Here is a 72,089-nt window from a genome sequence, read left to right as displayed (position 1 = left end):
TGGGAGGGCAAGGCTTTACATTTGGTGCTGACTGATAGAATACGATGGGCGTACTCCAACGGAGTGAAAGAGGAAGTAAGGCGGGCTTGTCAACTCTTACCTCCTCCCGCATGGGCACTGCCAGGCAGGAGTGTCATGTCAAAGGGTTTGTTCCATGCAAAGGCAACTTTGGACCATCGCCTATTTTAGGTTTAAGGTCATTTCAGTCAAATCCACGGGGGAGTTTAGAAATGATGGGGAATCTTGTCCTGATGGTGCACGCTGGCCGCCAGCCCGGTTGGGCGTAGACTTGTTTTGGCTGGACCGGGGAGAAGCCCGGTATCAGTATGCTGTAGGTATAAAGGCCTACCGGGAGCCATGCGCAGTTGCGCAGAGCAAAGAGGTCTTAGCTTCATCAGGCATGGTCTTATACACGACAAGTGCACAGGGTGCCAGGAGGGAGAGGGGGTGCACCTCTCTAGTCTAGGCATGGATCTTTTCCTACTGGACCTAGGGGAAGCTTTGGCTGCAGCAGGTTGTAAGTAAATAGGTCTACCTTGGTGGGGGGCCCTGGTAGTGACGGTGGCCACTCCCAAGGCTGTGGAGGAGTTACAGGGCGATCCAGGGTCTGCACATACCAAGGTGTACGTCATGCAGCAGCACCGCGGGGTGCTAAGCCAGGATACCCAGGGATGTTTTAGCGTGTCCCCTGGAAGAACGACGGCGCCCCGTTAACCGAAAGGCGGTTGTGGGTCTGAGCAACCGGGGGCTGCCATGTATGCTCCGCCCACCCATCACGGGGGGGCGTGTGAAGCAAGTGGACTGGTGGTCCACGGATGGGAGGGGTGGACCCTCCCAATATTTGGTATACACCAGTTGGCGTTGCCATGGTGACTCTAGGCTTATCAGACGGGCAGGCGGCATAGGTGCTGGCCTGCCCTGGGATCGCCCGTAAGATAACCCACCTTGTTTGCATATTGGTTATGCTAATAAACCTGCAGCAATATTTCTCCACTTACATTACAGTGTCGTGTGTTTATTTATGTACTTAGGTGTTTTGTGATAACTGTTACTGATGTGTTTTGTGATAACTGTTGCCGATATTGGCACTATGTAAGGCTGCCCGGGGGGGGAGGGGTTGCGCAGTGGCCCGCCCCTTGGAGGGCGGCCGCCTTAGTGCCACAGGAAGGCACAGGGGTGGGAGGTCGAGTCCCTGGGCTAGTCCGGGGGAGACCCCAACTGATAGCGGCTTCCGGCGAGGGCAGGGAGGAGACAGGGGTACATATACTGTCTCCGCCCCCTCCTCGTCCTCTTGTCCGCTCGTTCGCCTTGCCCGCCCCTCCGCTTACCCGGCGTCCAGAGGGACAAAGGGGGGGGGCAGGTCTTCTAACAATTTTACTTTGTGTTGCAGGAGGAGTTACAGGGCGATCCAGGGTCTGCACATACCAAGGGGTACGTCATGCAGCAGCACCGCGGGGTGCTAAACCAGGATACCCAGGGATGTTTTAGCGTGTCCCCTGGAAGAACGACGGCGCCCCGTGAACCGAAAGGCGGTTGTGGGTCTGAGCAACCGGGGGCTGCCATGTATGCTCCGCCCACCCATCACGGGGGGGCGTGTGAAGCAAGTGGACTGGTGGTCCACGGATGGGAGGGGTGGAGCCTCCCAATATTTGGTATACACCAGTTGGCGTTGCCATGGTGACTCTAGGCTTATCAGACAGGCAGGCGGCATAGGTGCTGGCCTGCCCTGGGATCGCCCGTAAGATAACCCACCTTGTTTGCATATTGGTTATGCTAATAAACCTGCAGCAATATTTCTCCACTTACATTACAGTGTTGTGTGTTTATTTATGTACTTAGGTGTTTTGTGATAACTGTTACTGATGTGTTTTGTGATAACTGTTGCCGATATTGGCACTAATAGTGGGCGTATTACGGCTGAACGGGAGAATGAATTAAGTGGGCGGGTAGAGACCGAACAAACAAAGAATGGATTGTCATTGGCTCCATGGAGTCCCCTGTGTGGGACTGTAACGGATGTGTGCTATGTGTGCTATTTTTCTTAAAAGAAATAAAATGTTGTAATAAAAAAAAAAAAGAATGGGTGGGATATCCTTCTGACATATTACAAGTACACAATATCCTATAGCATTTGTAATGCTGTGGATCGACTATCTGTGACATTGGTGATGGAGTATCTCATCTGCTAAACTCTAAATAAGTCCTAAAGAGCTTGTTTCATAGTCACCCACACACACACATCTCACTCAACTCACATCAATTTCCACATATATATCGCTGTACACCAAAGTAAAAAACTAACAATATAATAAGTTAGATCAAAGAATTTGAATAGAAAATAAACCCACATTTTGTCTCAGTACATGGGCATGTGCGCAGAAAGCAGTCACACAGTCAATCATGAAACTATTGCTAATACCACTTATATTAAGATAGGTAGACTCCCATGCAACACTGTTACATGAAGTACATATTTTGAATGGACAGTGCAAAAACCTATAGATATCCAGATTTTGGTGACACACCTTCCCATCTGGAGAGTTTAGCATAAATGCAAACATTGTCTTTGTATACCATTTTGCTTCTACAACTTTGTACAGAGCATTTTTCCCAAAACAAATTAATAGCACTGCACTGCAACTTTGCAAAAAGACATTGCAGCTTAAAATAAACTCTCCTGTTTCAAAAGGCAAACACCTCTCAGGTTCCACAAGCGATAATAACTGAGAATGCTCTAAGAAATGTCAAGACTCAAATTCAGTTCCTTGAACTAGAGTGGGGAAACCTCTTGCATAGTCTCCGCTTAGAATGCCTGATCTCCTCAGTTAGCCAATGAAATGCCAGAGTGCTGATTTCATGCAATCGGTAGATTAGATTAGGGTCTTAAACAGGCACCTGTTCAACCCTGCCTTTATATCATTCTCCTTAAACAGGATAAGTCTTGCACAGTGGACTGCACGAGAAGCTGGCCTTATAAGATTCCATTTGTGCTCCACACCAGTAGGATGACTGCTGCCTTCTTTGAAAATAATTAGTTTACACCCTTGAACTTGCACACTGAAGAATGGTACCCAAATTGGGAGAAACATGGGCCCCACTGGCATCTTCCTGAGTGCCGCCGTGAGCTGTTCAAAATAGGCCAGAGCTTGCATCCCACAATTCAAAAATTATGTTTCATAATTTAAGACCAAATAATGCAAGGATTGAGATGAATTTAAACAGTAACAAAATGTCTCTCACCAGGGCATGTCTCTCTCGAATTCCCCTTCCCACTAGGAGTTATAGAGCTCATCAACTGCTCCTTGTTCTAGCTCCTCGCTATATTTTGGTGCTAAATATAGATGAAGCGCTGTACTCCAAGTCTGCACATTTATGGTGCTAATACCAGGAATCCAGTTTCCCAATGCTTACAGTTGGAGCCACTGTGTCACAACTACCTAAAAAACGTCTCACCGAGAACTCTTCCCCTTGACATGTTGTAAGAGACCCATTTGGTCCCAGTGAAGAAAACTCCTCAGCTCCAATGCCATTGTGACATGTTCTTCACTGAGCATGAATGAATCATTCAATGTGATGGAGCAGTGCTCGGGCCCCACCATCAGTTGAATACTTATCCCTGAGCATAGGAAATGGGTGAAACATCTCTTTTCTACAGCAAAACACCTCATTCCATCACATTTTTCTCTGTTTGTTATGTGTCTGCTTTCCCAGCACATCTCCACAGTACTGGTAATCCAGCACTCCTCAAATTTTGTTTCCAAAATCTGATCTCTGCTCTTGTCAAAGTTACTTTACAGTACATCACTCAGTACAGTCTGATGCCGCGACTCTCTGCACATCAGCCTCTGGAGCAACAACAAAAAGGTTCCTTTTCTAAACAGCTTAAAATCTTTTTTTGTGCAGCTTCTTTGAAGATTTTCTATGAAGTCACTGATACGGCATGTTTGACATGACCATTCCCGCATCTCTTGTTCTTGACAGGATACCTTGTCCACTCAGCTTTTCAATGCAGGTGTTATCGCTACAGACTCACATAGCAGCCTTGAAGGTTCTCGGTGCTGTTCTCATCAAGTTGGATACAACTTTATTCTACTACAAGTCTGCCACATGGTTGGGCAGTGGTGGGTTTTTTCTTGTTTTTTTTTGCCCCAACTTGTCATTTTTTATTTTTTTATTCAATTTTGGTTACTTTAGTTTCTTGTTTTACTGCTCCCTTTCGTACTGCTCATATTGCTGTTGCTTTGGTAGAAAGAAGTCTTTTTCTCAGTATTTATCATGTACAATATAGAGTGAGTTTATTTGTAACCACTGGTTATATGAAATTGAAGTATTTAAGCAGCACTGAACACCATCAGGAAAAATTAATGTTTCCAGCGTAGTCTCCAGGTCCTCTCTAGTTCTTCCAACGGACACTACTGGAATCAGGGAAAGGAAACACTCTACACACAAACAAGATTTCATGCACATGAACACTCAGCCAGTAAGGGGGAGAAACAGGATACTACAACAACACAACAACTGTTTGAAAAATGAAGTTTTAACTTTGGATATTGTCCGTGATATTTTTGTGGATACACTCGGTGGGGGCTATTCACAAAGGTAAACTTACACTTGAGTAAATCTACATGTTTAAGTTACTCTTACACTTTTGAGTAACTTTGTTACTTTAGGTTTGTCATGATTAACTAGTGTAAAGTTACTTAAAAGTGTATACTTACATGTCGAGGTTTGGAGTTGAATTTACAAGTGTAAAGTTACTACTTGTAAAGCCTCACACATTAGCAAAGACCCTGCCACCGGGGTGGTGATTTCCCAATGGTAAAGTATAATTTAAAATATGCAGTTCAAATAGGGAACATAATAAAAAATGCTACAGCATTATTAACATATTATCTAAATAAATATTTAATTATTATTAAAAGATTAGGTTAAATAAAAAATATTAACTTAATAGAATATTTCCACTTGAAGTATAACATTTCTATGTTTTTATTATGTAGTAAAAATGACTGAAAGTTAGGCATAAAAGTAATTTAAATTTAAATGAATTGAATTATTTAAAAAAAAAGAAAATAAATATTATCGTTTATATTTAAAAAAGGATTTTATCATATTTAATAAAAAATATTTAAGTTTTATTTATATATAATTTTTTATCATTAAATGTAATTATATTTTTAAAAAGTTAAACTAAATTAATTTTATTTACTCTTAGCTCCTATGGACATTTAAGTCCCCTCCTCCATGTTGCAGAACAAGCGATTTGTCATGTGTGGTGCTGGACTAACTCCAGGTCTGAGCCAGAGTATATTTACAGCTGTCTTGGGATCTTTCTGGCTGTAGTAGCTATAGAAATGTAGTTTGTGAATGGCAATGGGCTCACGCTTTTGTTGGTGGTGCATGTCGCTACTTAAACACACTTCCATAGTACTCCCCTAACCCTTCATTACTCCTCCCTAAACACCCTCCTATTTATTTATAATTATTCTCAATTTTCCAGACGCTCCCATGTCACTCCCACATTTGCTATTGAAACGTATAACTATCTGTGGGTAGATCTACGCAGTCCAGCAGAGATCCCTGCACACAAAAGAAAGGAGAGGTGTAGGCACATACTGCCCCATGGAGATTGTTGAATAGCATTTAGTAGTAAGCCTGTAGAACTATTTTAATGCTACTAAACGTAGTACGAATTGAAGTTTGTTAACTGACCTGTTTATTTCCACTCTCAATTAAAATGTGAAACCCACTCTTTTTTTTTTAGCTGAAACACTTAGTTTTATGTCGTAACTGTGAATAGCATAGAGAGTTAAAATTGCTTATTTACTAATGACAGCTCTTTTCAATATCAGTAAGTAACAGTTTGCTGTTGGTTAACGTTTAGAATGACAAATGGATAACTGCAATATGTAAGTCATTCATTAGTATAACGTGTTAAGTTTCTACATCTGGTCATTATATATTTACTAAAACTGATGTTAGCATACAATACACCATTAATTTTGTGCTCATATACTTCCACTGAAGTAAAAAAATACAAATAGTTCATGACACACTGGTAATTCCTTGAAGAACAACCATTGTAGTAGAGTTCATAAGCCTAAAGGCTGACTCTTGTTGACAACACACAAGTAATGTAAAGTTTGGAATCCTAATGAAGGACTCCTTGTGAAATCAAAAATGGAAGTTTATATCCTTGCAAGATACTTCTCTGCTTCCAGGTTGTCCTTCTCAACTTCACAGAAGAACAAATGACAGGATTGCCTAGAAAGGATACTATGGACCAAAAGGACCATATAGCCCAAGCTTTAAAAATGGTTGCAACCATCAACCAGTCTCCAAGAGTCTTGTGATCTTGTCTTTGTTCAGGTGTTTCATAAAATACAACCTTCTAAGATGTGAGGTTTCTGTCCAAGAAGGATCCACACTCTTTCCAGCTTTCCATCCTCTTCTGTTCCTGAAGACATATATGCTTATGCATCTCAGACTAGTGCGTCATGCAAGACCATCCAGCAAGTGTAAGTACGCCTCACACCACATACTGACTTTGTTGCTCTGGATCTGTCAGGATTCCTCCCACAGCTAACCTCTCTTCACTTTCACCATATACCGGCATGGCTCACATCGTTCCTCCCAACACTTATGAAGGAAAAAACCTCTTGTACCCTGACTCTTGACCATCTTACATGCTGTTGGTAATGGCTAGCACCAGCTGGTGTTTCCTGCTTTATTTTAAAAGGCTTAACTGCTTTTTAAAATGTTTTGCCATGCATATGTAAGATCAGGTTTCAGGCGCCACGGAAAACATACAAAAAAATCCACCAGCATATGCATCAAGCAACTGGAATAGATGACCTCACCATGAACCTTCTAGAAGACAGCCCTCATCAAATTAATCCCCTCACCTGTTCCTTTCTATAAGCAATTAGAACGTGACATTTGTGAACATTCTAAAACACCTTCTAGAAGACAGCCTCATCAAGTTAATTATCTGCACCTGTTCCTCGTTACAAACAATTACAATGTAACCTTTATGAACATTCTAAAGCACTCTTATTTAAAGATCATCTACTCTTCTCCCCTTCACCTGCCACTTACCTGTTTCCCGGCTTCCAGGAGTCTGTCTTGCCAGCTCTCTTCATCCTCCTACTTCGACCTCACTGCAAAGAACGTCCTGCATTAGTCTCACAGATGGATGGAAAAAAGACCAAGAAGAAAAGGAGAGATGCATTAACAGACTTGATTTTACTACGTGTTGAGCTCAGTTGCAATACATGCTTCAAACAAAGTTAACCAGTGTTTTCTTACAACTTGTACATACTGTTGGTAGGGCTCTACCAGAGAGGACTTGGATGAAGCTAATCCCGTCCAAATTTGCTTGTGGGTTTAATGCTGAAATCATACTCACTACAGTTTCGAGAACTTTATTGAAGGGGCCTCTACGGACAATCTAAATGAAAACAAAACAATATCAAAACTAAAGGTTGGTTGAGATTTAAAAAGCTTTAGTGAGGTGACACCTTAAGAGATAGAGGTAATACTAGAATGAAGCCTTTTATTTGTTTATTTATAGGTACCATATCTGCCGGTACCATTCATCAGACTGGTGTGAATGCCTGCTGCAGTGTTGCTGTTGAGTAGACGAGCCACAGCATCTTTGACTCTACACACTCTCTCCATCCCAACCCCCTTCCCCCTGGGATTTGCCACCACAGCAGTGTCTCCTCCTGTAAACCGAGGCAGAATGTCAGATGTTAGTCTCAAATTGCAGGGGAACATAGTGTGAATATATAGAAAATGTGCTCTCAGTTTAGCTTCTGGAGCACCTTCCAGAAACTGTATGTGAAATTTATGACAGAAAACAGGTTTCTCTCAAATGTGTTTCATTAAATCTCAGTAAAGGACCAACATTTTTCACTGGGTAATAACACCTTAGAACATGTTATAATTCCTAAAATGTGTATATTGTGACTAAAATCTGTTACTAGCCTTTATATATCCTCCTTTTGTGACCCTCAAAAACGTGCCGTTCACTACAATGCATTCCAAAGACAACCATTAACCTGAGTCCTGTAATAGGTGCCACAATATGTTGTCTATGGGGGTCCCTTGAGGTTAGGGAGTGTTCAGCGTGTCCCCATATATATTTTCATTCATTATCAGTATGAAGTGACCATGTCCCTGGGTCCTGTATTGACTGCTACAACATGTTGTTCAGATTGTGGCCAGCCAGTCAGGATTGACTAACCACCTTTAATGTGCTCAATCAGCACAAATCTGTACACCAACAGTCCAGATATATCTAGATTTTCAACCCCTTCATGCCCAACCCGAGCGCTTCTTTAAACGCTAGTGTCTTGAAAATGGTAAACGGATTTACACCAAAATCCCAAAAAGCATGCTTTCGGAGTAAAGTTCAAACTTTTTGCCAAATCTGGTGTAATTCTTTTCAGCCATTTATCTGTATCAGAGAGCAAGGTTTGTTATGGGAATTAACATAGAAAACCAACGTTTCGAGTATCCCCTTTTTCTTAATCCCCCCACTTGATGGATCTGCAAAAAACATTCCTTGAAGGGGCTGAGGTAGATGTGTATGTACATTTTTTAAGAAGGGTTTGCGAAGATTCTTCAAACAGAACCAAAGTTCTTAGCAAGGCAAAAACACTCTTCCTATGGCAACTTTGATTTAACTATGACAATATATATATACTGCTTGTGTCCGGTATGGCAGGAATGGGGAGTGTACACGTTCCTTTAGGATCGAAAAGGGAGTGAGGCAGGAGTGTGTACTCGCTCCGTTTCTTTTTTCTATTTACACAAACGGGGTGGAAGCTGCTCTTTCTGCCACACCTTGGGACGTCCCCAAATTCGATCAGTGCTCCCTTCCGATATTGGCGTACGCCGACGCTGCCGTACTAATGGCTAGAATGGGGATAGCCTTACAATCACTAATTACAGCCTACACAACATTCAAGGCCTCCCTAGACTTAAAAGTGAATGAAGCAAAGTCTTTCATAATAGTTTCAGGATCGTCCAGAGGAGAGAAACACCCCAACTTTAACTTGGTATCAAAGAAGATTGAGGTGGTTGACTGCTTTTCATACCTTGGAGTCTCCTCTTCGACAAAAATCTCTCTTGGACTAACTTGGTGGCAGCAAGAGCCCAGAGTATGGAAAGGAGTCTCCAAGGTAAAATAACTTTTGCAAAGAAGCTAGGGGCGAGTCCCCTGGATCCAGTAACAAGGATATATTCCGCAAAAACTAACGCTGCTATAACACATGGGGCGGGAGTTTGGGGGACGATCAACGATGAACATCTTCAGCATTTGGAAGACTCCTTTTTTAAAAATCGGGTAGCTTTACCTCAATCAGCCTCCAATTATATTCTGCATTTGGAATTGGGGCTACCATATCTGAGTGACTGTATTAAACTGGCACAGTTATTACTGTGGCTCTCGATCTGGCGGAGGTCCACTGTAGATCGGACTCAGTGTATCATTAAGGATTGTTGTAAATTGGAATATTGCAAAAAGATCAGTTGGTTAAATTATGTGGAGACCCATTTGATTGCACTAGGGCTAGGTGAATTATTTCGGGACCCCGAAACGTGTAGAAAGATCACTAAAAAAAGGTTAATCGACCTGTTTTTGCTAAAAGAGAAAGCGGCTGGAAGGGAAAAAAATTGCATCCAAAAATCCTCCATTGCTTATGATCTAGTTCCATCTAGATTAGAGGAGGGTTTTCATTACCTTTACATCTATTAATAACACCCAGCATAAATGTATCCTTTTATGTTTTAGAATGAATATGATTCCTTTAATGTTAGGGTACACGGAAAAAATATATAAATTCTCTGATTTGCCACCTTGCCCATGCAATAACTCTTCTCTCCAGTCAGATCTCCACTTAACCTTATTCTGTAAGTATTATACTGCAGAGAGGAAAAGATTTGTTCTCCCAATTCTGAGGTACCACAAATTCAAACAATGCAGGGTGGCTATGTATTTCCTAAAGGCCCTTCAGGACCAGTTTATCTGCTTCTCTATAGCTTCCTTTGTTTTCAGTGGAGCTCCCAACATTCCAATGTTCTAATATGTTTTGTAGAAATAGGAGGATTCCCACAGAAGGTAATGGGAGATTGCAGAAGGAGATAACTAGACCGGCACAGCAGGCACTTAGAGGATACACGAATGAAATCAGCATAGTGCTCAAGTGGGGATAATGTTCAAGTACAGTGTAGTACAGGAGGCCATTAGGTACATAAATTCATTCTTCTTTCTTTCATATTACTGGTATATTTCCAGATAGGAACAGTGGTAAGCACTCACTTTAGTTTTAATTAAACTCTCTCTATATCACAAATTCATTCTCCAGGTGAATTCACTTCTTCCTCACATTGTAAAATAATTTTTCGAAAGCTAACCAAGGTAGGTCCCCCCCACAATTATTTCTTGAGTCATGGCTACCACTAATCCTAATATAGAAATAAACTATTTGTCTTGCATCGTTGTTCTAAATACAGGCACACCATGGGCCCTAGGCATAAGGAAGACCCCTACATTTATCTATCCCAAGTAGGACAAAACATGTTGACTATAATGAGGAGAATAATGTGAGAATAATAACATCAGGAAGAGATAATAGCGCAAACCTAAAGAACAACAGAACTTCACCTGCCTACTTCCTCCCCTGCCAGGGCTTTGAAATACTAATCCAAACACCATTAAGAATGATGGGCCAAGTCCACAGAATAACAGTTATCTTTAGTGGGGAATGTTTTTTAGTTATGCATCACCAATACATGCTGCGCAATGCTTAATTTGTAGAATAATTAGTACTGGTTACCTAACGGTTTTCACAGAAGCCTGGAGCCCACTCTGATGAATGTTTTGATTGCTGAATGCCTCTTTTTTCCACCACCATACACTCCCTGCCTTTGTCTCACTCCTGCAGGTTATTTTTCCAACCCTGCTTTCTTCTTTTGTCGCTGTTTTTACTCTGTTGTCTTCTTCCTCTCTTCCTCCTTTTGTGTTTTTATCTCTTTAGTTTTCAATCATAGTGTGATGAGGAAAAGGTAGTGGCAGACACTAAAACCTAAAAATGAGTGCAGGTAGGCCCCACCTGCAACCACCTGCTCAAATTAAGCACTGGTGCTGCATAATACTGAAAAGACCAACGGGGTTATTTAGTCCTTGACAGATAGGAAATGTGCCCAAATTGGGTTTACATTCTAAATAGGGTGGACACCACAAATACCAATTTTTTGAGGATGTCATGCATCCACCCATACCGTTTATTGAATTGTATGCGAACATTGAGGGTTGATTATGTGGAAAGCAGAACATGAGACATTCTTGGAGGATACCAAAATAATTGTAAATCGAGTGTAGGAAAGGTTCGTATTTTGTTGCCTAAATACACTTTCCATTTCATATGAAAATCATTAATTTACGAAGACCCATTTGGGGACTCTGTTTCGTTCTATATTGGAAGTAGGTAAATTCAAGATACAGATGTCTGAATTGCGAATTGTAACAGTTAGAAGGAGTGACTTTCAAATTTATAAACATGGCATTTATGGGATGGTTATGGATTGGTTAAGTAGGAGTTGGAATGGTTTTGAGTACCTTGCTATGGAGGAAAGCTTCAACCTCTCTTTTGTGGTTGTTTCAGATGTGTATGAAAATGTGGCAGGTTCAGTGTGGACAGGCTACAGGTGTAACAGAGCCCTTAGGACTCGTGTATAATAAAAACATAATATAGTCTGTGTATGATTGGTGTTTTTGTAGGGTGATTTTCTTAGAGGAGCAGATTGGTTCAGTAGCTCTTGAGGTTGTCTGCTGTGCAATTGAACCAGTATTGCAAACTGTGAATGTGTGACCTGCTACCTTGGTTTTAGTTTCTATCTTATTTAGTCTGCTGTAGCTATTCCAATTTCCCACTTTCATTGAGAACATGCATTTTGTTTGGTTCCTCCATGTAGAATAGCTTCAACTGCTTAGTGACTGATCGTATATCTTCGGTATTGAATTATAGGTTGGTGCCTTTAAATATTTAAATACATATAAATGATGTGAGATTGCAGTTGATAGAGCCTAGTAAAAAATGCATTAAAACATTTTTTATATATGGGTTCTAGTGTTTACAGTCATTAACCAGTCAAAAAATGCCTTCTTGATTATAGGTAATTGGTAGCTATCATGGAAGTCTTAAATGTTTTAAATATGTGTAAATGATTGCAAATATTTAGCTCACAGCTTCTAAAAGGGCATTACAAAAATTATCACATTTGCCAGATAATGTTTGCATATATTACTAGGATTAAGATATCAGCAGAAATCTTTCGGGTCTGGTACTGCACAGGTCCTAGATGCTTCTGGTGATTCCGCAGGGTGCGGCCATAAAACCCAGACAATTCCATATCATCTTCATTTGGATACTAAAAATCTGGATTGTGTGTATTCAAGTGACTTTGAAAGAATTCACAGCAAACCACTCTTAGGGCCTTATTATGACTTTGGCGGTCTTCTAATGGGACCGCCACCGCAGCAGTTCCATGCCACTGCAGCGGTCCCAGGAAGACTGCCAAGGCTGTGATGAGCCCGCCCACCGGATTAGGAGTTTAATACAGGGCAGGCAGGGAGTTCTGTTGTGAACCTGGGCTTCTATGGGAATTCACAAGGGCATATTATCAAACCCATTATCGCCGCTTTAGCAGCAGTTTCCTGTCGCTAAAGCGGTGATAATGTTATCGCCATTCCTTGATAATATGGCCCTGTGTTAGCCATACCGCTATAATGAGAGTGTCTGCAGCATGTTCCTGCACAGTGTGGCATGCATCATGTAGGGCATGCCACACTGTACAGGAACTAGGGTGTAATCCCGGGGGGGCACAACGTGTGCCCCCGCACGCACCCCCAAGCCCAAATTCAGCCCTAACTTGCATGTTCACCACCCTTTTCATATGCAGGTCTTAATATGCTCGGCGGTGCCAGCATCTACACCGCCAGCATTTTCAGGCCCTTTTACGCACTGCCACCGCCATGGACTAGTGGATCCCGGCAGAGGTGGCGGTCCCACTGCCACCATCATAATATGGCGGGCAGACCCACAGTGTTGGTGGTGGTAGGACAGCCACCAGAGTGCGGCGGTCCCAGGATACAATACTGATAAGCCCCTTAGTGGTTTAAAGGGTACAATAATTGGAGTCTACAATACCCTTACAAATGTTATCATTACTATGCATTTAGCAGTACAACATGCAGCCTACATGTGTTTTGCTCGAGCAATTAGCCTCTGATCTTTCCTAAGGCTTTAAAATTTGTGATAAATTGTTTGGTGTTCCTTCCCTTGCAAGAGTGCAGTTCAGGAATTGCAATCATGAATGTCAATAGCTTTGTTGCATCAGTAATCAGGATATCAGGTCCAATTGGCCCTATACAGTGGCGGCTGGCATGGCTCGCGGGTGGTGAAAGCAGGGGTTGAGGGCACGTGGGGAGTGAAGGGGGGTCCCAATATAATATATATTTATTTTAAATGAGATGTACTTTTCCGCTGGGTCCCGCGTCTCTGCTCCTGCTCTCCTTGTCGGACTCTTCGAGAAACAGTGAAGTACTGGGAATTTAAAGCCCAGCGGTGCAGGGGAACACACCCTAAGACTTCGGGTTCTTCCTGTTTCAGACCTACAGAAACACAGAGTCTTCTAGGTGAAGTCAAAGATCGATTTATTGGCTGCAGACCAATTACAGGTATCCGAGAAGTACAACACAATGTATGTTCTCAGGAGACTGCTTAAAACTACAGTAACGGGCTTCTCCTTAAATACAAAATATCATGCTTCAGGCACACATTCCTTGTTTTACGATATGGTCATTCACATGTATCCATTACAAACGGAAAGGCAGAGTCATGATGACCATCCCACATTCCAGTTTAGCCAGCCCACAATTATTTACCCAGCGAGGCTCAGATCCCACATCAGATATCAACAGGCCCCAATAAACACGGGCATCTCCTTTTTATAAAACAAGCCATAAAGCAGGAAGAGTCAGGTGTGAAAGAGATTAACCGGAGGCTTGTATGGGATGAAAAGGCTTTATGGTGTGTCAAACCCTGATGCTAATCACAGGTGGCCGTAGGACGGGGAGCTCGTGGGACCGGACTGACCTGGGGCAGCGGAGCCAAGCTGCACAGGTCACAGAGAAGTCAAACAGAACGTACATGTGTTCTAAAGGCCCGTACTTGTTCGTAATGTGTAGCCTATGTGAGGGCAACCATAAGATGGCCACCACTCCAAAATGGAACCCACGAAGTCAATGTAAAATATCGTATACAAAGTGCATTTATCACTAAAACGTTATACAAAGCACTTGTACATACCGCATTGACCATTCGCGGTTCGCTAATACCGGAATAGACAGGGGTAGGGCCCTGCCTCCTACGCGGTCCCAAATTTCAAAGTACCACAGACCCTCCTTTTGCCCTTACATAGGCAATAACTATACTCACATCAATCCGAGTCTAGGTCAATATTCACGAAGTCATGGAGATGTTGCTGTAGCATCATCCTATTACTTAGCTCGTCCCTCGATACAGGTTTCCTTACACATAATGTAGCACAGAGGCCACATATCGCAGGAGCACACTGTATGCACAGACAGAACAGGAAAAGGATGGCTAAGATCATTCCAATGACCATCAGAATCTTCCAACCCCAGGCAGATATCAGTTCCCAGAACCACCCCACCAGTGACCAATCTCCTTTATCCACGTGTATGGATTCAGATATTTTATGCAGTTTGGAGATGGCTTGATAAACTGTTGGAGCGTTATCTGGTATGAAAATGCAACAGCTAGATTGGATAACCTTACATACCCCACCGCGGTCTGCAAGTATGACGTCTAGAACCATGCGGTTCTGCAAAGTCATGAGGCGATCCGCTTGGAGCTCAGCTGTCAAATTACCAAGGGCACCAGCCGTAACATTAACAGTGGATTCAACCACACGAGTCAGTTGTCTCAGGTTCCTACTATTGACCATCGGTCCCCAAAACGGCAGGAAACCCAAAAAGAAGTCTCCCGCTTCCTGACCGGAAGTATCCTCCTTACTAATCACGCCTCTTACAACTCTGGTCTTGTGATAGTCAGAGGCAGCAGTAAATGTTGGCGGTAGCAGATTTGCAATATAACATGTGCCCGAGAAATCAGGGGGCAACCATGTATATGCTCGGTCATTACAGACAAAATATGTACCCTTGGCAGCCAAAAACGCAGGGGAAAACTGCGATGGAAAAGTGTACGTTTCAGTACAGTCACTTTTCCCCAGTTGAGCTCTTGGATTCTGACCATTACCTTGTAAACAGAACCGACCTATGTGGGGTACGACCCAAATTGGGGATGAGATTTTTCGCTGCCTCTCACCCAGACTAATACTATACCCCGTCGCGTTCCACCCTACATAAGCTCACAATTCATCCTTGGGAATAGATGAGTATGCGTCAATATCTCTGCTCATATCAGCAACTCCTCTCATTAAGGCTTTATTATTTGTGCTAGGTCTGATGGAACGCGGTTGTCGCGGGGAGTAGGCATCTAATGCAAAGAGAAACATGGTCTGGAATGCCCATGACGATCCATTGTAACTAAACGGCAGCACTAGAAAAGGAATACCTTTGTTAATGGTATGTGGCATTAACCCACACACCCAGCAATTGGTTATATTCATGACTAGTTGGTGCTGGTGCAGGAGCTGAATGAATGAATTGTTTACAAACTCTGATCGTCTAGCTTGTTCGTGTTCAGGCAGAGGGTGGAAAGAGTGTGAGGAGACAGTAGGAGAAGGTATAGGCTGTACAGTGGGTGCAAAGGGCTCTTGAGAGGAGAAGAATACAAATCCTACAGTAAACACCATCATACTACATAGTATAAACAGACATAAAAATACAAAACGTTTGCTCTTCATTATTTTACATATTTTCGCTTTAAAGTTCATTTCCTCAGCGAGTCTCTCCAGCTTAAAAAACTCCATCCTCTAATCGTGCCGCTCGCGGCGGGTGAGTATCTTCTGCTAAGGGGTACGCCTGTCGGTCCAGGGAACGCCCTAGACCAACCAGAACCGTTGAGCTAACGTCTTCGGCCTGTACCCCAAAGTCTTGGCACCGCGACCCTGCGGCTGAACCCGGATGGTGGTTCGAAAAACAAAAATCAAGAAAGTCCTTCAGATGGGAGAGCTATAATATCAAAAAATAGTAAGGGAAGGGAATTTTTATTTGTCCATTGGCCTTGGTCTCAGGTTGTAGCGGTTTCTACCAGCTACTGTCTGGTCTTGAAACAAGAGTTCAGGCTCTGTGGTGTCCAATCGAATTGACGGTGGCACAGCTTCTTGCAAAATATCGTCACTGTCTTGTTCTGAAGCTGTGCCTCTTAGGCGTGCATCACTAAATGGTACAAAACGAGGTACAGTGTCTGTTTCAGAATCAGCGATACCCTCCTGGACCCACTGGTCATATGGTAGAGGCAAAGGGATCCGCTTGCAGTGGGCGCCGTGAATCCAATTCTTCTTCCCTTTTACTCGAACCGCTGATCTTGTCGACAGAAGTACGAGGTGAGGGCCAATCCAACGGGGCTCATCGTTGCTCTTTCACTGGAAGTTCCTCACAAGAACCCACGTGCCAGGGTCGATAGGGTGTGCTGGAGCTTCAGAGGCCTGGGGGAGAGTATCATGCACCTGTTGGTGTAAAACACGCAATTTAGCCGTCAATTCATACAAATAATCAAGCAGTACTGGATGTTCGATTTCGCTGAATTTCGTCGGTCTTGGCACACCCCATACATTGGCCGGGCGGCCAAAAATGATTTCATATGGACTAAGTCCCACTCGTGAGTGCACGGTCATTCTTGTGGATAGGAGTGCTAGAGGCAGAGCATCAGGCCATTTAAGACCGGAGCTCGCCTGGATTTTGGCTAGTTTTAGCTTCAGAGTGCCGTTATAGCACTCTACTAATCCAGCTGATTGGGGGTGATTTGCAGCGTGAAACTTTTGCTTTATCCCTAACCCCTCACACACATTCTTCATCACTCGACCCACAAACTCACTCCCATTATCACTCCACACCATTCTTGGCATTCCAAACCTAGGAAAAAATTCTTTCACAAGGGCTTTGGCTGTGGATAAAGCAGTGTTGTCTTTTAGGGGATATGCTTCTATCCATTTTGAAAAAGCGCAAACAACAACCAATACATATTTCAAGTTGTTGCACCTTTCCATGTGGATAAAATCTAGCTGCAAAACTTCAAATGGATATGATGGAGGCGCAAAATGACCAGCTGGAGTTGGGGTTCCTCTACCAGGGTTGTATTTTAAACACACCATACAATTCTTGACCACATTCTCTGCACACTTGGGAATTCCAGCATTCTGCCATACTGGAGCCAACAACTTACAGATTCCTTTCATACTGATATGTGCCATTCCATGTGCCATAGTAACCACTGGAAGCACATATGCATCAGGTAACAACCCTCGCCGATGTTCTGACAAATCAACCCAACAACCATTCTCATCCAATTTACCCGTACTTTCTCTCCACTTGCTCAACTCTTTCTCTGTGGCTTCAGCTTGAAGGAACTTCACACTCTCTATCGTGTTTTCACACATTCCAACATCATTAACCCATCTTGCAGGGCCTGCAACATACATTCGAGTCTTCACATCTTTTGCTGTTTCTTTCGCGATTTCATCAGCGAACGCATTACCACGACCAACATCATCAGTGATTTTCTTGTGCGCACTGCATTTCATAATCGCAACTAGTAACGGTAGGGTCAGTGACTCAAGGAGATCATTCACCAACTTGCCATTCTGAATTTTAGCTCCATGCGAAGTCAGGAACCCACGTTCTTTCCACAATCGCCCAAAACTATGCGCCACGCCAAAGGCGTACTGGCTATCAGTATATATGTTCACTTTCATTCCTTCAGACAACACGCATGCTCTTGTAAGGGCAATTAATTCTGCTGCTTGAGCCGAATTATGTGGCACACGTGTAGTTTCAACAATCGTGTGCAAAGTCGTGATAGCATATGCAGCAGTCGTATCACCATTCGGAAGCTTGAAGCACGAACCATCCACCCATAAGGTACCATCACACTCAGTCAGGGGAGTATCTTTAAGATCCACTCTCCCTTTCGTCTCTTCTTCTGTTCTGAACAGACAATCATGTTGCTCAATCTCATCTAGGTCTGCTGGAATCGGCAATAATGTAGCTGGATACAACGTGTTGCATCTCTTTATGTGTATATGGTTTGCTAACAGTGTCAATTCATATCCTGACAATCGAGCACTAGTTAAGTGCTGTGTCTTGGTCCTGTTTAACAATGTGTCCACAGCATGTGGAACCATTACAATCAATGTATTATCCATCATTAGTCCAGCAGACTGTCGAATAGACATAGCTGCTGCGGCTGTAGCTCTCAGACAACTTGGCAATGCCCTCGCTACCGGGTCCAAGGTTCACGAAAAATATGCGCATGGACGCGGTCTGTCGCCAAAAGGCTGTGTTAACACTGATAATGCGCAACCATCTTTTTCATGAACATACAATGTAAAAGGCTTACTGTAGTCCGCGGTACCCAACACAGGAGCTGAACATAATCAATCACGCAATTCCCAAAAACTTTTCTGACACTCCTCAGACCATGGGATAGGATTCGGTGTGTCTTTACATGTTAGTGCTAACAAAGGTTTTGCCAGCAAAGAAAAATTTGGTATCCAGTGCCTACAGTATGAAGTAATGCCCAAGAAAGCACGCACTTCTCTTTGTGTTCTTGGCACGCTCAATTGTGCAATGGCTGGAATTCTTTCTGGGGTCAGTTTCCTTCCCTCCTTCGATAAGAGATGACCTAAGTAGGTCACTTCTTGTCGACAATATTGCAGTTTGGAGAGAGACACTTTATGATGAAAGGCAGACAAATGACGCAACAATGACAATGTAGCTTCTTTGCAAATCTTTTCAGTATCCGCGGCGATTAGTAAATCGTCAACGTACTGAATAAGGATAGCGCCACTAGGTAAAACAAGTGCATCAAGCTGCGCTTTTAAAGCCTGACTGTATATTGATGGACTTTCACAGTAGCCTTGTGGAGCGCGTTTAAAGCGGAAGCTTCGACCTCCTAAACTGAAGCCAAAAATGTCCCTACTCTCCTCTGCAATTGGGATGCTAAAGAAAGCATTCTTTAAATCGATCACTGAGAACCATGCAGCGGAGGCTGGAATCAGAGTTAACAAGGCAGTTATATCAGGGACAACTGGAAACTGTGGCACAACAATCTTATTTACCTCTCTAAGATCAATCACAAATCTGTAAACAGGTGGCTGTGAAGGGTCCGTTCATTTTAAAACAGGTAAAACAGGACTGTTGCAAACGTTGCCTCTTGTCTCTTCAATCCCACCCTTTTTAATCAAATCACTGACAATGGCTAACAACGCTTTCTGACCTTCATTGGAGATCTTGTACTGGGGAATGCGTGGCAATCTGACATTGGCTTTTAAAGTGACCACGTATGGCGGTATTTCCAAAAGACCCACATCATTGGGACCAGTAGCCCAAAGGACATCCGGAAGGGATGACAATTCAGGTGGCATTGCATTCTTAGACAAATACACCGGGGAAATCACTTCCTTACCTAATGTAAGTTGTACTCCTGAGGGAGAACAATATAGCGTCGCATGCAATCTTTTTAACAAATCTAATCCTAGCAAATTTTCACCACAAGCTGTCGTTAGGATGAGGGGTGCTTTTAGCTCACAAGGTCCAACAGAAAGTGGCATAGGACTAGAAATCGAGTTTCTAACTGGGGCGCCAGAAAAACCTACTGAAACATTCATTTCGCCAGACAAAGGCGCGCCAGGGAGTTTTGAATGCATAATTGAACTCTTTGCAGCACCAGTATCCAGCAGAAAGGGCTCTGTTACACCCGCTGTAGTCACTTTAACATATGGTCCGCTCTGATCCACTGGTACTGAAACAACTCCCTCTCTCTGTCTATGGCTGTCCTAGTAATCATTACCTTCCACATTGTCGTCTTCTGCAAAATAATCATTATTATAGTACTGAGCTGTATTACCAGTAGCATTGGCTTGCTGATCAAAGCTATTTATCGTATTTTGAGGCGGAAGAGGACGCGCGTTCTGGGGAACATTTCCACGCCCTCTACCTCTAGGAGCTTGCTGACCACCTTTGCCTCTTGCGCCATACGCATTATTAGTACGCTGCAACAATTTAGGACAACTATACTTAAAATGACCTTCCTCTCTGCAATATGAACATTGATTGGGACCTACAGGGATACGTGGTTGATAATACCCATTCATTTGCTGGTTATTCTGAAACTGTTGGGGTTGCTGATAGATACCTTGGGTTTGCCTATAATTATTCTGTCCTCCACGTGGCGGATAAGCCTGCTGTAAAAGGACCTTCGTTTTCTTGTCTGTTCTATCTTTCTCGTCTTTATCTCTATTTTCATAATACTGTGCAGTAGCCAGTATTTGCGCTGAAGAGGAAACAGCCCAAGAACTCTCGGAATCTTTTAATTTTTTACACAACTCGGAGAGTAGATTCTGCACAAATTTATCAACAAATAACCGTTGGCCACCTTCAGTACTCATGTCTTGACCACTGTGGTCGATAAACGTTTCTTCAAACCTTGTAAAGAAATCGGACACTGTCTCATCTTTCTTCTGCTTACATGCGGATAGTTTATCCCAATTCACGCGCATCGCGGGCATTAAAGTTTTCATGTATGTAATAATTCTACCAGGGAGGTCTGCTACTAACGGGTCAGGCTTCGCACCACCAACTTGGCCAGCGTCTGCAGCAATAATATTAGCCCATGTGCCCCCTAGTTCTGCAGCATGATCCGTATTACGGATGGATCCCCATAAAGGCTGTGGAACAACATTCCTGAACAACATATCTATGTCAGCTAGATTCATGACACACGATTCTGCAGTTTGTGATAACTCCTTATAATATCCTGTAGGGTTTTTACGGGGGTCAGGCAATGTCTGCTTAAGCGCTAACACCTCAGAACGCTTCCATGGGACATGTACCCAAACACGCTGAAAATGTGCTAAGACAGGTGGAGCAGCATTTGGATCAGCAGGTCTCCAAACTGGAGGAACCTCACGCATCGGATATTGGCGCGCTTTTGCCTTCTTCCCCACAGGGAATTCCTGTTCGAACAATGATTGCTGACAATCGCCATTTCTGAAGGACAGTAAAGTCTCAACCGCTTTATCTACATCGGGACCCACAATTGTACCTGTTTCAAAATCAAATCGCACGCGACACTATTCCTGCGGGATTGTGTTTGAACCATGATCCTCCAATTCCTCACAGAGGCATTCACACATTTTGTCAAACACATACCTCTGTTTTGGGGAATCCCATTGGTGGAAAACGTTAACAACTGATTCCACATTATAGAGAGAAGGGAAACCAATCCACCTACGCGCCAGATGATCTAACACCTCCTTCTCTTCAGGACCAGGCAGCTGACTGCGCAATTGCTTACGTTGTAAACCAGGGGTCACACTAGATGACCCAAAGAGAGGCGACATTAAACTAGTAACTACATTAGCTAGACGTTGTCGTGCTGAAGGAGAAGTTGAGGCGCGAAAACGGGGGGATAGACAGAGGGAAGAAAAGCGGATTCAGATACAGGTACCTGGGTAGTGTAAGAAGGAGCGCCAGGGGAGGCAGCTGACGTACTAGGCAAAGTCGCAGGAAGCGCAGGGGCAACAGGTAACAAAACTGGTGGCCCTTGAGAGGGCTGCACTGTAGGGATAGGATCCAGCTGAGGAGGAGCTGGCGGCTGTGGGAAGGCTTGCAGCATATTAACTGGAGGCTGCACATTCACGAGCTGTGGAGGCGCTGTGGCATTTTGCGCATACGGGGGTGGCGAACTTAGCAAATGGGACATTAGGGAATCTTTCTCTTTCTCTTTCGCCTCATCTTGTACAAGGGGTGACAAAACTGGGTAACATTTATCGATCCCTAGTTTGCGCTGTCTATGTAATTGCTCATTCATTTGTTCCTCCTCATTATCTTTAAATTGCACAGCTGCTTGCATCATCGACATACCTCTTTCTCTCTTATTCCTTTTCGCTAGCTTAATTTCCTTCTGTTTGGCTTCCTTTCGCCATAGGCGGAAAGAATCAAACATCGCCGGCCGGGCTTTCTTTTTAAACAATTTAACTTCCAAATTATCTAAGATATCTGTATCGAAACTACCATTTTGGGGCCATTTTAAAACACCGTCCTTTCTGGTGTATCGGATCCATACTTCATTATATGCAATGGGGCCCACGCCATGTTTTACATGAAGCTCATAAGTTGGAGTTCCAATTGGAGGGACCGGACACGAATCCTCTAATTGGGAATCCCTTCAACAACCCAAACAAAACAATCTTCCAAATACACTAGAACCAGGCATCTTCGCTCATTAGTCTAGTTTCAAACTTCAAAGGATTATCGATTACGATAGTCTTGTGAATACACGAGTCCTCTGGCTTTGGCACTTGCAAGCTCCAAATCAAAACGATCCCGAAGGATACCAAATTCCCGAAGGATACCAAACAAACTGGGAGACGCTCCACTTATACTTAACTGAATATCGATGATCGATGGCGTCACCAGAAGACTCTCTCGATTGTTTCGCTCTACCAAATCGTCAAGGGTCCAAAACAGGGCGATTAATCAGGGCAGCAGTCCTTCGTAGCCGTCGGGATGCGGAGAACTTCGCAGAAAAGACTTTCGGACCACGTCGACATGCAGGGGTCGATGAAGTGGCGGCCTTCCTCCGGAATTTCCACACGAGGCTCCTCACGAACCTCTGGCTTGGACCGGTACCGCTGAAATCGCCCCGAGTTGGGCGCCAACTGAAGTACTGGGAATTTAAAGCCCAGCGGTGCAGGGGAACACACCCTAAGACTTCGGGTTCTTCCTGTTTCAGACCTACAGAAACACAGAGTCTTCTAGGTGAAGTCAAAGATCGATTTATTGGCTGCAGACCAATTACAGGTATCCGAGAAGTACAACACAATGTATGTTCTCAGGAGACTGCTTAAAACTACAAGAACGGGCTTCTCCTTAAATACAAAATATCATGCTTCAGGCACACATTGCTTGTTTTACGATATGGTCATTCACATGTATCCATTACAAACGGAAAGGCAGAGTCATGATGACCATCCCACATTCCATTTTAGCCAGCCCACAATTATTTACCCAGCGAGGCTCAGATCCCACATCAGATATCAACAGGCCCCAATAAACACGGGCATCTCCTGTTTATAAAACAAGCCATAAAGCAGGAAGAGTCAGGTGTGAAAGAGATTAGCCGGAGGCTTGTGTGAGATGAAAAGGCTTTATGGTGTGTCAAACCCTGATGCTAATCACAGGTGGCCGTAGAACGGGGAGCTCGTGGGACCGGACTGACCTGGGGCAGCGGAGCCAAGCTGCACAGGTCACAGAGAAGTCAAACAGAAAGTACATGTGTTCTAAAGGCCCATACTTGTTCGTAATGTGTAGCCTATGTGAGGGCAACCATAAGATGGCCACCGCTCCAAAATGGAACCCACGAAGTCAATGTAAAATATCGTATACAAAGTGCATTTATCACTAAAACGTTATACAAAGCACTTGTACATACCGCATTGACCATTCGCGGTTCGCTAATACCGGAATAGACAGGGGTAGGGCCCTGCCTCCTACGCGGTCCCAAATTTCAAAGTACCACAACAGGAAGCACAGCCAGGCCCACCTGACCAATCACAATGCTGCAATGCAGCATTGTGATTGGTCTGAGCGCCATGACACGGCACTCAGAAGGGGCTGGAGGGGTGGGCATGTTCTCCACGCAGGTTGTAATGCAGCCTGCATGGAGAACAGGGAAAGTGCTTATGACTGTTTAGGGCGGCCCGAGAGGGCCGGCTAAACAGTCATGTGCACTTAGGAGCGGGCAAACCACTTCTCCCCTGCTCCAAGAGCAGGGTAGCCCCGCCCAGCCGCAAAGCAGCACGGAAACATAAAATGATAATAACTTAAAGTTATTACCATTTTATGTTTCCTCTACTTTGCACTGCTTAAAAGCAGTGGGGCGATGCTCATCCACAATAGTGGAGGAGTCGCTCCTGGCCCTATTTTACATATAGTTAAATATTCTGTTTTATGTGGAGAAGTGTAGCTCACAGGGAAAAACCAGGACGGGTTCCCAATGCAAGCACCGAGATGCCCAAGGGTAATTTGAGCGCTATATAAGACCATACATACATACATAGTTAATATTCAATTATAGTTTGACTTATAGCTGTTGGTTTTTAGGGAGCGCTCTCATGCGTTTTCACATTCGCAGCAAAGTGTTAAATTGATATTTAAGCATTGGTCTCCGTTTATCACTGGGAATGTTCGGCCTTTATCCTGCTCTCCCAATTACAGTGGACTTTCACAACACCAGACATTCAGCTTCCAGAAAGCTCAGGGGAATGCGCACCCAGAGAAAAACACGGCTAATATAATTTATTATCACATGCCAATGTTTCAAATCAAATATAAATGTTTATAAGAATAACATACGTTACTTATTTGGAACACGTTTTTTGTGTCTTTCACAACAGAAGAACTTAAAGGGACACACCCAAACTGCCTGTTTCTTCCGCAACCATTTTGATCAGCCTGCTTATTAGGATCGCTCTCAGAGGAATTTGAGAGCAGCTGGTTTAACCCACTGGTAATAGTAACAAAGCAAAATAATATTGGAATAGTTCCACCCAAGGAGCTGCAAAACCCCTACTCAACCTTCCGGTCTTTTAAGAACCACCTCTAATGAAAGCTTTGGGTGGGCGTGTTATTAATACTATATTTATGTATTTTAATAATGTTGGCAAACATTGAAAGAATTATTTTAAAAAATGATGTTCACAAGCAATAGACACACCCAACAGTTAAAATAAGTCTACTTGGGTGGATTATCTATTTTTAGGAGAATTGGCGGCACAAAGTAAAGCGTAGAAGATGTGCTGGAGATTTAAAGGACAATATTAGAGAAGAAACTGGGAGCATGAATAAGGTTGAAACCAGTAATATACTTGTGATGCTTAAGGGCACAGGCCAGTGCTCTGTGATAGTAATTCAGCATTCACCACTACTATGTGCACCTGAGCCTTAATACCAGATGCGGTCCGTGCAGGTAACAGCATTGGGGCCGTGTAAGGAGGGATTTCAATGGACGATGTCAAGGGAAAATTAATTATTTATTTAATTCTCCCTCGGCATCGCCACTCGAAATCCCCCCCTTACCCAGCCCCACCGCTCCACAGCTGTTACTTGGACGGACCACATCTGCTTAGTACCTTTTCTAGTGAATTTCAAGTGTTCCTAGGATTTGTGTTGTTTTCACCATGTCACCACTCGCCCTATCAATTTTAACTAAAGTTCTTTCAGTGAATCTTTTTGTTTATTAGATGATATCCCGATTCCCAAACAATGCTGATACCAAGATACCAAGATGTGCATTAGGTTCACACCATGAGCCCAAATCTTGTGCCTCTGAACCACCTGCACACAAGCTTCTTTCATGTTCAATTGAGCTGTCACCACTAAGCCTTGCTTTGCAGGCATTGAAAAAAATAATATTTTTATTAATTTTACAATTTTAAAAGCCATCTTTAAATCACCTCAAATAAAACTGATTTAAAGCCCAATGTGCAATCAGTATTTGTTAGCAATCAGTAAATTCACTCCCTTCCTCAGTAAAAGAATGAACTGCAGAACCCCCTCCCGCTGCACCTTGCGACCCTAACGGGTTATTAGCCATGCTCTATAAAATCCCTGATTGATTGATTGATTCCTTCTCCTCTGCGTTCAAATATCCCAAATTATTTTCTATATGTAGAATGACATTTCCCTGTATTGTTTCCAGGGCTGCCAGATCTCCCCTCATTTTCTTGGACAACCTCTGCCTTCATATATTTGTTTCTCTGCCAACATGCACCAGTCCATGTCTTCTTTCCATTTATTTATATCTGGCAGGTCACCTGCTCCCCACCTTCCTGGTGCACCAATCTTGTGCCACCAAATGCCTTGATTACCACCTTAGACCTAGGGAATTCATGAACATTGTCAGGCTTTTTGGTCAATATATGGCTATTTAATGATTTATTTTAGCAACTTTAAGTAGCTGCTACTTAGACAAATTAAAAACAACAAACAATATGTGAGAAGGTTAATGAACTTCTGCATAAATTCAACGCACAGTAGGAGCTAAGTAGTGGAGCTCTGTGGGGTTTGTGATCCCCAGAGAGTATAGAAAATATCCCAATGAAAGCTTAAACAGGGCTGTTTACTTAGTTTGTGAATGGTTGTGGGGTTCGCTATCACCATGGAATACCGGAAAAAGGAAACACTGTTGAAATGGTTCAACTTCTCAAACCAACAGTTGGGGTCTCAGAACTCTGCAGACTCGCAGCCATTAACCTCTAGTCTTGCACATGCTCTTGCAGAAATGACGTAGACCCCCTCCGTGCCTTCCAGCTCACTCCCACAGTCACCTCTATTACAACTAGATGGGAATGAGCTGAATGGATAAGAGGGGAATTGGATTTTCCTGGCTTTCAGCTTCTTGTTTTGAGATCCCTAGGGGAAGACATGTGAGTGATTTTAAACTTAGTTATATTAAACAGGGACAACATAAACAAAATACATTGCCATTAGTTACTGATCTCATTCATAGTAATCACAATCCAATGTAACAGGTGTCCTAGTTCTGTTTTAACACCCTCTTCTGTTCTTATTACATCAATTCTCCACTGAGAGCTGACTGGTGCCAACAAAGCAAAAATGTATACAATGATGTTTTATGCAAGAAAGGATAAGGCTTTGACCAGACCGTTTCCAGACAATAGCGCGTGATGTATGCGCTATAGTTCACCTCAGGCAATGAACCACACTTAGGCCAGAAATATCTGCACAGATTTACAGAAGATCCTTCTCTGCTGTGGACTGTTTCATTTGCCAGATTACTGGCAGTAGGGGTATAAGGCTAGTATGCATTCACTGTCATGCACTATATTCAATGTTGACTCTATGTGCATTCGTATGTGGTAATAAATCATGCATAATATCCAGGTTCATTGGATACACATTAGTAGCTCACAATGGTCATTCGTTCTGTATTGAGGTTAGTAATGTTCAAATGTCAAAGCTGGGATTGTGCATTAGTTTTCACAAAGTTTTGTGTTGTTCCAAAGCTGAGCCTTTGAGTAATGATCTAAACTCCCTTCTGCCTCTCATGTTTGTAGGTTGTGGCACTCCTCAATGGCGTGTTTGTCAGGGTCCAGTGATGATGCACTGTGGTGCAGAATTTAGACTGAGCCACAGATGTTGTAGGAAGAGGTATGGAAGGCATCAACTTGAATAGTAAGTATCCTGGAAGCATTCAAAACGTGGTGTTGGAGCTGGGAGTCGACTATATAGAAACCACACCCAGGATGGCTAGCGAAGTCTTGTGAGCAGTGGGAGATTGTACGTTCTGAGAGAAATGTGATCTCTTTCTTGCTCCCATGTGCGACCTCAATGACAGCCTATTAGACAAATCTGACTATTGCCTACTCATGTGGGTCATCAAGCTGTTATTGTGTTTCGGGGGTCACCATGGGGCCGATTGCTTCTACTGATCCAAAGGTAATAAAATTTGGTGCTGTGGAGCCATAATTGTGCTCATGATGATTGGGGCAGAAAAGTGGGTCCCTAGGCTTGCTATCTACTGAGAGGTCTTCCACTTCGATTACCGAAATGCGGTTCTTGATAGTTCTGTAGTGTGACACTACTAAAAGTGTCTTGCATTTTTTTTTTTTAATGTTTACTAGTTGCCAGGAACACCGAGAGAAAATAAAAATGAAAGACAATTCTATTTATTAACAATTTGTAATGCTCAGTGAGACAAAAAACTAACGGAGAAATCATATGCTGTTTTGTTTTCAAAGTCTATGGGGGATGTTATAGGCTCTTTTGAGACTTTTTTCATTTTAATTATTTAAACTGTGTTTTATATGTACACCCAAAATTTTGTTAAAAGGAAGAATTGGCTCTAAACTCAGAAAATAAAACATTGTTTTATTCTAAATGTAGAAAGAAATTACCCTAGAAAATGATAACATTGAGGCACTTTATGGCTAAGATGCAAAATATAAAAACACTAACATTTTCATGTTATTGCAAGAAACACAACCATAATTCCGTGCCCAGTGCACTGCTCATGTCATGTTGGTAAAATAGTTTCATTCAATTGGTCTATTTAACTTTCCTCTACGGCTGTAGACGTTAAACTGTTTAATGCTGCACCCCCCCCCCTCCAACCCCCCACCACCTGGAATTTTATTTATTTTTTAAATCATCTGGGCCCCTCCCTAAAATGTTCACATTTATTCTATTAAAGGTCAAGGGTTATTTAAACATTGCAGTTAAGTTCTGTTACCGTTTAAAAAATGCGATCAAATACATGATTGTCAAACATTCTATTCCGGTCAGGCAGGCCTTACTAACGTATAAAAGTATCCGCAGCGTGATTATAAGAAATGGTGGTGGGGGTTTACAAGAATATTTGAAGTTCCTTCCCTTTTGACACATACTCCCAGCTAGGATATAAATGACAAAACATGTTAGTGATGGCCCATTACAGAGCGGTTTACTGCCGCTCATTTTTTTCTGCTGAAAACAAAGCACTGTTATCAGCATAATGCTTCATTTGGCGAGAACCTGGTGCCTCCCTTGGGATCACTTGAGGCCCCCTAATGGGGCCTCCCCCCCAGTTTGAAGACCCCTGCTCTAAGCTCATAGTAAATGCAGCGAAAAAGGCATCCATGGCATCAGAGTTATATGTCATATGTAGGATGCAAAATGCATTTACGCCCCCAAATACATGACAAAATATATATGGTTGCCTGGTACTGGCGAAGAGACGAATAGCGATCAGGTGGTTAAGTTCAGATCCCCCGACACTGGAGGGATGGCTGAAAGATCTAAGTGAGTGGGCGACCTCAGAACTAATCCATATGAAACGGGCCAGGAAAGTTGATAAAATAGCAGATGATGCATGTGCCTGGTCACTCAAGATGGCTGATGCAGGTGACCCTCCTGCCCCCACTGCGGAGCCGAATAGTGAAGGTGAAGATAGGGCAGGGGGAGAGGGTGACGTTCGATGAAGGGACAAAAGACAGGGAATGCAGATCATAAGCAATAGGCTAGCCCCACGTGAGGCCAACAATGACTCTTGAGACCAAGACTGGGCGGGATGGGAGTGAGTTTTGTGTGGTTATGTTGTTACAGATAGTATGGCAAGGAAAAGTATATGGATAATGTTAACTCCATCAAAAAGACATGATAAAGGAAAATGATTACAGAGCACGTAGGATAGAGTGAAAGGGGAAGAACAATGACAATGCTGTCTTAATCCTGTATATATACTGAAAATGCCAATAAATATGTTTAAAAAAAAAAAAATATATATATATATATATATATTCACTGAAAAAAACATAGGTTTCACACACGTTATAGTTAGCTGGACATTTCACTCGTAAAAAAACCAATGAAATTCCCCCGTTATAGTTAGTTAAGCTAACTATAACTCGCGCACCCGCAATCCACTGCTGATGACGTCACATATAACATCACTCATGACATGGTCACTGACATCACTCATGACATCACTGATGACATCTCAAATGACATCACTGATGACATCACTGATGACATCATCCAGTGAATGTGTGTTTTTCTGAAAATTAAATAGGTTTAATATATGTATATCTCAAGGTCGATGGAAGAATAAATGGGTATATAAGTGTCTAAATGGATGATTTATTTTGGAAAAATGTATTGTGTAACTGATTGATAAAGTGTATCATAGTGAATACATGGCTTAGTGAGTAATGTTTAAATATGTAAATATCTGTATCAGTCTCTCACTTTGTGTATAAGTGGCTGCATGGGTTGGTGAGTAGGTACATGGGTGTCTATATAGGTTATTAGTTGGTTTTTTGAGTATCAGTCTGAGTGTCTGCATGGTTCGGTGGGGGTATTACGTAGTGGATAGGTGCATGAATGATTGACTCACTGTATGTGTTGAAGACAGCATGTGTGCAGGATTGTATGGGTGGATGAGTATGTGTAAAGGTGTGTTAGTGAGTGAATGACTTTCTCAATAGTGTCTTTATGAGTAACTACTTATATTTTAAACTAGTATATGTGACTATTGGTGTATATAAGTGAGTATATATGAGAGTGAGAGTTTGAAATTGTTCCTGTATGAATAAGTATATGTTTCTATAAGTGATTGTTTAAAAGACTAAGTATGTGTAAGTGTCCGTAGAAGTAAGTGTGGTGGTGTGTGTATAAGTGTATATGCAAGTAAATGTATGTTTGATTCTTTATTAGCATGAGTGACTATGTGTGTGAGTAACTCTATGAATGAGTGGCATTGTGTAACAGGATGTATAGGTGTATAAGTACATATGAGTGAGTACATGTATGAGTGACTGTATAGGACTGTTGGTGAATGAGTGGATGTGTATGTGGATCTTAGAATTACTGAAGAGGTTGTTGTAACTGGTATTGATATTTCCAATATTTTGTTAATTTTTAGTCTCTATTTTTGAATGTGTTTATCAATTGTTATATTAGGGTGAGAGGAGGACTGCCACTCTATCACAAGGATGATGTCATCAGGGATGTCATCAGTGATGTCATTTGAGATGTCATCAGTGATGTCATGAGTGATGTCAGTGACCATGTCATGAGTGATGTTATATGTGACGTCATCAGCAGTGGAATGCGGGTGCGCGAGTTATAGTTAGCTTAACTAACTATAACGGGGGAATTTCATTGGTTTTTTACGAGTGAAATGTCCAGCTAACTATAACGTGTGTGAAACCTATGGTTTTTTCAGTGAATTTGCAAGGTTTTTTAAATGCTAATTCCTAACTATAACGTGTGTGAAACCCATGTTTTTTTCAGTGAATGTGTATGGTTTTTCAAATGCTAATTCTCATATTTAAAGTGTGTGAAACATTTCTTTTTTTTTTATCTTTGCAAGGTTTTTTACATTTTTTTTTAAACTTTTTTTTCCCTTTAAACACTATGGTAACATTTTATGCATTCTGCAATATATAAATGTACACCTTTTTTTTAAAAAAAACCAGATAAGATATAGTAGTATAACATAGTGAATCTTTTTTACAAATTTTTTTTTTAACAAAATTTTTTTTTACCGTGCGCGTACGGTAAGCTTACCGTAAGCGCACGTTTTGCTTTATGTACGTAATATTTCTACTCTGTTTGCGTATGGTTACGCAATTTGCGTAGACGTCCGTACTGCGTACGCGACACGTAAGCGCATACTTTACACGCGTACGCGCGCGCGCACGTTACGCGGAAGTGTTTGAGCGCGCCTGTTATGCGCATGCGCGCGTGCGCGTTTCTTTTGTACGCGCATGCATACTTTTACCGTAAGCGCTCCGTAAGCGTAACGTACGCGCACGGTTGGTCATGTGATCGAGAAACAACACTTTTGATTGGTTTAAACTACTTTCAGTTCCAGAACCTTCCTACACCACACCCATTCCCCTCATTACTGCTTGTGACCCCTTAGGAGAAGGAGCTGAGTTGTCTTTGTGATACGATGGCAGAACAGCAGTCCTCTTCTGAGAGTGAGCCTGGTAGCAGCATCATCAGAGAGAGAAGGAGGAAACAAAAGACTTCTTTTGTATGGGAATATTTTACCTATCCAGAGGGGCAGAAAAAGGTAAATGCTCCTTTAGTCACCTGCTCACTTTGTGAGCGTGTCTTATCTAGAGGGAATCTGTGGTAAATAAAATTCCTTTACCGGGACTTAATTTGATACAGAAACATAATAAAAATAGCTCAGTAAAATGAGAGGCAGAATCCGTGGTATTAGAGGTTCGGAATGGGCTTTATTCCAATGGACGATTATAATCGGTTGCTCCAAGTTCCATCACCACGGGGGTTCAGGAAGTGAAGTACATACTTTATTGACAAGAAATGATTTTTATAGAACATACATTACAATGAAGCGAATGCAGTAGGCGTAACAATTGATAAGGAAAATGACGATTCATATGCGTAACCGAAAATGGGTGTAATAAGGAGTAAAAAGGAACATAATTGGTTATGATGTCACATATAGGTGGATCTATAAGATAATACTTGGCATAGATGCGCGCGCAGCAGCATGACGTGTAATTGACGTACAACTAGGGGGTGAAGGGGACTTGACATTTAGCTCTACATGTGGAGACGAAAAGTCTGGGGGGTCAAGTCAACCTAATCCCAAATCATATCTAACATCCTATGTTTAAAGAACTATGTTATCCACAAAAGAAGGACTCTCGGACAGAATCTATTCTATACTGACGGTGCGTGCGTGTACAAGCGTCTAAGTGTCTACACTAAATGCGAGGGGGTAGTAATATTCCATGGTAACGGGGCTATGAATTACTTGCATGAGGACAGAGAAGCCGGGCCTTTTGCTCGGTAGCTGGAAGAATGTTTACTTAAACTACTAGACAGGAATGCATCGGCTGAGGGGGAAGCAGATAACTTGAAGGTGAAATACAGTTCTTGGCAGAGAATAGGCTGATGTCAGGCTTCGTGAGCCGCGCAGAGAATGAGACAAAGTTCATGGTCACAGATGCAGGCTCAGACTCGAGTTTTCAGAGACAGAAGGCAAGAGGAGTTTGATGACAGAATCAGGGCCTACTTGCCTGGACTGTAAAATGGCATAAGTGAATCATACAAAGCCGGTGGCCTTTCATACTTAGGAATGGAATATCTGGCCTATTCATGGCGGATCTGACAGAGGACATGTTGACGGTGGACGCACATGTATTTGCGTCTTCATAACTGGAACTGGAGGGAACATACATGTACTTGTGACATGCACATAGAACCGTTGGGGTCCAAGATAGGGGACATAACTGACCAGAAAAATCCATATTTCCACATTCCCTCCTTGTCCCCTACTTGCCCGTTAAGAGATATCAATCTTCATCAATCCATTGATCTGTTCATATAACATCATTTGTTCTTCTTTCTTCTTCCGTGACGAATGAAATCTTGGTGGTGGAATACACGATGTGGCACACAGACCACAAATCGCTGGTCCACATTGTAGACATAGACAGCAACTGAATAGTATGAGAAGGCCAATACCTAGGAAGGATAAAACTCTCCATCCCCAGGCTGATATCACACTCCAAAACCAACCGGACCACGTCCAAGTGCCTGGGTTCTGGTGTATCTGGCTTACAATCTTATGAAGGCGAGTTATGGCTTTATATACAGATGGCGAATTTTCTGGTATGAATACGCAGCAGCTTGATCCGATGACCCTACAAGCTCCGCCCCTATCAGCTAGGATGACGTCAAGGACAAGACGATTTTGAAGCACAACAATCCGCATAGCAGACTGCTCTTCTGTTAAATTGCCTAAGGCGGAAATAGTCTCATTCACTACTGCTTCAAGGGTTCTAGTTAATCTACGTATCAGCTTACTATTAGTAACAGTACCTATATAGGGAAAGATGCCTTTATTGAAATCTACATACTTGTCCCATGCCGTCTCAGTATAATCGACAATTGGGAGATCTCTCCGCTCTCTGTTGTGTACTAAATGAATATTTCTGTAATAATCAGGAGGAGCTAGGAAAACAGGTGGCAAAAGGAATGCAATGTAGCAGGTACCATCCCAATCTAGAGGTAGACGCATATATGCAGTCTGACCACATATAAAGAAGGAGTGGCGATAAGCTCTAAATGAAGATTTGCCTTGATCACTGAATTCTACTATAGTAGTGCATTTACTATGGCCCATATGTATGGAACCAACCTTTCTTACACACAATTCACCCTTTACTGGGAATACTGACATGGTGGGCAAAATTAGTTCAACTTCGGATTCGACATTCAGAATCATGAGATTAGGTGTAAAATTACCTAATCCATATACTTCATTTTCTAGATCAGTTCCTGTTCTTTTGGGGCGACCCTCCTTGTCAGGGTAGCAGACCTTGAGTAAAACTAGGTTCAGGTTTCCCCATACCCAATGATCTTGGTAAACTGCTGTGTCTGAGTCTATGGAATTGATTAAACTAAACCATGCTCCACAGGAGCCATTATGTGTAAACGGATGTGGAAAGAAAGGCAGGACTCCTTCATAATTCTGATAGGGAGGGAGCCGGCCACACACCCAACAATTAGTGGCATTACTAGTCTGATGGGAATGATGTAACATACTAATGAAAGTGTTATTGCGCAGCGCAAGTCTATAAGACAATTCATGCGGAGGTAAGTCACTAAAAGAATGTTCAGCAGTAACATTGTAAACATTTCTGGCAATAGGGTAATATATGTGCAACAATATACTTGCAGTAATTATTAAAAGACTCAAGAAAAACAAGGTTAATAATGTCACTATGCAGTGGCTACGCAGTGATTTACAATACGCCTGTCGTTTCAACATTTTCCGGGTGCTTTCTCTACTCAGGTCCAAGGGATACATGTCAGAGACAATTCAACCGCTTCACCTTGGAGAGGACTTAAACAATCAAATTGCTCGACTGGTTGGGCCTAAGCTTTAGTTTATAGTGTTCAGAGTTGCTCTGTTCAACAAAAGGAAGTTTTGAGTCAATGGGTGAAGACACACGAGGTGGGCTGTTTACATCTGCAGGAAGTCCATGAAATTTCTTGATATGACTTGAATGAATCCAGCCTTTCCTGCCTTCAATCTTCACGGCTGTTCTTGTGGTCAGCAGGACCAACTTGGGTGACTTCCACCTGGGCTCCAGCTGAGTCTTTCGGTCGAAATTCCTCACAAGTACGAGGTCCCCCGGAACTACGTCATGGGGTTTCACCTCAGTGTTGTCGGGAAAGGCTGCAGCTACCTGTGAACGACAAGATTGTAGTGCAGACATCAAGGAAGCCAGGTAATCTGTCAGCATATTACAGTCAATATCAGTTATTTTGCGTGGTATGGGCGTCCCCCACATATTTGGTGGTCTGCCGAAGATCACCTCATACGGGGATAGCCCTGTTCGAGAGTGTGCTACCATTCTCATGTAAAAGAGTGCAACGGGTAACGCTACTACCCAGTCGACACCTTTCTCTCTGCATATTTTGGACAATCTGATTTTCAGTATCTGGTTATGTCTTTCTACGAGACCTGCTGCCTCGGGGTGTCGGACACAGTGGAATTTCCACTGATAACCTAACAGAAGTGAGACATGTTTCATTAATTCGGATGAGAACGGCTGGCCGTTATCTGAGTGAACAACACGTGGTAAACCGTATCGTGGGAAGAATTCTCGAACCAACTGTTTGGCAGTAGTCGGGGCAGTGTAATCTGAAACCGGGTATGCCTCCGTCCAACGGGACAGAGCGCAGACAACTACGAGAACATATTTGAATCCTCGACATCGTTCCATCTGGATATAATCCATCTGGAGTACTTCAAAAGGGTGATTAGGAGGATGAAATCCACCTTGTTCTACGGGAACGCTTTTTCCTGGGTTGAACTGGCAGCAGATCATACAGGTACGGACCTTTTGTTTGGCTGCTGCTCGTAAATGTTTATTGAACCAAATGTGTTGAATGCTGTCTAGCATAGCTTTTTCTCCTAGATGTGCTGGACTATGTATAGTGTTAACTATAACTTGGACCATTGAATCAGGAAGGAACCACACAGACTTTTCCTTCATCATCCATCCTTGGTCCGTTTGGATCCCTCCTAATTCAGTCCATTTCTTTATTTCATCTGGTGTAGCATGTGTCTGTATGTCAATTACGTCAAGAGTAGGATCTTTAACTGTCATACAATGTGTCGGCATCGGGACTATTGTCTTTGTCATGTCGGGGGTTTGAGTTTGAGCAGTCTGTTTAGCTGTTCTGTCGGCTAGATCATTGCCTTGGGAAATGATATCAGTAACCTTCGTATGAGCCTTACATTTCATAATTGATATTGCAGTGGGTAGATGTATTGCATCTAATAAGGCATGAATGAGGGGTCCGTGCTGAATGTGGGCACCGTGGGAAGTTAAATAGCCTCTCTCTCGCCACAGCACGCCGAAGTCATGTACAACTCCGAATGCATAACGTGAATCAGTGTATATGTTGACTTTTTTATTCGTGGCTTGAATACAGGCTTGTGTCAGAGCGATGAGCTCTGCGGCTTGAGCTGACAAAGTATTTATACGATTAGTTTCAATGACTTCAGTATCTGTTGTGACTGCGTAAGCAGCCACTAACTCTCCTGTACTTGTTCTCATACATGAACCGTCTACATACAACGTCAGGTCTGGATCTGACAATGGGACATCGGTTAAGTCTTGTCTGGGTTTTGTCGTTATAGTAATAACTTCAATACAGTCATGAGCTAGTGGGTCTGTTCCGGTTACTGGCAAAAGTGTGGCAGGATTCAATGTGTTACAGCGTCTGATTTCTATATGTGGCTGAAACAATGTAAGTTCATACCCTGTAAGTCGCGCTATAGTCAAGTGTTGTGTTTGCGTTCTATTTACAAGAACCTCTACTGCGTGTGGTACTTGAACTGTCAATGGATGTCCTAACACTATGGCATCGCTTTGTCTGATTGCTAAAGCTGTCGCTGCCACTGATTTTAGGCATGCAGGCAAAGCCTGAGCTACAGGATCTAATGTACTAGAAAAATAAGCACATGGTTTGTGTGCTCCTGCTTGTTCCTGTGTGAGTACTGACAAGGCAGTACCTTCGCGTTCTGTAACAAAAAGTGTAAACTGTTTTCTGTAACATGGCGTTGCTAAAACAGGTGCTTGACATAAAGCTTTCTTTAGGCTTTCAAAAGCTTGTGTATGTTCCTGAGTCCAAGGGAGAACAGTCGATGTGGCTGCCTCCTGTGTTGTCAACTGAATGAGTAGTTTTGCTAGAAATGCATACTGAGGGATCCACTGCCTACAATATGAAGTGAGGCCTATGAAAGCCCGCACCTTCTTTTGCGTCTTGGGTATTGGCATGTTAGCTATTAACTGAATGCGGTCGGGTGTAAGCTGCCTTCCCTCCTTGGACAGCGAGTGTCCAAGATAAATAACTCGCTGGACACAGAATTGCAGCTTAGAAGGGGACACCTTGTGCCCCTTTTCGGCTAGAAATTGTAAAACTGTCAGTGATGCTTTTTCACATTCCGGTTCGCTTCTCGCGGTGATCAGCAGATCATCGACATATTGAAGCAGAGCAGTGTTAACTGGCATGTGGATACTGTCTAGTTCTCGTTTCAGTGCTTGGCTATAGATGCTGGGGCTTTCTGTAAATCCTTGAGGTGCGCGTGAGAATTTAAAGCTACGCCCATTTAAACTAAATCCGAACAAATATTGGCTTTCCGGATCTATTGGGACGCTGAAAAATGCATTCTTGAGATCAATTACAGTAAAGAATGTTGCATCGGAATCAATAGCTGTCAGTAATGACGAGATATCTGGGACCACAGGGAATTGTGGCACAATGCATTTGTTTAACTCGCGCAGATCAATAACCAATCGATAGACTGGCGGGGCCTTTGGATCTGTTCGTTTAAGAATCGGAATTATCGGTGAATTACATACATTGGAGTCGGTTTCCACAACCACTCCTTGGGTAATAAGCTCGTCAATGATTTGTAGTAAAGCCACTACAGCATCTGGTGGTAACTTGTATTGTCGCATTCGTGGTAGCACCACTCCTGCCTTTAATGTGACTCGATATGGTGTAATATTCATGCATCCAACATCAGTAGGGCCTTGTGCCCATAGATGTGTAGGTAAAGTCTGCAGTCGGGGATCCATGTCTCTAGACACATAGTGACCTTTAAAATCACGTAAAAACAACCTTACTCCTTCCGGAGAACAACATATTATGGCTCCTAGAGCTTTCAGTGTTTTTATTCCTAACAAGTTTTCTGGACATGATTTAGTAAGCAATAAATCTGTAGTTCGGGTCAGAGGTCCTATCGTAAGTGGAAGTGGCTGTGATACTTCATTAACAATAGGCTTTCCTGAAAAACCAAGGGAAATATTCTGAGAGCCTGAGAGGGGTGCCCCTGGAACTTCACTACGTTTTATAGTTGTTCGACTTGCCCCTGTATCAAGTAAAAATTTTCTATCTTGGCCTAATAATTCACTATGTACATAAGGTCCTTCTTGATCTACTGGGATTTCAATAAGGGGTAAGTCAACTTCCCTCTCTAGGCTTTTTCATGCGTAACGCTGGTACTCAGGATATTCATACTGTGCGGTCTGATACATTTGTCGTGTTGTTGTCTGTGTGGCAGCAACAGGCAGCGCTGGTGCAGCTGGCACAAACTGTATAGACTGTTGTGCGGCTGGCATGGCCTGTGCATGCTGCGGAGCTCCTTGTTCATTCTGATCTTGTCTAAGTGGCCGTGGTCTTTCTTGTGTTTTACCTATGGCGATATTATGTTTTAAAACTGGACAATCGTGTACGTAATGACCTGGCTTTTTACAATAATTACATGTCCCTTTTACAGGTCCTGCTGAATCGGAATGTGTCATACCCTTTTTATGTCCTTCAGCTGGAACTGTCTGGGAAACTAGCATTTTCATTTTCGTGTCTTTCATGCGTCTGTGTTCATGTTCTTGTTCCTCTCTAATTCTATTGTGATGGTACTGTAACATTTGTAACATTTGTGATGGAGTGTTACCTTGCCAGGTACTCTCGAATTTTAATACTCTATTCTTTACTTGGGGCAGGGCATTTTCTACTAATTTTGTTACAAACAGATGCGGGTATGATTCGCTACTTGCTTTTATGCCACTATTTATACCAAAACATTTTTCAAATCGGGCATAGTAATCACTAGTGTCTTCATCTTGCTTCTGCTTACAGGCTGAAATTGTACCCCAATCTTCCTTTTTCGTAGTTAATAAACGTGGCAGTACCTGTACTAGTAAACTTGGTAGTGCTTTAGTTTTATCCCCAAGTCCTGCTCCTGCAGTTCGGGCCTTTTCTTCCGCTTCTAACACTGACCATTCTATCTTTTGGTCTCCTACCTCCCACTCTTTTTCCTTGAGTTTCTCATAAATACCAGCAGGCATCAATACCTTTAATATTGTCATGATGTCGGGATAGGTATACTCTCCCATGAGTAACATGTCTTTAATTTCTCGGTGAAAACCCGCTGGATCTTTGTCATGACTGGGTACCACTTTCTTCATTTGTAACAATTCTATTTTCGATATGGGCGTATATACAAATACGCGCTTAAACTCGTTGTCCTCGCCTTTTATTGGGTGCACTTCTCGTAAGGGATTCTGTCTATCCATGTAATACGTGGTTCTTTCCTTGACGGGTAATGAGACACGGTCTGAACATACAAAAAGAATATACTGCTTTCTTGATTCTAGAATTTCTTTAATTAATTTAGTACCTGAACCTCTCCATTTATTCATAAGCAATTCAGTCAATATGTCAGGTAAGGGACCAGGGTCCGAATGCTGACTCCGATATAGTATAATGAGTTGTTGAATCATATAAATCCCAGCTAACCTCTGTTCATCTGGGGTGAGATTCAAAAATGTGCGTGCTACTGTATCATCACTATATTTTCCGGGACTGTCCACCCAATGGACAGCTGCCCTGGCTAAATCTTGTTCATCCATAGAATCGAGAAAATGATAACCCCTTCGTTCTCGGAGTAGTTTGTCGGCGGTTTGGAACGAATGCTCGTTAGACCTTATATTAATTATAGGTATTTGGAAATTCCTGTTATTATCTGGACATATCGGACGTATCGAGTCAGTAAGACATCTATTACTATTACACGATCTTCCTCTACCTACATAGGCTATGGTGTCCGACTGTCTCGCGGGCAGTCCTGACCCTTCTTCCTCGCTTTGTTCGAACTCGTCTACCTCTAATCTTTCTTCGTGTAGGCGTTCTATTTCTTTACGGATCTTTCGGCACATGGCTATTATACAATTTTTCTTATCATGTCTACCTTCTGATATATTCTGGCTCCATCTGGTAAGAATTTGCATTGCTTCCGGGTCTACCCCCGGTCGGTCTTGATTTCTGATCACACAATTTATGAGGAAACGTAACAGTTCCCCCTGTATCTCCACTTTCTGGTATTCCATAGCTCTGTTAATACATTCTGGATCTCGCCCTGTTTGGACAAAATGATATATTTTATCTAGATGTGCAGTCATTCCTGGTAACTTCCCTAAATACACTGCGGCTCGTCTGATACGTAATGATGCCAGGGTCATTTCGTCCTCTTTACCGGGCACAGGGTCATATCTACAATCTACAAGAAGTTCCTTAAGCGTACGGGCATTTATGAGTTTGGGTGTACGTGAATGAGCTGACTCTTGAAAAGTAAGTTTATTTATTCTGGGTGGCGTAGAAAAAATATTGGTAGCACCTCCCGTAGCCCCATCTGGGGTGTCGGGTGTGAAAGGATTCGTTGAACGTGACACAGCAACTATAGGTGTGGACACAGCTATAGAAGTAGCTGTAGGAACAGATGCAGAAACAGATGTGCTTGCCGGAACTTGTGACTCGATCTGTTGCTGTAGGGGTACGGGTGCTGGATCTTGGCGTTGGACCTCCCTGGTATGCGGTCTATGTGGGGCGGAATTAGCATACTCGGGAGCTGCGTCATCTAAATATGAGGAAAGAAAAACATCTTCTGTGGTTCTAGGATGCCCCTTAGGATGTACCTTTATTGGGAATAATGGGGGTGGCAAGTCTTTCGGTATCTCTGGAGTAGCCTTAGGTAATCCTTCGGCTAGAAGGGGGTACATACCATTCATAAGGGCATTTCTTTGTCTATCTACTTGTTCTGATTTCACTCGGATACCTTCCTCAATTAATAGATTTTCTCGAACTTTATTTGAACTCTCTTTATTCTTTTCTTCCTGTCGGAGTGCTTTTTCTGTGCGTCTATGAGATTCTTTACGCCATAACTCAACGGCGTCTTTCTGTGACTGTCTGACTTTCCTTTTCCATAACTCTTCCTCGACTTTCATGATGCACTCTGCATCCCAGGTCCCCGCTGCGGGCCACCTCTGACTTTCTGGTAATTCCTTGGTATAGTCTACCCATAAATCAAGGAATAATATAGCGTCTAAGCCATGTTTGTGATACATGAAGTGCCCTGGAGTGTCCCTAGGAGGAATAGGGACGGCTTCTTCGAGTACCCCTTTTCTAGTAGTGATCTGTCTTAATTTCGAAAAGAGCGGCATATTGACAACTGATCCGATACCTAATCTTGAACACACTTAATACAAAAGCACAATAATGAACAACCATTCATACCACAATATGCAGGACGTTTAACACATTAAACATTAAACATTAAACATTTCTTTTTTTTAACCTTTAAAATAACCAACAATGATGATCGTCTGCATAACTAATCACCAAGCTTAATTTCTTGACAATAACTAGATACTTCGGAATACTTGATATACTGCTAAACAGTACATATACACTGCTAAAAACAGTGCAGACCGGATTTGTGTACCCAAACCCGTCTTGACCGGCACAACCTATGTGCACGTCAGAAATGCCTCCCCAGTAATGGTACTCACCGGGTAGCTTCGGAAACGGAAGGCCTCGGCAAACTGAACTTGACCCGGACTGGACTCGACTCGACTCGTCGGAAACTGGACTCGACTTCGAACTGGTGGGCCTCTGTATACCTCGGATCTTGCTCTCTCAGCTAGGCTCTGGTCGGGATACTTCGCACTTCTCACCGCCTCGTCTGGGTGTTGATCGCAGCCTCAGTCGCCCCCGCTTGACCGGAGGGAGATACAGGAAATCCTGCTGGTACGCGTTATTGTCCGTCCAGCTGTGGCAGGAGACCGGGCCTGCAACTCACCGCCGGCGCGTGAGATGAGAAAGTGTCCCTATTCGGGCGCCATTCATGTGGTAAATAAAATTCCTTTACCGGGACTTAATTTGATACAGAAACATAATAAAAATAGCTCAGTAAAATGAGAGGCAGAATCCGTGGTATTAGAGGTTCGGAATGGGCTTTATTCCAATGGACGATTATAATCGGTTGCTCCAAGTTCCATCACCACGGGGGTTCAGGAAGTGAAGTACATACTTTATTGACAAGAAATGATTTTTATAGAACATACATTACAATGAAGCGAATGCAGTAGGCGTAACAATTGATAAGGAAAATGACGATTCATATGCGTAACCGAAAATGGGTGTAATAAGGAGTAAAAAGGAACATAATTGGTTATGATGTCACATATAGGTGGATCTATAAGATAATACTTGGCATAGATGCGCGCGCAGCAGCATGACGTGTAATTGACGTACAACTAGGGGGTGAAGGGGACTTGACATTTAGCTCTACATGTGGAGACGAAAAGTCTGGGGGGTCAAGTCAACCTAATCCCAAATCATATCTAACATCCTATGTTTAAAGAACTATGTTATCCACAAAAGAAGGACTCTCGGACAGAATCTATTCTATACTGACGGTGCGTGCGTGTACAAGCGTCTAAGTGTCTACACTAAATGCGAGGGGGTAGTAATATTCCATGGTAACGGGGCTATGAATTACTTGCATGAGGACAGAGAAGCCGGGCCTTTTGCTCGGTAGCTGGAAGAATGTTTACTTAAACTACTAGACAGGAATGCATCGGCTGAGGGGGAAGCAGATAACTCGAAGGTGAAATACAGTTCTTGGCAGAGAATAGGCTGATGTCAGGCTTCGTGAGCCGCGCAGAGAATGAGACAAAGTTCATGGTCACAGATGCAGGCTCAGACTCGAGTTTTCAGAGACAGAAGGCAAGAGGAGTTTGATGACAGAATCAGGGCCTACTTGCCTGGACTGTAAAATGGCATAAGTGAATCATACAAAGCCGGTGGCCTTTCATACTTAGGAATGGAATATCTGGCCTATTCATGGCGGATCTGACAGAGGACATGTTGACGGTGGACGCACATGTATTTGCGTCTTCATAACTGGAACTGGAGGGAACATACATGTACTTGTGACATGCACATAGAACCGTTGGGGTCCAAGATAGGGGACATAACTGACCAGAAAAATCCATATTTCCACAAATCCAAGGAAGAAGTATTCCTTTGGAAATCACTCTATGGTTAGACACATTAAGGATAAACATCCCAGGACTTATGCTCGACATACTGGAGAAACATCTCCAGTAAGTCACCCGAGCACACCTGCAGAAGCTCAGCCGAGTACATCTTCAGCAGCTCAGCTGAGCCCTTCCTCTGCGGTGGGAGCATCACCCTTTTCTGCTCCTCTGGATATAAACCCTCGTTTTGGGAGGGTTACAATGAGGTGCACAAGATGTCATGGCCTTATTGTTCATGCGGAGACCAGTGTTTCCCTCATAAACAATAGGATAGACCAGCACATCTGTGGTCCTTGTTAGTATTCCCATTCTTTCTTTCCTCTTTCCCTTTATGAACACAACGGTTCTTTTAAGAGCCAACCTTACCTCTTAACTTTTTAAAAAAAAAATTAAATGACTTTTTTTTTTTACCGTACGCGTACGGTACGCGCATTTTTTTTTTTTTAAAAAAACAAAAAAATTTTAAACACCCTACAAGGTCCTTGAGGGACTACTACAGAAATGAGAAAAGCATAGAGAAGAGTAGTGAAAAAAAGTGAGCATTAAAGTAAATGTGTGATAATTCCAGAAATTTCACACTTACCTGACAATGAAAATAACTTAATTAAAAAATAAGTGATTTATTTAACTTTATATAAAGAAGTTTATTTTTCATATTTTTCCTTTCTCAATCTGTAAAAAAAGAAAAAGGTATTAATATTTAACAATACATTTTAGAATACAGTGCACATATTTTCATATTTCAACAAACATTTTTTTGCCCTTTTTTTGCTGTTTTCAGAATATATTGCATTTCACTGTAAATCGTAAAAGCAATTGCATTCATCACTTAACAGCGGGCAAAAAAAAAAACAATCTGAAAGATTGTTTAAAAAAAGCCCAGAATGTCTTCTCACTAAAACATACCGTAATAGAAATGTAACATTTGCAATAAAAATCTCACCTAAGAACAATAACTAATTTCCGTAAATATCGTCTGAAAATTGTGTTGCATAAGCATAATCACCAAAATAATTTGTGTCAAAGAAGTCCACAATGCAAATTATTACCTTTCCTTTAGGCCAAATGGTAATTTTTTAAATATTTTTTGATGACATTTCCAATGGTAATCCAATTAAATTGTAATAATGTTTTGTACAGATTTTGCAATTTCTGTCTAAAATTTTAGTTTCAGAAAAATTAAATAGGAATTTGCTAAATCAAAAGGCAAACGTTGCTTGAAAACCAATTGAGAATCATTACACAGTGTCCAGCCTTTTTCACATTTAAGAAAAACTGTGTAATGACCAGAAGTTACAATAGGTCCATCATGGAAAATTATTGCAACTGTGACAAAAGTTTTTCCAGAAATTGATAATTGCTGTCCTGTAAATTTCTTTATTAAAGTGTCCAATTTTGTTCCATCAGCTCTACAACGTTGCATCATTAAAATTACATACTGTCCATATTTCTTTAAAAATAACGTTGAAAACATGTCTGATTTACATTTAGAACATTCCATGTTGTGATTGGCATCTTTAATTAATTTACTAAAAGTCACTGATTTAGTCTCTGGCAATGTTAAATAGATAAACCTTTCTGAATCAACATTAGAGCTGCATGTGTAGAAACAGTTTTCACAACTATGTTCCCATTTATAACAGACACCAAACAAATTTTCAATTTCTATCCCTTCATCTTCAAGTACCAAAAGGATATACATCAAGCATTCCTGTGCATCTTGCTGGACATTTTGAGAAAACTGTGTTCGTCCTGAACAAACATCTAATAGATTTCTAATTTCAGTCGCACTTTCTATTTTAGCTTTATCAACACTCAGCTTCTCATAAAGAAGACTTAGCACAGAACAGAATCTTTTTTCATGATTTTCTATTATCTGCTCTTGCAAACTTTCAAGATAAAATACAACATTCAGCACTACATTTGCGTAGCAGTTGACACCAGAGCTATTTTCAAAATGGCAACCAACAACCTCTTCAACATTGTCCTTTTTCTTTTTGCTTTCAATCACATGACTCTCTTTTTGTTTTCTCTTCTGTACATCCTCATTACAGATATTCTCAATTCTCCTTTTCCGACAAACAACACGTCTCTCCAACACAGGATACTGACCTAAATGAGGAGCATAGGTTCTTCTTAATCTATTATACTCCTTAACACAATTTGCATCAGCACTAACTTTTGAGTCATCAAAGTCTATCATGAATAAACCAGATAATGTTTTCACTCGTGACAAAGCAACATATGCCATACCTTCTTTGAACACAGTAGATCCAATGTTTACAAATGCACTATCAACAGTTAATCCTTGACACTTGTGAATAGTTACAGCATATGCTAGAGAAAATGGAAACTGCTTCCTACGTACATATAAGTCTTTCACAAGCAAAAAACTGACTGAACAACGACTAATGTCTTTTACCTCTTCAATCTGATCAAATTTTATTTTTATAAACTCAATTCCTTATTTTTTCTGGTAGTTAACAAAACCCACAACTTTACCCATAGCTCCATTTACTAAACCTTTTTCAACATCCAAATTTCTCCTTAAAAATACTCGACAGTTCATGCAAAGATATAGATTTTTTTCTAATCCAACTGTTTTCGAAATGTTCTTCTCTAGAGAATCCAATTTATTTTTCAGTTCGCCTGTTAATGTAATAGTAATTCTTTCATGTTGGATTTTGTCCACTGCTTCCATTTTCTTAATCTCTTCCTTTTCCAATTTCAAAAGTTCCTCATTAAATATTGAGCATTCACGTAGTGTTGGCATTAAGCAGATTACAGTATTTTTTTCTGCAATGTTCTTGTATATTTTCTCTGCAACTATTTCTTCACTTGGAAATAAATTATGTAGCAACCGACTCTGTAATGCTTTTCTGCCAACTTCTGTGAGTAGTCCAATTCTGATATCTTTCAGAATACTTCCATATTCTTCATCATTTGCTTGCCTCATATTGGTAGTGAGTTCTTTGTACTCAAAGAATGACCAAATATTCGCATTACCAATGCTTCCTAATGACTTCTTCGTGTCCTCATGTGTCACAGTATTAAAAACTGGTTGTCCTTTAACTGGAGTGAGCTGCAGTAGATCCCCAAAAACTATAACATGTTTTCCACCAAATAACACGTCATAGTCTCTTTTTAGAATTTGCTGCATTCTTAAATGCACAAAGGCAAGCATTAAGTTTGATACCATGCTTACCTCATCAATAATGAGAACTTGCATCTTCTTCAACACTCTTGAAATTTCGAAACATGCTTCGCCAGTTAGCTTGTGATATTCTATTTTGTTCTCATGCTCCACTGGTAACATTAGCAAGCGATGGAGAGTAATTCCTTTAATATTATATGCTGCTAACCCAGTTGGAGCAGTAACAACACAAGATAAAGTTGAATCAGTTTTTTTCTGTAGGTAGCTTCTGATGACTTTAATTAAGAAACTTTTCCCAGTTCCAGCTTGTCCACTCACATACAACCTAATTGGTTCAAATGATGTGCATGTGCACTCTTTATTTTCATGTAGTAATCCGTGATCAATTTTTTTTCTGACTTCTTCATAAATTTGTCGTTGTTCTTCATTCAGTTGTTGTTCCAAATCTGGTAAGTCTATTAAATCTTCCTGAGCTTGATTCATAGCCGTTTCCACTTCAGTCATGGCTATTGCAGCTTCATTTTCTAAGATTGGCTGTCCTAGTGGATCTTGACTGAGCGTTGCAAAACTTTGGCTGTCTTGAGAACTGTCTCTAGCTACTTCAGCTGCAATTGTAGCTTCCTGTTCAATTTCTTCGTTTAACATTTGGACATAATTCCTGAAAATACTGCATTCAATGGTATCTTTACATGCATTAAATGAATCCTCATAGCTTTGAAATTCTCCAAGTAGTTCGTCCTCTGAACGCCATGGTTTAAACAGCTGTAAAAGTGCCAAGTAGTAAAATTCCTTTTTGTCAGGAGTGTCACAACTCAGCTTCCTCTGATTAATCAAACTTCCTTTTGTTTGCTTCACTAAACATCCTTCCTCACCAATGACTTTATATTTTCCATTGTTGATGTCTTCTGTGGCTTTCCGTGAAAAAATGTAGTTCTGCAGCACTTCATAGAGACACATGTTCTCAAGATGATGACTTCTTTTTGGGTAATATGTGTCCAACATGTTTGTTTTCAAAATATCTGTACTTTCTGGGTCGTTCTCGGCCAAATATTCAATTTCTCCAACAGATTTCAGTACCCGATTTCGCATTCCTGCAAGGCCTAAACTGACCCAAATTATTCTTCTTGATTTCGAGTACAGACTTGCAGATGATAACCTATCTGAACATTCGTAGGATCCAATTTCTCGATGTGATAACATCTTTAAACTGAAACTGTACAGCTTCTTACTGACAGTCTTCTCGTGAGAAATCTCTTCCCACATTTCCTTCAATTCTGTTTTCTCAGATTTAGTGATGTAAGATGTGACATACCGAGCAACAGCAATAGAATTGTCTGCCACATACTGAATATCCATGTTAGCATTAAACATGGATAAAATGACTGGGTTGTAGTCATTTATATATTTTGACTCTTCTTTTCTTCTTAGGTTGTTCGTATTTTTGGGAGATTTTCTTGTAATAGTATGTCGCACAGCTGACATAAAACTGTTGACTCTTCCTTTTGAAAAAACAGGTCTAGGAAATCCAAATCGACATTTTGTGTAGAATTTATCTTTGGTCTTGTACTTCCGTCGACAGTATTTTCCACACCGATGACTTTGGAAACGTAAAACATGCTCTTTTAACTTTTTCTCTTCTGTGCTTTTAGGTATAGCACATGTTGCATATTCTTCAATGAAAGATAACACTGCTTCTTCAGCATCTGTTCCAAATTTTGGTGCATCTTTGATCCACAACAGCATATGAATGTGAGGAGCACCTCTTGCTTGGTACTCTTTTCTCCAAAAGAAATCCACAACTTCTCCAAGTGGTGGAGTTTTTTTATTGCAGATGAAGGACATCATAGCCTCAAATCTATGATTGTAATATCTGCAAACATTAACCGGATCCAATGAGCACAGTTCTCCTGCTGTCTTGTATTCGATGTTTTTAATGTTTGAATTTGCCTCTCGTAGAAAATCCAGTAAATCATCCCAAGCGTACTCGGCACAGCTTAGGGTTAGGAACCATGTTGGAGTTCCTAAATTCCGTAACATACATTTCAATTCTCCATGGCGTCGGTACCAATATTCATTCGTACCACGCTGACAAGCCATTAGATTGATCAATTGTGATTCCAAATGATCATCTCGCTGCTGCACTTTGTTCATAAAATCCTTAGCAGACACATTATGTAGATGTGTTCCACTTTTTAAAATGGGGTTTACTGCATAAGATAGTGCAGACAAGTCACTTTCAAATAACAGATGGAACAAATAAGGAATACTTTGACGAAATCTGGGATTTTCTGCATATAATCTTGTAGTCCGATACTCAGAAGCAGGAATCTGGACTGGACGTTCATCGTATCGTCCACCTTCTCCTGTAGGAAACAGCTGGGGAAAACAACGAGCTTCCAAGCTCTCCTCCCATACACTCACAGGAGTTCCTTGTGCTTTTTTCATTTGAAACAGATCAATGGTGTTTGCCATTACTTCTTTTGAATGAAGAGGATGTATGCTGAAATGTTCATAAATTTCTTCTTCTTTTGACTTGTCAACTTTTTCAATTTGCCCAGTTGGTGTTTCTGTGTCTCCTAGTACATCTTCTTAATCTTCATCTATATAAATTGATTCATACCATTTATTATTTTTTTTCAAATACAAATTTGCTCTTTGTACTTTTCGTACATCTACCAGCTCCTGCCAAATTTTCTTACTCTTTGTAGGTACACCATTAACCAGAATAACTAATGGTTCAGTTTCCAAAGTATCTGTATCAATAGTTTCCATATTTTTTTTCAAATCCAACGGCAAATAGACAACTCTTCCTTTTAAACCTCTCTGTAAATCTGAAGGAGGTAATTTGCCTGTTTTTGGCTCCATACGTACTATGGTCTGGAACGGATGAACACATTGAATGAGTATAGACTCATACGTATTTAAATCAGAAAGTTCTGCAGGAACTTCAACCAATTCTAAATTATTATGTACAGCTCTAGCTGGCATTTTATTTTCTTCTAACTTGTTGTAACAGTATTTACAAATACGATGATCTTCACCCAAATCAAAACAATTTTCAAGAAATATATATGTTGCAAAATCCTTCCACTTATAATTATCTTCTTCTTCACTTTTTTTGTAGAGATCAACATTCCTTGTTTGGATTTTATAATGGCTTCTCCGGCAACAAATACAAGTAATATTTGGTCTTTCATTAGAGATGATAGCAAATTTAGTTATTTGATCTTCAAATTTCTTATTTACGGAGGGTTCTACATTCTCTTCCACATTTTCCTCAATAACTGTGTCATTCCCTGCACTTTCTTGTTCCGGACCAAAGTAACTTAACTGAATTTTATCAGTAACCTTCTGAACATCTGATACAGATCCACGGAACAGAGCCTTATTCAACTCATTTAACTTTAGTGCTGGACTTTTAGCAAAATACAATCTTCTCACAAATTTTCTAATTTCAGTATGATGAACTGCCAGCATCCTAAAATGGTGAAAAACACTTTGACACACTTTCCTAGATAAACAAGCCAGAGAATGTCCTTGCAAACCAGTATTCTCTCTCACTCTGCATGGATCTAGTCCTTGAAGCACCTTAATCTTCTGTTTAACACTCTTTTTACTATATTCTCTTAAAAACTCACGTAATTTATCAATAGATTCCTGTCGCAAAGTACAAATACTACTACAATTCCAAGTATACACTGGGGCTTTAGGACGTCTCCCCATAACCTCATCCGCAATCACTTCTTCCTCATTTCTTGGAACCATTTTCTCCTTTTCCATTATACAACCATCTTTTACTTCATATGCTCGTCCACTGGTGTCAACTGCATGCAGCAAACTATTACTTTGAAGATAACTCTCTTCATTAAAAAATGGTTCAGTACTTGAACTATGCATCCATTCTCCTAAAAACACTTTACAAAAGTTATTTCTTTTTACTACTCTTTTCGTTTTGCTTTGTGACTTCATTACATTAACAATTTTTTCTAATGTACGCATCCTGTTCAAAATTAAAATGAATAGTTTTCTTTTTAAATCTAAAGCCTTAGCTACAATGGCTTCAATATCTTTTTTTCTCTTGTAAAATTTAGCTCTTTTCTTATATTTTTTCACATCCTTTAGCAAATTGGACATCACTCTTCTCTGAAACATTTTCCTACGGATCTCTTTAAATGCTGAATTTCTTTTCAAGTAAATTTTTATAGCTTCTGCTTGTACATTAGCATTTAGTAAATTCTCACTATTCTCCTGTTGTTTTCTACTTGAAACAGTTTTTCCAATGGGGGCATTTTTTAAATTTTTCCTTTTTTTGAATATATTTTTAAAGAATTCCTTTGTATGCTTACCAGAAGACTTTTTCTTTTTCCCAACATGAGCATCTTCAACTAACTTGGGTCCTCCAGTTGTCTTCAAATATACATTTTTTTTCTGTTTTTTTCGCTGTCTTGATTTTATAGGCATCTTATATTTCCTTCACTGCTCTGCAGCAATACCTGAAAGAAACTAAAAAAAAATACCTTTTTGTAATTTTAATATATTACTATATTTGTTATGATCTTTTATTTTCTTATAACACTATCTACCCCTTTCCTACAAGTGAAAAACACAAGAAAACCAACACGAATTTAATCTCTAAGAACAATTCCTGTGTGCACACAGACTCTTGGTGTGATTCTAGGCAGAACACGATATTTCATTTGCAAATCAAAAGCACACTTATTATTTTTTTTTTTGCAACTGTTAATTACTCTAACAGTCTGACACATTTTCTTTACAGTTTAGAGAGGCAGAAAAGAGCACATGTCCTATCAGCTTTTTTAGAGCATGTACATGTGTAACCTGGCTGACTGACTACACTCCAGCAAAGATAATGATCCTTGGTGATGTTCAATGCATTAGCGTTCCTCACTCCTACCTAAAACACCACACAGTGCTGATTAGTAAGCATGAGTGTACAGGAAAAACAGCTACCTCTCTGCTAAGAGTGTGGTTCTGAAGACTGTCTACTGTCAGGTGCAAGAGAGACTTGAATGGACCCTTACATAACTGCATAAACACTATAAACATGTATGTAAGACTACATGTGTGGTATGGGTTAATATGAGTTTTTAGCATGTAGCAACTACATGACCCATTGCAAGAGTGGAAGAAAAATCTACCATATTGATTTCAAATATGTTAGCATTTGCCTCTTATTTGAGATACTGTTTTGAGCTGAATGCTAACCACCACATTTCCAGAAAACAAGCTTCCCCTTTCACACGAAATACATCTCTGACAGCAATTCCTCTGTGCTCACAGACTCATGCTGTGATTTTACGCAGAAAATGAAATTTGCTTGCCAATTTCAAAGCACACTTACTACTGTTTTTTCCTGCAAGTGTTAAGTACTCTAACAGTCTCATACATTTTCATTACAGTTTTCAGATACAGATAACAGCACATGTGCAAACAGCTTTTTGAGACCATGAACATGTGTGACCTTGGTGACTGACTACACTCCAGCAAAAGAAATCAGCCTTAGTGATGTTGAATGTATTAGCGTTACTCACTGCTACCTGAAACACCACTCACTTGTGAATACTAAGCATCATTCTACAGGATAAACTGCTGGGTGTGTGCTAACAGTGCTTATGCAGACTGTGTATTTTCAGTTGCAAGAGACATATGCATGGTTACTTCCAAAAAGAACCAGAGAGACACGAAATACATCTCTGACACCAATTCCTCTGTGCTCACAGACTCATGCTGTGATTTTAGGCAGAAAATGAAATTTGCTTGCCAATTTCAAAGCACACTTACTACTGTTTTCTGTGATTTTAGGCAGAAAATGAAATTTGCTTGCCAATTTCAAAGCACACTTACTACTGTTTTTTTCTGCAAGTGTTAAGTACTCTAACAGTCTCATACATTTTCATTACAGTTTTCAGATACAGATAACAGCACATGTGCAAACAGCTTTTTGAGACCATGAACATGTGTGACCTTGGTGACTGACTACACTCCAGCAAAAGAAATCAGCCTTAGTGATGTTGAATGTATTAGCGTTACTCACTGCTACCTGAAACACCACTCACTTGTGAATACTAAGCATGATTCTACAGGATAAACTGCTGGGTGTGTGCTAACAGTCTGCTTATGCAGACTGTGTATTTTCAGTTGCAAGAGACATATGCATGGTTACTTATAAAAAGAACCAGAGAGACACGAAATACATCTCTGACACCAATTCCTCTGTGCTCACAGACTCATGCTGTGATTTTAGGCAGAAAATGAAATTTGCTTGCCAATTTCAAAGCACACTTACTACTGTTTTCTGTGATTTTAGGCAGAAAATGAAATTTGCTTGCCAATTTCAAAGCACACTTACTACTGTTTTTTCCTCCAAGTGTTAAGTACTCTAACAGTCGCATACATTTTCATTACAGTTTTCAGATACAGAAAAGAGCACATGTGCAAACAGCTTTTTGAGACCATGAACATGTGTGACCTTGGTGACTGACTACACTCCAGCAAAAGAAATCAGCCTTAGTGATGTTGAATGTATTATCGTTACTCGCTGCTACCTGAAACACCACTCACTTGTCAATACTCAGCATGATTGTACAGGATAAACTGCTGGGTGTGTGCTAACAGTCTGCTTATGCAGACTGTGTATTTTCAGTTGCAAGAGACATATGCATGGTTACTTCCAAAAAGAACCAGAGAGACACGAAATACATCTCTGACAGCAATACCTCTGTGCTCCCAGACTCATGCTGTAATTTTACGCAGAAAATGAAATTTGCTTGCCAATTTCAAAGCACACTTACTACTGTTTTTTTCTCCAAGTGTTAAGTACTCTAACAGTGGCATACATTTTCATTACAGTTTTCAGATACAGAAAAGAGCACATGTGCAAACAGCTTTTTGAGACCATGAACATGTGTGACCTTGGTGACTGACTACACTCCAGCAAAATAAATCAGCCTTAGTGATGTTGAATGTATTAGCGTTACTCACTGCTACCTGAAACACCACTCACTTGTGAATACTAAGCATGATTCTACAGGATAAACTGCTTGGTGTGTGCTAACAGTCTGCTTATGCAGACTGTGTATTTTCAGTTGCAAGAGACATATGCATGGTTACTTCCAAAAAGAACCAGAGAGACACAAAATACATCTCTGACAGCAATTCCTCTGTGCTCACAGACTCATGCAAAAATCACCACATACATCCCCTCTCAAACTCATAACTCACCTTTAAAATTAGTTAGTTGAGAAAGAAATGTGGCACTCAAACAGCAGACTATCAGAGTCAGAATATCAGAGCTGTACACCTCTCTCCTCTGAGCAGAACCAATTAATGGCAATGTTTCCCTCTCTTTTTTCACACATATACATGTTAATTACAAATCTCAGTGCTTCCCACTTTTTTTCAAATGAAATCATACATTTCTATTGGTTGAAAACTTCAACCCTTTTCCAAATGTACCCTTCCCCCAACTTGACTTCTGCTTGCTACCATAGCAACAGCTCATGGAACACTGCTGTGAGGAGAGAGGTCAGAAGTTCACCACACAATGTTTCAAATGGAAGGATCAAGAGTGCTTCACCTGTCCAACCTAACAGCAAATCCAAACTATTCTTCTGTGGGAACACAATTTTCTGAACCAATACAAAACATGCTTCTAAAAATGTACACATACAGCCTACTTTTTACTGTAAAAAGATTTGAATCAGCCAATGAGTTCTTTTTATTTAAAACAAATATGTATGCCTCCATTTTCAAACTGTCTTTCATTTCATATTGCCATTCTACTGAAAGACACCTTCTGAGTGCATCCAGATCTCCTTGAAAGATGTTCACAGTGTGGATTGTAGGTCACAGCTATGTCTTCTGGAGTGAAAAGTATGCAGAAAACAGAGGTATGGTGAAAGATCTTGCTTTGCCAAATGTAGACATTAAATGGATTGGTCAGAGAGGGTTAAAGTGGCACCAATTATTGCCTTTGGTGAAAACCTTTCAACATCTCCCACAGCCTAACCTTATTATTGTGCACTGTGGTGGAAATGACCTAGGCACTTTAACTGGTGTAGGTCTGGAAATGCTTATTAAGGACACCTTTGTGCAATTGATGTCGCTTTTTCCTCAAACTGCCTTTGTATATTCTAACATATGCCAAAGGCAAAAGTGGAACTGGTCCAACCATTTTGTCCGCAGATTGACAAAGCAAGAAAGCACGTCAACAAATCTGTTTCTGCTTTCCTCAGAGACTATGGTATGGGTTCTATATACCACAACAAATTGCGTTACAACATGCAAGACATTTATAGAGGAGACGGTGTACATTTCAATGATGAAGGGAACAGAGTCTTCCTCTTGAACTTTAGACTCTGCATCGGTACTTACTTGTAGGTACCAAAAAACACTCAATGAACACAACGGCTCTTTTTAGAGCCCCCTAATAGCTTAACACTTAAATTTGTTTTTTTCTTCTTTTTTTTTTATTTTCTACCGTACGCGTACGGTAAGCTTACCGTACGCGCACCCCGCGATTTAAAAAAAAAAAAATTTAAATGTCTTTTTTATACTTTTATGGCCTTCTTGGACCCCCTGACAAACGCTAGGGGGTCTGCAACTCTCTTCGTTGCCCCCTTTCCACGTTCTCCTCCGTTTTTTATCAGTGTGAGACACACAAAATGGAGGCCGACACTTCCTGATTTCGACCGATTCGAATGTTGACAGTCATGTAACCACCAATCAGAATTACCTCGCGCATGGCAGCGTGCGCGTACGGTAAGCTTACCGTACGCGCTCGGAGCGCGCCTATAGATATATACATTGATTTAAATGCTATTTTCTCAGCAAATACTGAACACATTTACACCAGACCTACAAAAGGCACATCCCTGACCTGAGGACTACCTCTCTGCCAAATTTCAAGTAATTATGTTCAGCCATTCGGGCTGTAGCTTGGACTAAAGGTCCTATGGAAAAATGCATGGGGAAAACATGTTTTGGGACCCCCCCTTTTTCTCAGCCCCCGCTTGACGAATCCCCCCGAGACTTTCAGGGTAGGAGCGGAGCGGAGCGCCCCACCTATTTTGAAAATTTTGCCAGGATTCGTCAATCTGCGCCAAAGTTATGCAAAATAGAATGTTGCGGATTTCCTATGGAAACACGGTCCTAACTATAACTACCTACTGGCGACCGCTAGTAGGTAATATATATATATATATATATATATATATATATATATATATATGTATGTATATATATATATATGTATGTGTATATATATATATATTCACTGAAAAAACCATAGGTTTCACACAAGTTATAGTTAGCTGTACATTTCACTCGTAAAAAACCAATGAAATTCCCCCGTTATAGTTAGTGCAGGCAACTATAACTCACGCGACCGCAATCCTCTGCTGATGCTAATACTGTATTTAGACACTTATTTGCCCATGTCTTCTTCCATTAAATTTTAGCTATACATATATTACAAATATTTTTTTTTCATAAAGACACATATGTCATCAGCAGAGGATTGCGGTCGCGTGAGTTATAGTTGCCTGCACTAACTATAACGGGGGAATTTCATTGTTTTTTTACGAGTGAAATGTACAGCTAACTATAACTTGTGTGAAACCTATGGTTTTTTTCAGTGAATTTGCAAGGTTTTTTAAATGCTAATTCCTAACTATAACGTGTGTGAAACCTATGGTTTTTTCAGTGAATTTGTACGTTTTTTTAAATGCTAAGTTAGTTTACGCCATTCGTGGCGTGCGCGCCCAGTTAACGCAGTTCGTTCCGTGCGCGCACAGTGAGCACGCGGTGCGCTTCGCGCACCGCGCGCCCACTTTACGCAGTTAGTGCCGTGCACGCACGGTGGTCACGCGGTGCGCTGCGCGCACCGCGTGCCCACGTTACGCGGGATGGGCCATTACGCACGATGCGCTTCGCGCACCGTGCGCACATGGGGGACATATTATGCGCTTCGTTGTGAACGTTATTCATTTGTACGTTCCATTTAAATAAAATTTATGCCATGCACAAATGGTGCCCTACGGGCACCATTTGCACACGGGGTGGGGAAAGTGTGGATAATTTTTTTTTTTATAAATTTTTTACCGTACGCGTACGGTAAGCGTATTCGGCGATTTTTCGAAAAAAAATTAAAAAAAAATTTGGCCTTGGGGGTTGTTTGGGGACACATATATGGATGCTGGGTGTTTAAGAACTGAATATACTCCCCCTGTAGATGTTTTTTGTCTTGGTTTTTGCAGCCCCCCTCAGAGTGCGAGAGAGAAAATGGCAGCCGCCGCTTCCTGGTTTCGACCGATTCGAATGTTTACTTAGATCGAACAGCCAATCAGAATCGCGCTCGCGCACGTCACCGTACGCGTAAGGTAAGCGCACCGCAAGCGCACCGTAAGCTGGCTCAGATATATATATATATATATATATATATATATATATATATATTACCTACTGGCGGTCGCCAGTAGGTAGTTATAGTTAGGACCACGTTTCCATAGGAAATCCGCAACATTCTATTTTGAATAACTTTGGCGCCGGTCGACGAATCCTCGTGAATTTTTCAAAATAGGTGGGGCGCTACGCTCCGCTCCTACCCTGAAAGTCTCGGGGGGATTCGTCAAGCGGGGGCTGAGATAAAAGGGGGGTCCCAAAACGCGTTTTTCCCATGCATTTTTCCATAGGACCTTTAGACACAGCTACAGCCCGAACGGCTGAACAGAATTTAATGAAATTTGGCAGAGAGGTAGTCCTCAGGTCAAGGAAGTGCCTTTTGTAGGTTAGGTGTAAATCTGTTCAGTAGATTCTGAGAAAATAGCCTTTAAATCAATATATATATCTGAGCCAGCTTATGGTGCGCTTACGGTGCGCTTACCGTACGCGTACGGTGACGTGCGCGAGCATGATTCTGATTGGCTCTTAGATCTTAGTAAACATTCGAATCGGTCGAAACCAGGAAGCGGCGGCCGCCATTTTGTGTATTTCACTCCGGTAAAAAAGGGTGATATCTTGAAAAGGGGGCAAGGAAGAGAGTTACAGACCCCCTAACATTTGTAAGGGGGTCAAAGAAGGACAGAAAAGTACAAAGAAAACATTTATTGATTTTAAAAAAAATCACGGTAAAAAAAAAGAAAAAAAAAGAAATGAAATGCAGATTTAAGTGTTTAGATATTAGGGGGCTCTAAAAAGAGCCGTTGTGTTTATGAAGTGATTTTTTATTGGTACCTACAAGTAAGTACCGATGCAGAGTCTAAGGTTCAAGAGGAAGACTCTGTTCCCTTCATCAGTGAAGTGTACACCATCTCCTCTATAAATGTCTTGCATGTCGTAACGCAAGTTGTTGTGGTAAATGGAACCCATACCATAGTCACGGAGGAAAGCAGAAACAGATTTGTTGACGTGCTTTCTTGCTTTGTCAATCTGCGGACAAAAATGATTGGACCAGTTCAATTTTTGCCTTTGGCATATGTTAGAAAACACAAAGGCAGTTTTAGGGAAAAGTGAAAACAGTTGTGCAAAGGTGTCCTTCATAAGCATTTCCAGACCTACCCCAGTCAAAGTGCCTAGGTCATTGCCACCACAGTGCACTATTATGAGGTCAGGGTGTTGGATTTGCATGAAGGATTTCACCAATGGCATCAATTGGTGCCACTTTAACCCTCTCTGACCAATCCATTTAATGTCTACATTTGGCAAAGCAAGGTCTCTCACCATATCTGTTTTCTCTGCATACTTTTCACTCCAGAAGACATAGCTGTGCCCTACAATCCACACTGTGAACATCTTCAAAGGAGAACTGGATGCACTCAGGAGGTGTAATTCAGTAGAATGGTAAAAAGAAATGAAAGACAGTTTGGAAATGGAGGCATACATATTTTTTTTTATAAAAAAAAGAACTGATTGGCTGTTTCATACCATTCTAGAATAAAAACTAGGCTGTATGTGTAAATTTATAGAAGCATGTTTTGTATTGGTACAGAAAAATGTGTTACTAAAGAACAGTACTATGGATTTGCTGTTAGGTTTGAAAAGTCAAGCACTCCTGCTCTTTGGAATTGAAACATTGTTTGGTGAACTTCTGACCTAACTCTGCACAGCAGTGTTTCAAGAGCTGTTGCTATGGTAGCAGGCAGAAGTCAAGTTGGGGGAAGGGTACTAGGCAGAAGTCAAGTTGGGGGAAGGGTACTTTTGGAAAAGGGTTGGTTTTCAACCAATAGAAATGTGTGATTACATTTGAAAAAAAGGGGGAAGCACTGAGATTTGAAATTAACATGTATATGTGTGGAAAAAGAGAGGGAAAGTTTGCCATTATCTGGTTCTGCTTAGAGGAGAGAGGTGTACAGAAGAGAGATCCTGGCTCTGATAATCTGCTGTTTGAGTGCCACATTTCTTTCACAACGAACTAATTTTAAAGGTGAGTTTAGAGTTTGAGAAGGGATGTATATGGTAAATTAAGAAATGAATAATAGAATTGGAATTCCTTTTGTTGAAGTTGTGTTTATTATTTTCTGTTTTGGGAGAAATTTAAATGTGAGGTTACACATGGTGCTGGTCTGAAAAAAGCAGTTTGGACATGTGCTTTTATCAGAATCTGAAAAGTGGATTCATAATGTGTCAGTCTGTAAAAGTGTTTATCACTTGCCAAAAAAAAGAGTAGTAAGTGTGCTTTCAAATTGGCAAAGAAATTTCGTTTTGTGACTAATGTGAAAAAATGACTCTGTGTGCAAATAGGAATTACAGGCAGAGATTTATTGCGTATTGCTCTGGTGATTTTACATTTGCATTAGATGGAAAGGGGGAGCCATTTTTTTGTATGCAGAAGCAGACTCTTAGCACACAGCCAGCTGCTTATCCTGTGGAATCATGCATAGTATTTACAACCGAGTGGGGTTTGAGGTTTCAGTCAGTAATGCAAATACATTCTGTATCACTAAGGCTGGTTGCCCTTGCTGGAGTGTAGTCAGTCACCCAGGTTACACATGGTGCTGGTCTGAAAAAAGCAGTTTGGACATGTGCTTTTATCAGAATCTGAAAAGTGGATTCATAATGTGTCAGTCTGTAAAAGTGTTTATCACTTGCCAAAAAAAAGAGTAGTAAGTGTGCTTTCAAATTGGCAAAGAAATTTCGTTTTGTGACTAATGTGAAAACATGACTCTGTGTGCAAATAGGAATTACAGGCAGAGATTTATTGCGTATTGCTCTGGTGATTTTACATTTGCATTAGATGGAAAGGGGGAGCCATTTTTTTGTATGCAGAAGCAGACTCTTAGCACACACCCAGCTGCTTATCCTGTGGAATCATGCACAGTATTCACAACCGAGTGGGGTTTGAGGTTTCAGTCAGTAATGCAAATACATTAAGCAACACTAAGGCTGGTTGCCCTTGCTGGAGTGTAGTCAGTCACCCAGGTTACACATGGTGCTGGTCTGAAAAAAGCAGTTTGGACATGTGCTTTTATCAGAATCTGAAAAGTGGATTCATAATGTGTCAGTCTGTAAAAGTGTTTATCACTTGCCAAAAAAAAGAGTAGTAAGTGTGCTTTCAAATTGCCAAAGAAATTTCGTTTTGTGACTAATGTGAAAACATGACTCTGTGTGCAAATAGGAATTACAGGCAGAGATTTATTGCGTATTGCTCTGGTGATTTTACATTTGCATTAGATGGAAAGGGGGAGCCATTTTTTTGTATGCAGAAGCAGACTCTTAGCACACAGCCAGCTGCTTATCCTGTGGAATCATGCACAGTATTCACAACCGAGTGGGGTTTGAGGTTTCAGTCAGTAATGCAAATACATTCAGCATCACTAAGGCTGGTTGCCCTAGCTGGAGTGTAGTCAGTCACCCAGGTTACACATGGTGCTGGTCTGAAAAAAGCAGTTTGGACATGTGCTTTTATCAGAATCTAAAAAGTGGATTCATAATGTGTCAGTCTGTAAAAGTGTTTATCACTTGCCAAAAAAAAGAGTAGTAAGTGTGCTTTCAAATTGGCAAAGAAATTTCGTTTTGTGACTATTGTGAAAACATGACTCTGTGTGCAAATAGGAATTACAGGCAGAGATTTATTGCGTATTGCTCTGGTGATTTTACATTTGCATTAGTAGGAAAGGGGGAGCCATTTTTTTGTATGCAGAAGCAGACTCTTAGCACACAGCCAGCTGCTTATCCTGTGGAATCATGCACAGTATTCACAACCGAGTGGGGTTTGAGGTTTCAGTCAGTAATGCAAATACATTCAGCAACACTAAGGCTGGTTGCCCTTGCTGGAGTGTAGTCAGTCACCCAGGTTACACATGGTGCTGGTCTGAAAAAAGCAGTTTGGACATGTGCTTTTATCAGAATCTGAAAAGTGGATTCATAATGTGTCAGTCTGTAAAAGTGTTTATCACTTGCCAAAAAAAAGAGTAGTAAGTGTGCTTTCAAATTGGCAAAGAAATTTCGTTTTGTGACTAATGTGAAAACATGACTCTGTGTGCAAATAGGAATTACAGGCAGAGATTTATTGCGTATTGCTCTGGTGATTTTACATTTGCATTAGATGGAAAGGGGGAGCCATTTTTTTGTATGCAGAAGCAGACTCTTAGCACACAGCCAGCTGCTTATCCTGTGGAATCATGCATAGTATTCACAACCGAGTGGGGTTTGAGGTTTCAGTCAGTAATGCAAATACATTCAGCATCACTAAGGCTGGTTGCCCTAGCTGGAGTGTAGTCAGTCACCCAGGTTACACATGGTGCTGGTCTGAAAAAAGCAGTTTGGACATGTGCTTTTATCAGAATCTGAAAAGTGGATTCATAATGTGTCAGTCTGTAAAAGTGTTTATCACTTGCCAAAAAAAAGAGTAGTAAGTGTGCTTTCAAATTGGCAAAGAAATTTCGTTTTGTGACTAATGTGAAAAAATGACTCTGTGTGCAAATAGGAATTACAGGCAGAGATTTATTGCGTATTGCTCTGGTGATTTTACATTTGCATTGGATGGAAAGGGGGAGCCATTTTTTTGTATGCAGAAGCAGACTCTTAGCACACAGCCAGCTGCTTATCCTGTGGAATCATGCATAGTATTTACAACCGAGTGGGGTTTGAGGTTTCAGTCAGTAATGCAAATACATTCGGTATCACTAAGGCTGGTTGCCCTTGCTGGAGTGTAGTCAGTCACCCAGGTTACACATGGTGCTGGTCTGAAAAAAGCAGTTTGGACATGTGCTTTTATCAGAATCTGAAAAGTGGATTCATAATGTGTCAGTCTGTAAAAGTGTTTATCACTTGCCAAAAAAAAGAGTAGTAAGTGTGCTTTCAAATTGGCAAAGAAATTTCGTTTTGTGACTAATGTGAAAACATGACTCTGTGTGCAAATAGGAATTACAGGCAGAGATTTATTGCGTATTGCTCTGGTGATTTTACATTTGCATTAGATGGAAAGGGGGAGCCATTTTTTTGTATGCAGAAGCAGACTCTTAGCACACACCCAGCTGCTTATCCTGTGGAATCATGCACAGTATTCACAACCGAGTGGGGTTTGAGGTTTCAGTCAGTAATGCAAATACATTCAGCAACACTAAGGCTGGTTGCCCTTGCTGGAGTGTAGTCAGTCACCCAGGTTACACATGGTGCTGGTCTGAAAAAGCAGTTTGGACATGTGATGTTTTAAGAATCTGAAAAGTGGATTTAAAATGTGTCAGACTGTAAAAGTACTTATCACTTGCCAAAAAAGTAGTAGAAAGTATGCTTTGCAATTGGCAAAGAAATTTTGTTTTCTGCCTAATTTCAAACCATGACTCTGTGTGCACACAGGAATTGTTTTTAGGTATTTAATTTGTGATGGTGTTATTGTGATTTTCACTTGTAAGAAAGGGGTACATAGTATTTTAAGATTTGAAAAGATCATAAAAAATGTAGTAATATATTTAAATAAAATAAAGGAATTTTTTTTTAGTTTTTTTCAGGTATTGCTGAAGAGCAGTGAACAAAATTTAAGATGCCTACAAAATCCAGACTAAAGAAAGACCACAAAAAAAACCTATATTTGAATACAACTGGAGGACCTAAGTTAGTTGGAGATGCTCATGTTGGGAAAAAGAACAAGTCTTCTGGTAAGCAGAAAAAAGATTTTTTAAAGAACATCTTCAAAAAAAGGAAAAATGTACAAAATGTCTGTACTGGAAAGAATGTTTTCAATAGAAAAAAACAGGAAAAAATTGAGAATTTAGTTAATGCAAATATACCTTCTGCAACAACAAAGATTAACTTAAACAGAAAAACAGAATTTAAAGAGATACGTAGAAAAATGTTTCAGAGAAGAGTTATGTCCAATTTGATAAAGGATGTGAAGAAATGTAAGCAGGCAAAATATTACAAGAGAAAAAAAGAAATTGAAGCCATTGAGCAAAGGCATTAGAATTAAAAAGGAAACTATTCATTTTAATTTTGAATAGGATGCGTACATTAGATAAAATGGTTAATGTACTGAAATCACAAAGCAAAAGGAAAAGAGTAGTGAACAGAACAAACTTTTGTAAAGTGTTTTTAGCAAAATGGATGCATAGTTCAAGTAGTGAACCTTTTTTTAATGAAGAGAGTTATTTTCAAAGTAATAGTTTGCTGCATGCAGTTGACACCAGAGGTCGTACTTATGAAGTGAAAAATGGTTGCATAATGGAGAAGGAGATAATGGTTCCAAGAGATGAGGTACAAGTGATGGCGGATGAGGCTATGGGGAGACGTCCTAAAGCCCCAGTGTACACTTGGAATTGTAGTAGTATTTGCACTGTGCGTCAGGAATCTATTGATAAATTTCGTGAGTTTCTAAGAGAATATAGTAAAAAAAGTGTAAAACAGAAGATTAAGGTGCTTCAAAGTCTAGATCCATGCAGAGTGAGAGAGAATACTGGTTTGCAGGGTCATTCTCTGGCTTGTCTATCTAGAAAAGTGTGTAATAGTGTTTTCCATCATTTTAGGATGCTGGCTGTTCATCATACTGAAATGAGAAAGTTTGTGAGACGGTTGTATTTTGCAAAAAGTCCAGCAATAAAGTTAGATGAATTGAATAGGGCTCTGTTCCGTGGATCGGTATCAGATGTAGAGAAGGTTGTTGATGAAATTCAGTTTTGTTACTTTGGTCCTGAACAAAACAGTGCAGAAAAGGACACAGTAAATGAGGAAGAAGTGGAAGAGAATGTAGAACCCTCTGTAAGTAAGACATTTAATGATCACATAACAACATTTGAAAAAATCTCTAATGAAAGGCCAAATATTACTTGTATTTGTTGCCGCAGAACTCATTATAGAAAACAAACTAGGAATGTTGATCTCTACAGAAAGAGTAAAAATGAAGATAATTATAAGTGGAAAGATTTTGTCACATATATATTTCTAGAAAATTCTTTTGAATTGGGTGAAGATCAGCGTATTTGTAAATACTGTTACAACAAGTTAGAGGAAAATAGAATGCCGACCAGAGCTGTACATAATAATTTAGAATTGGATGTTATTCCTGCCGAACTTTCTGAATTAAATACATATGAGTCTATACTTATTCAATGTGTTCATCCGTTCCAGACCATAGTACGTATGGAGCCCAAAACTGGTAAATTACCTCCTTCAGATTCACTGAGAGGTTTAAAAGGTAGAGTGGTGTATTTGCCCTTGGATTTGAAAAAAAATATGGAAACTATTGATGCAGATACTTTGGAAACTGAACCATTAGTTATTCTGGTTAATGGTGTACCTACAAAGAATAAGAAGATTTGGCAGGAGCTGGTAGATGTACGGAAAGTACAAAGAGCAAATTTGTATTTGAAAAGGAATAACAAATGGTATGAATCAATTTATATAGAAGAAGAAGAAGAAGATTTACAAGAAGACACAGAAACACCAACTGGACAAATTGAAAAAGTGGACAAGTCAAAGGAAGAAGAAATTTATGAACATTTTAGCATACATCCTCTACATTCAAAAGAAGCTATGGGAGACAATATTGATCTGTTTCAGATGAAGAAAGCAAAAGGAACTCCCGTGAGTGTATGGGAGGAGAGCTTGGAAGCTCGATGTTTTCCCCAGCTGTTTCCTAAAGGAAAAGGAGGACGATACGATGAACGTCCAGAACAGATTCCAGCTTCTGAGTATCGGACTACAAGACTATATGCAGAAGATCCCAGATTTCGACAAAGTATTCCTTATTTGTTCCATCTTTTATTTGAAAGCGATTTGTCTGCATTATCATATGCAGTAAATCACATTTTAAAAAGAGGAGTACATTTACAAAATGTGTCTGCTAAGGATTGTATGGAGAAAGTGCAGCACCGAGATGATCATTTGGAAACACAACTGATCAATCTGATGGCTTGTCAGCGTGGGACAAATGAATATTGGTACCGACGCCATGGTGAATTAAAATCCATGTTACGGAATTTAGGAACACCAACATGGTTCCTTACCCTAAGCTGTGCCGAGTACGCTTGGGATGATTTACTGGATTTTCTACGAGAGGCAAATTCAAACATTAATAACATCGAATACAAGACAGCAGGAGAACTGTGCTCATTGGATCCGGTTAATGTTTGCAGATATTTCAATCATAGATTTGAGGCTATGATGTCCTTCATCTGCAATAAAAAAAATCCACCTCTTGGAGAAGTAGTGGATTTCTTTTGGAGAAAAGAGTACCAGGCAAGAGGTGCTCCTCATATTCATATGCTGTTGTGGATCAAGGATGCCCCAAAGTTTGGAACAGATACTGATGAAGCAGTGTTATCTTACATTGAAGAATATGCAACATGTGCTATACCAAAAAGCACAGAAGAGAAAAAGTTAAAGGAGCAAGTTTTACGTTTCCAAAGTCATCGGTGTGGAAAATACTGTCGACGGAAATACAAGAGCAAAGAAAAATACTACACTAAATGTCGATTTGGATTTCCTAGACCTGTTCTTTCAAATGGAAGAGTAAACAGTTTTATGTCATCTGTGAGACATACTATTACAAGAAAATCACCTAAGAATACCTACAACCTAAAAAGAAAAGAAGAATCAAAAAATATAAATGACTACAACCCAGTCATTTTATCCATGTGGAATGCTAACATGGATATACAGTATGTAGCTGACAATTCCATTGCTGTTGCTCGATATGTAACGTCTTACATTACTAAATCTGAGAAAACTGAATTGAAGGAAATGTGGGAAGAGATTTCTCACGAGAAGACTGTCAGTAAGAAGCTGTACAGTTTCAGTTTAAAGATGTTATCGCATCGAGAAATTGGATCCTACGAATGTTCAGATAGGTTATCTTCTGCAAGTCTCTACTCGAAATCAAGAAGAATAATTTGGGCAAGTTTAGGCCTTGCAGCAATGAGAAATCGGGTACTGAAATCTGTTGGAGAAATTGAATATTTGGCCGAGAATGACCCAGAAAGTACAGATATTTTGAAATCAAACATGTTGGACACATATTATCCCAAGAGAAGTCAACATCTGGAGAACATGTGTCTCTATGAAGTGCTGCAGAACTACATTTATTCACGGAAAGCCGCAGAAGACATCAAAAATGGAAAATATAAAGTCATTGGTGAGGAAGGATGTTTGGTGAAGCAAACAAAAGGAAGTTTGATAAATCACCGGAAGCTGAGTTGCGATACTACTGACAAAAAGGAATTTTACTACTTGGCTCTTTTACAGCTGTTTAAACCATGGCGTACAGAGGATGAACTACTGGGAGAATTTCAAAGCTATGAAGATTCATTTAATGCTTGCAAAGACAGCATACAATGCAATATATTCACAACTTATCTGCAAATGTTAAATGAAGAAATTGAACAGGAAACTACAATTGCAGCAGAAGTAGCTAGAGACAGTTCTCAGGACAGCCAAAGTTCAGGAACACTCAGTCAAGATCCCCTAGGACAACCAATCGTTGAAAATGAAGCATCAATAGCCATGAATGAAGTGGAAACGACTATGAATCAAGCTCAAGAAGAATTTATAGACTTACAAAATTTGGAAAGACAACTAAACGAAGAGCAGCAACAAATTTATGAAGAGATCAGAAACAAAATTGATCACGGATTTCTACATGAAAAAAAAGAGTGCTCATGCACATCATTTCATCCAATCAGGATGTATGTAAGCGGACAAGCTGGAACTGGAAAAAGTTTCCTAATAAAAGTCATCAGAAGCTACCTACAGCAAAAAACGGATTCTACTTTGTCTTGTGTGGTTACTGCTCCAACTGGGTTAGCAGCATATAACATAAAAGGAATCACCTTACATCGTTTGCTAATGTTACCAGTGGAGCATGAGAACAAAATACAATACAACAAGCTAACTGGAGAAGCATGCTTGGAAGTTTCAAGAGTATTGAAGAAGATGCAAGTTCTCATTATTGATGAGGTGAGCATGGTATCAAACTTAATGCTTGCCTTTGTGCATTTAAGAATGCAGCAAATTCTAAGGACAGACTATGACGTGTTATTTGGTGGAAAACATGTCATTGTATTTGGGGATCTTCTACAGCTTACTCCAGTTAAAGGACAACCAGTGTTTAATACTGTGACACATGAAGACACAAAGAAGTGATTGGGAAGCATTGGTAATGCAAATATTTGGCCCTTCTTTGAGTACAAGGAACTTACTACTAATATGAGGCAAGCAAACGATGAAGAATATGGAAGTATTCTGAAAGATATCAGGATTGGACTACTCACAGAAGTTGGCAAAAAAGCATTACAGAGTCGGCTGCTACATAATTTATTTCCAAAAGAAGAAATAGTTGCAGAGAAGATATACAAGAACATTGCAGAAAAGAAAATTGTCATCTGCTTAATGCCAACTCTACGTGAATGCTCAATATTCAATGAGGAGCTTTTAAAATTGGAAAAGGAAGATATCAGGAAATTGGAAGCAGTGGACAAAATTGAAGATGTAAGAATTACTATCACATTAACAGGCACACTGAAAAATAAATTGGATTCACTAGAGAAGAACATTTCCAAAACAGCTGGATTAGAAAAAAATCTATATGTTTGCATGAACTGTAGAGTATTTTTAAGGAGAAATTTGGATGTTGAAAAGGGTTTAGTTAATGGAGCTATGGGAAGAGTTGTGGGTTTTATTAATTATCAGAAAAAAGATGGAATTGAATGTTTAAAAATAAAATTTGATCAGATAGAAGAAGTTAAAGATATTTGTCGTTGTTCAGTTCGTTTCATGCTTGTGAAAGACTTATATGTACGTAGGAAGCAGTTTCCGTTTTCTCTAGCATATGCTGTAACTATTCACAAGTCTCAAGGATTGACTGTAGATTGTGCTTTTGTGAACATTGGTTCAACTGTGTTCAAAGAAGGTATGGCTTATGTAGCTTTGTCACGAGTGAAAACATTATCTGGTTTATTCATGATAGACTTTGATGACTCAAAAGTTAGTGCTGATACAAATTGTGTAAAGGAGTATAATAGATTAAGAAGAAGCTATGCTCCTCATTTAGGTCAGTATCCTGTGTTGGAGAAACGTGTAGTTTCTCGTAAAAGGAGAAATGAGAATATCTGTAATGAAGATGTAGAGAGGAGGAAAAAAAAGAGGAGTGATGTAATTGCAAGCAAAAAGAAAAAGGAAAATGAAGAACAGGTTGTAGGATGTCATTTTGAAAATAGCTCTGGTGTCAACTGCTACGCTAATGTAGTGCTGAATGTTGCTTTTTATCTGGAAAGTGTGCAAGAGCAGATAATAGTAAATCAGGGAAAAAGATTCTGTTCTGAGTTGAGTCTCCTTTTTCAAAAGCTGAGTAATGATAAAACTCAAATAGAAAGTGCTACTGAAATTAGAAAACTTTTAGATGTATGTTCAGGACGAACACAGTTTTCTCAAAATGTACAGCAAGACGCACAGGAATTCTTGATGTTTTTTCTTTAGGTACTGGAAGAAGAAGGGGTTGCCATTGATAATTTGTTTGGTCTCTCTTATAAATGGGAACATAGTTGTGAAAACTGTTACAATATATGTGGCTCTAATGTTGATTCTGAAAGGTTTATTTATTTAACATTGCCAGAAAGTAAAACAGTCACTTTTGCTAAATTAGTTAAAGATGCTAATCATAGCATGGAATGCAGTGAGTGTAAATCTGAAATGTTTTCAACGTTAATTTTAAAGGAATACGGACAATATGTAATTTTAATGATGCAACGATGTAAAGCTGATGGTTCAAAATTAGATACTTTAATAAAGAAGTTTACAGGACAGCAATTATCAATTTCAGGAAAAGCTTTTGTAACAGTTGCAATAATTTTCCATGAAGGACCTACTGTTACTTCTGGACATTACACAGTTTATCTTAAATGTGAAAAAGGCTGGACACTGTGTAATGATTCCCAATTGATTTTCAAGCAACGTTTGCCTTTTGATTTAGCAAATTCCTATCTAATCTTCCTGAAACCTAAATTTTAGAGAGACTTGGCAAGATGTGTACAAAACAATTTTACCATTTTATTGGATTACCATTGGAATTTAAAAAAAAAATGATTTTTCAAATTATCATTTGGCCTAATGGAAAGGTAACCAATTGTAATGTGGACTTTTTAAATTTTTACTGAAACTTTGGAAAACCAAAAATTTAGACAAAATCGGTAACATCTGCACAATTTAAATTTTGGAATGTTATTGGATTGCCATTGGAAATTTATTCAAAAAAGATTTTTAAAATTACTATTTGGCCATGAGGAAAAGTAAACAATTGTATTGTGGACTTATTTAATTATTATTTAATCTTTCGGAAACCAAAATGTTACAGAGAATCGGTGAGATCTGTACAATTTAAACTTTAGAATTTTATTGGATTACCATTGGAAATTTAATCAAAAAAGAATTTTAAAATTACTATTTGGCCTAAAGGAAATGGAACCAGATGTATTGTGGAGTTATTTGAGATATAATATTTTTGGGATTATACTTCTGAAACAAAAATGTCAGACGGTATTTTAAAGAAATAAGTATTGATATTAGATGATATTTTTAAAGAATATTATGCATTTATATAATGTTATGTTTAAGTTAAAAGAGATTCTGGGCTTTTTTAAAACAATCTTTGAGATTGTTATTTTTTTTTTGCCCGCTGTTAAATGATGAATGCAATTGCTTTCACAATTTATAGTGAAATGCAATATATTCTGAAAACAGCAAAAAAAAGGCAAAAATATTTTTTGGGAAAATATGTAAATATGTGTACTGTATTATAAAATGTTTTATTAAATATTAATACTTTTTTCTTTTTTTTCAGATTGAGATAGAAAATTTTCGAAAACTTGAACCATTTTTAAAGCAATAAAAATTAAATTTTAATTAATAAATAATTTTTTGAGTGGGTATGGTAAGTCAACAATTTCATGTTCCCTTTTTTCCACTTCTCCACAATAACATTTTCAGTTTATCATTGTAGTCTCTCAAGGACCTTGTAATGTGATAGTTGATTTTTAGTGTTTTTAAAAAAAATAAAAAAAATTACGCGTACGGTAAAAAAAAATAAAAAAAAGTTTTCAAACATATATAAAAAAAAGTTAAAAGGTAAGGTTGGCTCTTAAAAGAGCTGTTGTGTTCATGCAGGGACAGAGGAAAGAAAGAGTGGGAATATTAGTCTCTACGACAAATGTGCTGATCTATTAAATTGTTCACTAGGGCAACACTGGTCTCCCTATGAGCAATTAGATCATGACAAGTGGCGCAACGAACTAAAACCCTCGAAAACCGATGGTTGATTTCCAGAGGACGAGAAAAAGGAGATGCTCCCCCCACAGATGAAGGGCTCAGCTGACCTGCCGAAGATGGACTCGGCACTGCAGATGATGGACCAGACTGAGCTGCTGTGGATGTGCTTGGTTGACTTACTGAAGGGTTACCTTCAGTATGTCGAGCAAATGTCCTACCGTGTACATCTTGAAGGTGTCTCAACATGGTGTGATTCCCGAAGGAATACTTCTTGTTGGGATTCCCTCTTGAAAGTACACGGCCACAAAGCTTACAAGTCACTAAGGGTGCATTTACCTTTTTCTTGTCCTCTGGAAAAGAAAAATACTCCCATATGAAAGAGCTCTTTTGTTTCCTCCTTCTCTGCCTCAAGGTAGTGCTGCTAGCCTCACTCTCAGAAGAGCTCTGCTGTTCTGCCATCGTATCACAAAGACAACCCAGCTCCTTCTCCTAAGGGATCACAAGCAGAAATGAGGGGAATGGGTGTGGTGTAGGAGAGTTCTAGAACTGAAAGTAGTAAAAACCAATCAAAAGTCTTGTTTCTTGATCACATGACCCAACGTGCGCGTACGTTACGCTTACGGTGCGCTTACGGCAAAAGTACGCATGCGCGTAAAAAAGACACGCGCACGCGCGCATGCGCAAAACAGGCGCGCCCCTTCACTTCCGCGTAACATGCGCGTGCAGCGTACACGTTACGCGCTGCGCGCGCGTGACGTACGTCTACGCAAATTGCGTAAATGAACGCAAACAGCGTAGAAATCTAACGTTATGAAAGCAAGACGTGCGCTTACCGTACGCGCACGTTAAAAAAATAATAAAAAAAAAAAAGGGGAAAAAAAAACCACCATGTTATACTAATAAATCTTACCTGTTTAGTTTAAAAAAATGGAAAAAATAAAAAATATATTGTAGAATTTTTAAAATTTAACCATAGTCTTTAAAAAAGGATAGAAAATTAAAGTAAAAATATGTGAAAAAAATTGAAAAAAAAAAAAAGGTAAATATAAGAATTAGCATTTAAAAAACCTTGCAAATTCACTGAAAAAACCATGGGTTTCACACACGTTATAGTTAGGAATTAGCATTTAAAAAACCTTAGAAATTCAATGAAAAAACCAAAGGTTTCACACATGTTATAGTTAGCTGGACATTTCACTCGTAAAAAACCAATGAAATTTCCCCGTTATAGTTAGTTCAGCTAACTATAACTCGCGCGCCCGCAATGCACTGCTGATGACGTCACATATTACATCACTCATGACATGGTCACTGACATCACTCATGACATCACTGATGACATCTCAAATGACATCACTGATGACATCACTGATGCCATCATCCAGTGAATGTGTGTTTTTCTGAAAATTAAATATGTTTTATATTTATGTATATCTCAAGGTTAATGGAAGAATAAATGGGTATATAATTGTTTAAATGGATGCTTTTTTGAAAAAAAAATTGTGTAACTGACTGATTAAGGGTATTATAGTGAATACATGACTTACTGAGTAATGTTTAAATATGAAAATATCTGTATGAGTCTCTCACTTTGTGTATAAGTGGCTGCATGGGTTGGTGAGTAGCTTCATGGGTATCTATATAGGTAAATAGTTCTTTTTTTAAGTATCAGTCTGAGTGTCTGTATGGTTTGGTGGGGGGTATTATGTAGTGCATTGGTGTATGAATGAGTGATTCACTCTTTGTATGTGTTGAAGACAACATGTGTGCAGGACTGTATGGGTGGATGAGTGTGTGTATGGGTGTGTTAGTGAGTGAATGACTGTCTCAATAGTGTCTTTATGAGTAACTACATATCTATTAAACTAGTATATGTGAATATTGGTGTATATAAGTGAGTATATGTGACAGTGAGAGATTGAAAGAGTTCCTGTATGAATAAGTATGTGTTTCTATAAGTGTTTGTTTTTTAGACTAACTATGTGTAAGTTTCCGTAGAAGT

This window comes from Triturus cristatus, chromosome 2_1 (assembly GCF_964204655.1).
Source record: "Triturus cristatus chromosome 2_1, aTriCri1.1, whole genome shotgun sequence".
NCBI lineage: Eukaryota > Metazoa > Chordata > Amphibia > Caudata > Salamandridae > Triturus > Triturus cristatus.
Note: the sequence above shows the minus strand (reverse complement) of the source record.